Raw genomic sequence first — 72,089 nt, forward strand, 5'->3', positions numbered from 1 at the left:
AGCATAGGGGGCCCACGTTTTTTTTTCTTATTCTCATGTATGTTTCTGTTTTGCTATCAAAACGGGCCCCAGTGCTCTACTCTGCCAGGGGGGCTATGATGCTGTTAAGACGGCCCTGCTTCAGTGTGTGTCTTCTCTTCATCTTATGGAACCCACGTACCCCATCAACAACACAAACGGCGCCCCTTTGTGCATATGTCACGGACTTTAATAAAGCGCGAGCCGCTTGGTGTACGGAGCGTGCGCACTTTTACTTTAATAAACGGGCGCCCTGAGGGTAACGACGGCCGACGGGGGAGGGGCTTGTGCCTCGGCGTCAGGAGCGCGCACGTCTTCGGAAACACAAACGGCGCCAATTTGCGTACTGTAGATGCCGCAGCCGTTATTGTTACACGTCCACTACGACGTCGGTCACTTCGACGCTCGCGCACCACTTAACTTTCATAAATGGCGCATTTAGATAACTGCTCCCCAAGTGGACGCCTAATAGACTTTCCTACATATTAGTGTGAAATGACACCTTTTATTGGCTAACTAAATAGATTACAAATGCAAGCTTTCGAGGCAGCTAAGGCCCCAAGGTTGCCTGATGAAGGAGCCTTAGCTGCATCGAAAGCTTGCATTTGTAATCTATTTAGTTAGCCAATAAAAGGTGTCATTTCACCCTACTTTCTCCTGTATCAATCTATGGCTAACACGGTACAACACTCTATTCCTACATATTAAGAAGTTTTTCAAAGCATGTTCCAGAATGAAATGGTGCTTGTCAAGCAATAGTTCAACGAGGAATCAGGATTTTTAAGCATGCAGGATGAATTTAATAATACTTACATTAACTGTGTTCTTAAAAAATATAAATGTTTGAGGAAAAAAAAACCACTTTATTGGAGTTTTTTTTTTTTTTACTAACATGGCATCCGTTGTGGGGCCTGGTCGCCCCTTAAACTCCGCCTGTGTGAGGTGAGTAATATATTAATTCATTTATAACAAGTCTGTTATACACAATTTTTTGTCATTATTTACATTTACATTTACATCATTTAGCAGACGCTCTTATCCAGAGCGACTTACAACAGTGCTTAGTAGTCTACGACTGTTCTTCAGTCTTTAAGGCTAGGATTAAATCTACTGTCATTAAACAAGTTACCGCTGACCAAGTTGTATACAAAACCCTGCTAGAAGAAAATAGTAAGTTAGTACAAAATTTTTTTTTTTTTTTTTGAAAAAAAGGGTAGAAAAAAAAAGTATGGGGACTTTAGTCCAAGTGCTGTTGAAAGAAGTGTGTGTCTTCAGGCGACGTTTGAAGACAGTGAGGGTCTCCGCTGTTCGTACAGCAAGAGGAAGTTCGTTCCACCACTGAGGAGCCAACACTGCAAAGAGTCTTGATGCATGTCGTCCTCTTCTTTTAAGTAAGGGTGGTTCGAGACGTGCAGTGCTTGATGTTCTGAGACAGCGAGAAGTGACACGCTGCTTGACCAGTGCTGATATGTAAGGTGGTGCAGCTCCAGTTTTGGCCTTAAAGGCAAGTGTTAGGGTTTTGAACCTGATGCGGGCAGCCACAGGGAGCCAGTGCAGGTTCCGCAGCAGAGGTGTAGTGTGCGAGAATTTGGGAATATCAAAAACGAGTCTTGCAGCTGCATTCTGGATCAGTTGAAGTGGTCGTGTTGCCTTTAGTGAAAGTCCAGACAGCAGAGAGTTGCAGTAGTCCAGCTTAGAGATGACCAAGGTCTGGACGAGAAGCTGAGTAGCCTCTGTAGTGAGAAAGGGGCGGATTCTCCTAATGTTGTAAAGGAGATATCTGCAGGACCTGGAGAGGTTGCTGATGTGTGGAGAGAAAGACAATTCTTCGTCTAGAGTGACACCAAGACTTCTTGCCGTTTTTGAGGGGACGATAACCGAGTTGTCAAGAGAGATTGCAAGGTCAAGATTCGGAGATGAGTTGCCTCTGATATACAAGAGTTCAGTCTTGCTGGGATTCAACTTGAGGTGGTGGGAAGTCATCCAAGAGGAGATATCAGCAAGGCAGTTTGAGATGCAGGTTGAGACCTGCTGGTCATCGGGTGGAAAGGAGAGAATGAGTTGACTGTCATCCGCATAGCAGTGGTAAGAGAATCCATGTCCAGCTATTACCTTCCCAATAGAACCTGTGTATAAGGAGAAGAGAAGGGGTCCTAGGACAGAGCCCTGAGGAACACCAGTGGTCAGTCTTCGTGGAGCTGACTGGGAGCCTTGCCAGGCAACCTGGAATGTCCGGTCAGCAAGGTAAGAAGCAAACCATTGCCAGACAATGCTTGAGATCCCAAGACTAGTGAGAGTTTCCAGAAGTATCTGATGGTTGACCGTGTCAAAGGCTGCAGATAGGTCCAGAAGTATGAAACTGACAAAACATAATCGTAGGAATGAAAGTTACTTCTTGAAAAAAAAACAACTTTTATAAATCGAAATGAACGCACCTTTAAACAGAAACGTTTCATGTTGTGGGATGGAGCAGGCAAGGCTGCTTTTGAGGGTTGTGCTACAGAAGTTTACTGTGCAGTAGATTGAAAATAGCCCACCAACAACCAGCTTCCATGACCATAAATAAATAAATTAAACCTTTCAGCACATACAGAAACAGCAGTCTGCTATGCTAACCATCTTTAGTTTTGCGTTTCCTGCAGTGCACAAGTGTGGGGGGCCATCAGGAACAATTATGGTAGCTTTGATGCAAAGGGGGCATTCCCTTATAAAAGTATACCAACCGTGAAAATTTAGAATTCATTTTGTGAGTTTATGGCAATGCAGTAATTTTTCATAAAACAGTCTTGCTTGTTGAAACAATGAATTGATAATGACAGCTAAAAAAAGTGTACATTTATGTGTATTTATAAATCATTGTTTTAAACTTTTATTGTATTATATTGGTTTTTTTTTTAAACTGTGAAACTATATGGTTAATGTCATGTACTTCCCTCTTAAAAACACTGTCTCTTTAATGGCACTGTGTGGTGCAGTGGGTTCAGGCTTTAGACTTCAAACCCTGAAGCTGTGGGTTCACATCCCCACACTGACACTTTGTGACCCTGAGCAAGTCACATCACCCGCCTGGGCTCCAATTGGAAAAAGAAAAAAAAGATAACCAATTGTGTCTCAAATGTTGTAAGTTACTTTGGATGGAAGTGTCAGCCAAATAAATAAATGTAAATGTTCTTTATTTTGTTGAGTAGTTCTTCATAGAATCATTGCTTCATTCCGGGAAGGGTTCTCTGCATTTGAAGTTCATTCTTTTTGCTTTGAACTCTTGAATGTATGGTACCTAGCAGGACACTAACAGATTATGACTTAGCCTGTATTATTGTATGCAGTGACAGTCTTTTTAAAATCAGGACCCACTGGTATATCACAAATCAGTGATCATCTGTTATCTACTACGGGGAGCCTGTTACAGATCAAAATAAATAAAGGGTCTTTCTGGATCATTCATTCAGATGGATCTTTTGGGAGGCAAAAATGGCATCGCCGTGAAGAACCGCTTTATATTTAAGAGTGTCGTACAGGGATTTTCTACAGCATGTCTTTAGCCTGAATTTAAAAACTGGCACTGAAGGGGCATCTCCGATATGAGCAGGCAGATCATTGCACAGCTTTAGGGCCCAGAGGCTCAGCCTCCAACTGTTCATGTAACATAATGTGGCTGCGGGTCTCTTTGTTTTGTGATCCCACTAAGCCAGCTGTTCTCAACTGTTTTGCTCTGTAGTTGTGACAAAGTTTAGAATAAGGAAGCAACAAATTTTCTTGAAAATATTGCAAAATGTCATGCCTGTGCATAACATACTTAACCCAATAACTCTAATATTTTTTTCATACTGAATCTTCATTAAAAATACCAATGAAGAAGAGCACTGAACAAAGAATAACTGGAAATCAGAAAGTTACAAGCAGTAAGAACAAAAGTAACCTCCTCAAACCTGATTGTTAAATTAGTAATTCAAAGCACCCTTTTACTTGAGCAGCAGTCCCCATTAGAACTGTTAACTTTTTGTAAATAATAAACGCTTCTGGTAGTAAGCCATCTACACTCTTTAGTGGTTCTTTAATGGCATTTTATGGTTCTTCGTTGTGTGGTTCTTCGTAGAACCTCCGCTCAGCTTCATGCTAGGAAGGGTTCTTTGCATATGAATTTGGGTCTTCATGCTTTGAAATACTTCCCAATATGTAGAAAAAAAACCCCTGAAATCTTATGGTGGGCAACCTAGCAGGACACTATCAGATTAACAAAACCTGTATGATTGTATGCAGCCAGAGTCCCTTTAAAATCAGGACCAATTGGTATTTCACAAATCTGTTACTATCTATTTATGCCTATTTTTGAAGCATGTTATAGATCTGAATAAATAAAATGTTCTTATTAGAACCGTCATGTAGATGGGTCTTTTGGGAACCAAAAATGGCTTCGAAGAACCACTCTGGAAGAACCACTCAGGCCCCTTTAGTTTTAAGAGTGTATCTGACGCTGTCTAGATGACATTAATACTTACAGTGGTGTGAAAAACTATTTGCCCCCTTCCTGATTTCTTTTTCTTTTGCATGTTTGTCACACAAAATGTTTCTGATCATCAAACACATTTAACCATTAGTCAAATATAACACAAGTAAACACAAAATGCAGTTCTTAAATGATGGTTTTTATTATTTAGGGAGAAAAAAAATCCAAACCTACATGGCCCTGTGTGAAAAAGTAATTGCCCCCTTGTTAAAAAATAACCTAACTGTGGTGTATCACACCTGAGTTCAATTTCCGTAGCCCCCAGGCCTGATTACTGCCACACACCTGTTTCAATCAAGAAATCACTTAAATAGGAGCTGCTGACACAGAGAAGTAGACCAAAAGCACCTCAAAAGCTAGACATCATGCCAAGATCCAAAGAAATTCAGGAACAAATGAGAACAGAAGTAATTGAGATCTATCAGTCTGGTAAAGGTTATAAAGCCAGTTCTAAAGCTTTGGGACTCCAGTGAACCACAGTGAGAGCCATTATCTACAAATGGCAAAAACATGGAACAGGTGGTGAACCTTCCCAGGAGTGGCCGGCCGACCAAAATTACCCCAAGAGCGCAGAGCCGACTCATCCGAGAGGTCACAAAAGACCCAGGACAACGTCTAAAGAACTGCAGGCCTCACTTGCCTCAATTAAGGTCAGTGTTCACGACTCCACCATAAGAAAGAGACTGGGGCAAAAACGGCCTGCATGGCAGATGTCCAAGACGCAAACCACTGTTAAGCAAAAAGAACATTAGGGGCTCGTCTCAATTTTGCTAAGAAACATCTCAATGATTGCCAAGACTTTTGGGAAAATACCTTGTGGACTGATGAGACAAAAGTTGAACTTTTTGGAAGGCAAATGTCCCGTTACATCTGGCGTAAAAGGAACACAGCATTTTCAGAAAAAGAACATCATACCAACAGTAAAATATGGTGGTGGTAGTGTGATGGTCTGGGGTTGTTTTGCTGCTTCAGGACCTGGAAGGCTTGCTTGTGATAGATGGAACCATGAATTCTACTGTCTATCCTGAAGGAGAATGTCCGGCCATCTGTTCGTCAACTCAAGCTGAAGCGATCTTGGGTGCTGCAACAGGACAATGACCCAAAACATACCAGCAAATCCACCTCTGAATGGCTGAAGAAAAACAAAATGAAGACTTTGGAGTGGCCTAGTCAAAGTCCTGACCTGAATCCAATTGAGATGCTATGGCATGACCTTAAAAAGGCGGTTCATGCTAGAAAACCCTCAAATAAAGCTGAATTACAACAATTTTGCAAAGATGAGTGGGGCCAAAATTCCTCCAGAGCACTGTAAAAGACTCATTGCAAGTTATCGCAAACGCTTGATTGCAGTTATTGCTGCTAAGGGTGGCACAACCAGTTATTAGGTTCAGGGGGCAATTACTTTTTCACACAGGGGCCATGTAGGTTTGGATTTTTTTTTCTCCCTAAATAATAAAAACCACCATTTACAAACTGCATTTTGTGTTTACTTGTGTTATATTTGACTAATGGTTAAATGTGTTTGATGATCAGAAACATTTTGTGTGACAAACATGCAAAAGAATAAGAAATGAGGAAGGGGGCAAATAGTTTTTCACACCACTGTATACCTAAATGGCGGTGAGCGATGGCAGTGCAAAGCTCTGATTACAGCCGTCTGTCTCTCTGTGGAGACGCGTCATTCACCACATATCTGTTCCCTAATTAATAAACTCAGATTGAGTCAAGAAGTGGTTACCTTGCTTACCACTGGGCTGAAGAGGTGTTTTATTAATTTGTCTACTTGCACTCAATATTCCAGAAGTGAAAGGCTGTGAGTAATCGTCTGCAGGCTTGGACACAGCTTGATGAGGAAAGGATAAAATATATATATAAAAAATACTTTTTTAAAAACCACGCTTATATTAAGTTAAAAAGTGTACTAAAAAGTAAAAACACAGTCTCTCATACATTACACGTAAAACAAAAGGTGGGCGCTTTTGCTAAGATTTTAAGAAGTGTTTTTGAATGTTGATTGATGAAAAGCCCCCCCCCCCCCCTAATTTTGCTGTATATTGCCTTTGATTCTTGTATGTCTAAGCATTATTCTCTAATGAAGGCTCCTGGTAGGGGCTGAAAACTCAGGAATAAAAAACTACTTTATGATACGTGATTAATTTTTTCTCCCTTTGTGTATCCCCAGCTGCTAATATATATATATATATATATATATATATATATATGTAACCACCCACACAATCAGATCGTGATTCAGACTACGAATGCTATGTGTGTGTGTATATATATATATATATATATATATATATATATATATATATATATATTAAAGAGTTCTCTACTTAAGAGATTTCATTTTTTTCGGAATAATGGAAAATTATCAAAACGGGGGAGTTTGACTCGTTGGTAGGGGGAATTTTGACTGTCGTACCTTGTAACCCTGACAAAGACTCACGATCACACATGATTTGACTTTTTTTTTGTTCTATGCAAAAGCATTGTAAAATGTTCAAATAAAATGATCTGACAGACATACATAATGCACGAGAATTGTGATCCTTTATAAACAATGAGCTGTTAAATTCAAGGTGAGACCCAAACGTTTTTAGACAACTGCTATAAAACGCAGATAACTTCTTATATAGACATATTTTATTTTTATCCTTCAAAATACATTCCTCCTTGATCAATACACTTGTTTGCACATTCCTTCAACTTTTTCATGCCATCCAGGAAAGCAGTTTTTGAATTGTTGTTAAGCTCCCTTGTCACTGCACAACGAATTTCTTCCACAGTTTGAAAATGCCTGTCGTTTGGTGGCCGGATCGTATAGGCGAAGCACCATGATTCGTCACCGGTAATGATATTTTCCCAAAAACGTTCATCTTGTCCCATTTAAAGAGATTTTTGGCAGTAAACAACGCGTTCTTGTTTCTGCTCTGTGGTCAAGGCGTGAGGAACAAATCTCGCGCAGATCTTCTTCTTTACCAAGTCTTCGATTACAATCCGGAGAACTGTCACCTTACCAAAATTCAAACGATCACCAATCATTTGGAGAGTGGTACGACGGTACATGAAGCACAGTACTATGTCTTTACGGTGTTGGCCGCTAGATGTAACGCACAATATTCTTTTTAAAACACCTCGTCTAAAAACTTTTGGGTCGCACCTATGCAATATGAAGGAATATTTCGGACATGTTTAAATAAATATTAATAAAAGTTCTGTAAACTTTGACAATTAATAAATAATAACAACACGAAGTGTAAGAATAAGTAATTGAATGTTTCACAAAATATATTTTAGAATAAGTATTATTTATTTATTCATTTATTTCAGTGAAACGGCATCAACATGAAATAAGTGCCGAAATTAAATTGTCACTTTCACTCGTCCAAGTTGAAAAGGCGGGCTTTAGCAGGAACTTTGTTTTGATTGGTGAATCGTCCCCAGCGGCGATGCATGCGTTTTGCTTGACCGGGCAATGCTGTGGCTCCTGCGCATGCTCAGAGTTGTGACTCTGAGCGTCGGATACAAGTGCAAAAATGTTCTGAATTCTTGTGCAAAGTGGCGTAGTTGATTCAAGAAATTCCGAATTCATCTTTAGCAGTCTTTATCTGAAGTGTCTGCAGTAAATGTGGCATTTAATGGCTGAAGGTTTATGTCTGCTCAACCGATGATTCACCAATCAAAAAACCAGGATTCACTACAGCTATATATATATATAAAGATGCATTTAATTATTTATAATAACAATTTATTATGTTATTATTTATGTTTTGCCACATTCCACGGTTACTTTTATTTTTCGTATTTTTTTATTTATTTATTAATTACATTTGTCATAAACGTTCCTCCCTACACCTATACGTTAACATCCGAAGGAATGACCAATCCTAATGGTGCGTAGCTGCACGTCAGCTTATCTAGCCGCCTGTCCAGGTGAGCTGTGCTGCAGGTGGCTTATGGGAAGCTGAGAGACCCCACGACAATCCGGCGCAGGTCGATGTAGTTTTTTTTCAATTGCAAATGAGAACTTAACATTTTTTTTGAGAGGGCCTAAATATAATTTAAATTGTTTTTTTCGTGATCCCGCTGTCAACTGAGGCATCAAAGAGTCTCGGTTAGCTTGAGGTAGCTATGTCGCGTTTAGGTTTGTTGATGGGTGCCCCTCAAGTCTTGCTGCTCCTGCGCCCACTCACCCTCATCCGACTACTCCAACCCTGGTGTCAAGAAGCGCAAGAATGTCAGAGGTCCGCCCCCAAACGAAACGGCTAAGTGTTAAAGGAAGTGTCCGAAAAGTAAAATAGACAGGCCGGGGAGCTTACGGCGAATTACGTATTAGCACTTTATTTTATGACTTCAGTGTTACAACTGAAAAAAATACCTTGCAGTGGTCTTTGTGCCTTTTTTTACCTTCCTATTTCTGCCTTACTTGTGAGGTTTGTGACCCATTCCGAGAGTTAGCCGCCGAGAGTGTACGAGTGACTCACTGGAAACGGAAAGTGAAGCAGCTGCGGATCCTTGTAGTCATTGCTAGCGTCTTCATTTTTGTTCCGCATCTCTTTGCTATTAAATATACAGATTCTTTGTGTTTTTAAATGTGAAGCTCGGGAGTGTATGACAGCAATACTCCATAGAGATATTACAGGTACTATATAATAGATACGGAGGCACGCTATAAGAAAGGCACTATATCAGGGGGCAGTGGGTAGCGCCGCTGCCTTCGCAGTTAGGAGACCTGGGTTCGCTTTGCAGGTTAGGTGCATTGGTTATCCTAAATTGTCCCTAGTGTGTACTTGGTGTGTGTGCCCTGCGGTGGGCTGGGCGCCCTGCCCAGGGTTTGTTTCCTGCCTTGCACCCTGTTTTGGCTGGGATTGGCTCCAACAGACCCCCGTGACCCTGTAGTTAGGATATAGCGGGTTGGATAATGGATGGATGGGCTGTATCAGGGGTCTCCATCTCCGTCCTGGAGCGCTACTATAGATGCAGGTTTTCATTCTAAACTCTTTTCTAATTAGTGCCCGGTTTTTGCTACTAATGATCTTATTTTTCCCTTCATTTTAACTGGCTTTTTTTTTTTAAGGTTTTGCCCTCTGAATGACAGAAATAAAATGTGAAGTGGGCATACAGATGACCAGCTATGTCAGGGCCTCAACTTCAAACAATTTAATTCCAACCAGTTTCTTAATTAGAAGTCAATTCTTGTTGTTAATTAAAGCCATTATTTAATTCCATTTCTTGTTGGTGCTCTAATTCTGCCATTTCCAAAATGGTTGATTTACATTTTTCTAAGAGCACCGTCAAAATGTTTTGTGGACCTGAACAGATCATCATTCCTGAGACCTTCACCATTCTTTATTTTTAGATATTGTACGATGGACACAGGTCGCTGGTCTTTTCTATCTCATTACTCCTTGCCTACTAATTAAGGAAAAAAATAAATAATTAAGTGCATGGTCCTGAGTCTTAAAGAGCAAGTCATTTAAAATTAAGGCAAAAGAAGTTAATTAGCAAACAAAAAGTGGTCACTAATTTCCCCTCTGGGATTAACAATGTATATCTAAAAAGAAAAACAAATTAATAAAAGGGTTAGAATGAACACCTGCATGACAGTAGCCCTCCAGGACTGGAACTGCAGACCCCTGCACTGCATACTAATAGACGGGGTGGAAAATAACAAACTACATTTACTGGCATTACTGTACTTATAACAGGAATGGAACTTTTAAAAAGTGCAAATGCTTTTCCTCTTTGGTATGAGTTCTGTCATGAATGAATAGATATCAACACTAATGGGTCCTGAGTTTAAAACGACTCTTGTTCAAAAATGGCTGTGAATTTTACTGTGTAAAACTCTTAAATAGTGAAGCTAAACAACTGCAAAATGTGAATCAGTAAAGCACTGTTTCAGTAACATTGAAATGAAACATACAGACCAATATAATATTTTTTATATTGTTAACCCGTAACAAATATATTCTTCTTCTGTGAAAGAGGTAACCAGAGCACCAAAAGACGAGACAATGCCATCAGAAAGGAAATCGTGTTATCCCTTGCATTTTACTGCACGAAGCTGTTTCAAGAAAACCTGCTGTTTGCTGATGATGTGCGGTTTGCTCCAACACACTGTCCCATGGTTACCAAGAACAGATTTTCTTTAACTTTGAACAGCAACCTTACATTAATTTAACTCAAAACAACCATACTATGTATTTGCTTTATGTAACTTTTTCAATATACTTTTAATTAATGTGAATATGAGGTAAAATAAGTTTGTGTGGTTGCCACGTAAAGTTCAATGCAATTTTTCAGACTGAAACATTTTCTGGGTTTTTTACTAAACTAGGGGGCTCTTCCCCCTGCTCGCTTCACTCACCAACCCCCAGGCGGGCACTATGTACTACCCACTTCACGGCTCTGCCACTCGCGTATGGGGAAGTGGATGTACAATTTAAACAGATTGTTATTTTCATGGGAATTGTTACAAATGCATAATAGACCTAACTAATTTACATTACAGCGAGTAATTAACCATACTGTATTAAAAAATAGTAAAATGTAATAAATTGAAAGAAAATTATGTTTCATGCTGCGGTAGAGAGGTGTTCGTTGCATTCAAAGTTTTTGTTTTGTTTGGCTTTGAAATTAACACAAATACTTTTTAATACTTTTTAAACTTACTCTTTTACTGTAAAACATCAGTAAAAACAATGTTTGGAATTAACATTTCGTCAGTATCACATTGAATTTTGATTCTGTGTTTGGAGTTAGTTTTTATCTCTAATTTTAAAGTAAGCTGACTTTTTTGAATGTTTGTCCCAGTGATTTGTTAATTGTCATAGTAGAAGCTATTCTAACGGGAAACTCTAAACATTTTAATACAAATGGCATATCTAGATCTCCTTTGCGGTGTAATGTTATCCCCTGAAGATTTACTACATTACCTTTCTTGTCGCCTGTTAAAATTTTACATGTCAGGATTGTTCGACCGATTTTGAATACAACTAATCTTGTCCTATTGCACAGCTGATCACTCAGACATAAATTACACAATAACATTACGATACATCCTTCTTTCAACAGTAATTCGGCCAGTGGAAGACCGGGCGGTGTTAACGGTTGTATATATTCTTCGGGATATTAGAAATTGATGTTTTCATCTTCTGAACCATCACCACCAACTGTTTCAGCTCAGTCTATTGATACGCTTTTAACCAATTTGCCGTGTAAACGATCGACAATTTTTGCGTTAATTCATTTGAGAGCTTTGAGTGCAGGAAATGTGTCTGACAAAAGCATTCACACGAATGAGAGGTGAGAGGGCCGTGGGTGTGGGCCATTAACCTGAAGTGGTTGAGAGGAGGGTGGGACTTGAAAAAATCTCTTGGCAATAGTCTCATCTTGATTTTCTTTAATAATATATATATATATATATACTAGGGGGCTTTGCACCTTGCTCGCTTCGCTTGCCATCAAATGCACAACGCGCCAGCCACTTGGTGTCTCTGCCACTCGCGTTGTGAAGAGGGGGGCTAAACGCACCCCAAGGAGACACGGTCTCTCTTCCGAAACCCCCTCTTAAACGGTGATACAATGGGAAACAAATAGTTTTTTTTACCTTCTCTTTGCTCAATCAGCTGCTGCTGCTGCTGTGCCGCATGATCTGCGTCTCACCCAGTACTTCAAACATTTAAAAGCCTGTACAGCAGCTGTCCTTTTGTCGCACTGCCTTGTCTCTCTTCTCCCCCAGACATCCTCTGCTCCTGTTGGGGGTCCCGCTCCCGAGGCGAGCCCCTATGAAGAGGAAGATTTTCTATTCTATTAATTGAGAGATGGAATTATCCCCTCCTGGCAACAGGAATTAAACGATTTACAAATCTCCGACTTAAAGTTTAAATCTGAACACTATATTCGATCTCTTTTCGCTGTTCCATTATTTAACTGAGTAATAATTTCCATTTGTTTGCGCTAATGCGATCTTTGCTATCATTTTTTTGAGACTTTCGACTTTTCCTACTTCCATAAAACCTAACCAGCTCTGCATGTGTATCGTGCCAACGTTTTTGAATTCTTTATGACGTTCTACTTTGTTATCTACTCTTTGTCTTTTATTTCCACCCCCGGGCGTGGTTAAATCTCTGGGCACAAAGTCTTGTCTCACGGGACATGAAAGTGTCTCTCTGAGAAAGTCTTGTCTCGTCTCTCTGAACAGGTCTTGTCTCATCCCAAGATTTTTTTATATAATAGATATATATATATATATATATATATATATATATATATATATATATATATTTAACCTGCTTTAAAATGTAGCTTTCACTCCCAATATACAATGTAGTATAATAATTTGAACAAACAAATCTAAGCCAAAGAGAAGCCATTGAAACAGTACAATCATCATCCAGGAAAGCTGATGATTGTACTTACGGTGTGGCAGAGTGTGGAAGGCATCTTCTTGCAGACAGCTTCTGGCTTTTATTATACTGTAAATACCTCCACATTTTTCATATTCAATACAGGATTTGTGAAAATTGCCAGGTATGGGTAACTACCATCTGAGCTATTTGAGTATGTTATATATGGTCTGCGCTCCTCTAAGGCCCCATCACAGCACATTCTTTTGACTATCTTTGAACAGCACACCTGCCCTGATCACTTAAGCCGGCCTGAAAGAACTGTCCTTACTTTAGCTGCATGTATGCTAACATAACTGAACTTGCAAATCACATTTATCAAACAGTTATTTCTCAATTCTGGTTACAGCTTTGTCACACATGCGTGTCAGAGGAACACATTCGTGGGTCATCACTTGAACACAATTGCCCATTGGGATGAGTGGTGGGGCACGTCGCTAACAGCGTTGTCTTTTTTCCTCCTCCTCTGCAGCAGTGAGAAGACATCACTTGAGGGAAAATAACTTCGCCCCTTCTAGCCGAAGGGCTATAAAGGTCTGACGCCTACCGATATCGGCGTCTCATTTGGACCCGAGTTTGGTGAAAGGACGGAGCATCCTGTGACAGACCTGCTCTCTCCATGAAGCAAGGAAGGCTGCTGATTTTGATTTCTGTTTTGTGCCCTCAACCACTGATTTTGATTTTGTCTTATTTGAGAATTAAAAGGGGCGACCCTGTTGGCACCCCAACACTTTTGGGATTTTTATTTATTTATTTTAAACTTATTTCAAGGGGTGACTCTCAATTCACCTTCTATGACGTAATCCAGCTTCAGTTGGAAATGAACTAAGTGATGGACTGCTTGTTTAGTAAATTCTGGAATTTCTTTTCAAGCAGAAGACAGAAAGACACTCAGTCACAGCTGTAAGGCAAATGGAACAACGTGTGACACAAGAAAAACATCTGGCTAGAAATTTTAAAGAGATTGGGGGGGGGCTTCTTTCAGGCTTGTAACACTGAGAACCACAAAAATAGGCTTACACACTTTTTTCATTGCTTGTATAGTCTCTAGAAGTACTTGAGTCTTGTGGAAGCACTAAGATTTAATATTATCCACTGTAATAATTCATATGCATCTGCTAACTAGAGCAGCCCGACACTGACTGTATAGAGAAGAAGAAGAGATTACTGTATAACTGATGGGTGAATCTGGAGGCTGGCATGTTTGTGCTGCAGTGCCACCTATTGGTGGAATGAACTCAGTTCTGTCACATGTATAGAGTACAATGAAATTCTTTCTTACATGTGTGTAGATCTAGGGTGTTGTACTGTGTTCGCCATTATGGATGTAGTGAGAAATCAAGGAAAATGACCCCTTTTGTTGGCTTACTAAACAGATTACAATATGCAAGCTTTTGAGGCAACTCAGGCCCCTTCTTCAGGCGAAGATGTACTGCTAATTGCTATGGAACAGGCAGGGTTATTACCCTAGCTGAAATTTATTTGTTGTTTATTTAATGTTTTTGTTATTATATAAATATATTTTTTCATATGATATTATTAATTTTGTTGTCAGTTCTGCTTTGTTTTTATATATGTAATGTGATTTTTAACTGATAAGGTGTTCATTAATTTTGTTATATTCTATGTCACTGTTGTGCTTAGTGTTTTCTGCTCTCTGCCCTGCTGCCTCTATGTAGAGCTCAAAGAGATGGGCCCCCCTTAATTAGACTACAGGGGTACTGTTCTGCTTCTAAACTGAGGAAGCCTTTATGTCTCTGTCATTCCAACAAATGATGCATCACAAATATTAACATGGCTTTTACAAAGCCAATATCAAATGTCATATAACAAAGACATATGCATTGCATTTTTCATTCTAACAGATGGCACATCACAGACATTTGAAGTTATGAATTTGATTACTATAAATGTTTGTATTGTGCTATCTGTTGGAATGATAAATGTAATTCATTTTATTACTACATGCATTACAAAATGCATTCCAATAGATGGTGTTAACCCTGAGCTCTATGTTGGTTACTTAGATTTCAACCCATCTGAGCACAGCTAGTGTTTGACCAAATCTGTAAACTGGCACAGCATTTAGTGCTGCCTTTTCACATCTCTGGAGACTTGCATTCAATTCCATGGGCAGTCTGCACATTTTCCATGTGACTATGTGGGCTTTCATCAATTGTTCTGGTTACCCTACAAAGACCTCTGTGTTAGGTGGATTTGCATTTGTAATTGGGCTCAGAGTATGGCCTGTGATACAACGTCCAATCCAGAGTTAGTTCCTGCCATACACCTGATGCATTCTGGCTTTTGGGCACCCTGCATACGTAAAGAAGCAAGTTCAATGAGTGGGTGGATAGGTGGAGGGATTTGTTCAATTAATTCCTTTTCATTCGGATAACACAGCTCCAGAGGCTCATGCTACAGTGCGTGACTATTGAAATATACATGAAACTGAAACAGCAAAGGAATATGTATCAAGAATTGAATTATAGTAACAGCAAAATATGAATGGAACAAATGACAGAAAGTATGGATAAATAGCACATAATAACACATTCTGGATGTAAAGCCCTAATACAAATTCATTGTTGCTTCAAATTCATAAAGCTTAAGCTATGCATCCCATAAAGGTAAAGGTGATGTCTTTGTCAGAGGAGGAACGCTGCTGGGTGGCTTTTAGATTCGGCAGTTGGTAGTGGTGGATTCAAATATGAGCAAGCCACCTAAGGTGGCACCTTGCCGGGGGCGGCACAAAGCGCAGCACCAAAAAAATGCAGAATGGTGATTACATGTGCCGGTCAATACATTGGGTGGGCTGTTTATGAAGTTAATGTGAACGCCCTCCGTGAATGCAGTTATGCAACCAAAGGGAGACTAAACCCCAACCCCTTGAAGTCTAGTAATGCTGTTTGTGTGCTGTATATGAAATGTAAGTAGACACCAAGGGACACCCCTGACTACAAGGCCATCAAAGTCTAATACTTACCACCTGCTATGGACACCGTGGGCTCCAAATGGGATTTGACCTGTACAGGCAGTCAGGCTGATGGAATGCAGTCTCCCTCTGATGTCTCCGTTGTCTCTGTCTTCTTGCTCAGGCAGGCTGTTCTTTATACCACAACACCCATGTCGGGGATCTATTTGGCTGGCGACTCTGGTGTTGGAAAGTTCTGCCTAAGAGCTTTGATCATAAAAGTATGGGCAAAACATTTCACCTTGTCAGGGGTACTTATCATCATCAACTACACCAATGAGTTTCTTGTATGCCTCAAAATCACACAAGGTATGTCTCAGTGAGCTTTAACAGACCCTGTTTTTAACAGCCCCCCAGCCTTGACTCCCAAAGAAGACAAGAAAAAAAACTAAAAAAAAAAAAAAAAACCTTGTAGGGAAACAAAAAATGGAAGAAATCTATTTGCTGTATGTCAAGTCCACTTGAGAAAAGGAGATATGTTAAAATTTAAGTTGGAGGCTGTTTGGTCATTTTATCTTAAGACTATACAGTAATGTGAATTATACACTTAGATAAAATAAAAAGAAAATTAAATGAGATACCTAGAATTGAAACAAAACAGCATCTGACAGTGTTTCTCTTCACAAGATTTAACAGCAGTGCTCTGTGTCAGACAATCCAAGAGTTGTTCAAATGTATGTATATATATATATATATATATATATATATATATATGTGTGTGTGTATATACAGTATATATACATATATATATAGTGGTGGAACCAGGGTTTCAGAGAGCCCCAAACAAGATCACATGCACATGAACACAGTTCTGGGTTCAAATAATGGATAGTTTTACCATATAATACCTCCAAACAGTTGTATGCACAAGCACAATACAAGCATTTTTTCTTAACACAATATCTCTCTTCTCACCAGCACACTGCCCTCCTCCAGTTGAGTGTTGCTCCATGTCCTCCCAGCTCCAACTCACCTGGATAAGTGAGTGCGGTCCCTTTTATTGAGGAGTGCCAGGGCCACTGCCCGATGGAAGCACTTCTGGGTCATATGGAAGTCCCATAAATTGTGGAGCGCATCTTCCTGCAGCAGCCCCTTGTGGCACCCATGAAACCCAGCAGGGCTGTGCTGCCAGACTACAACTCACGGCATTCCATGCTGGTTACCGAATGCGAGCCAATATGGAGGGCTGCTGCCATCTAGTGCATGGGGAGAATAAATATGCCTCTGTGACAGTCCTTCCCTGTCCTCTTCTTTTATCCCGGCCAGGGGTGGTACTGGAGTCATGTCCATCTGGGATGTCCATGCATCACTTAGGGCAGCCTTGTTCAGGTGCGACCTCCTTCCCTCTCTTGGCCAGAATGCTTTTCTGTATTCTCGGGGCGTCCCATTCAGATAAGGGATCCATCCCATATGCCTCCTACTATATAAATATATACTGTATACATGTCATTGCAGTCAATTTGAGCAAGAACTTATAAACAAGGCAGATTGCAGTTTGCTTTTAATATTTTGCCAGCAGTCCCAAAATGGTGAATGTCTGTTCCACAAGTTCTGTACACATGGCTGGTTTCTGCTGTATGTCTAAAGCTGTAAGGATACCCATAACAATGCTCTGGAATAAGCAGGTTCAGAAAATGGCTGGATGTTGGGTTTTATACTCCTGCAGCTTAACTTGCTTGACTTGCTCAGGGTTACCCAGTGAGGCAGGTGTGTGCCTTGGCCACTCCACCATGGAGTCAGAACCCATGTGTATTTGCTGCCAGACAAAAAGGGCACAGTCAAATACACACACACACACACACACAACACATACACTCCTGTCTGGCCAGTTTACTGGCACCAATCCAATTAACTTGAACCTCTTTGTGTTTTGGGAGGTGCTTGTAAAAAACATCCACATTCACATGGGAGAACAAGCAACCCTTACAATGAAAGTACCCATGTCCCTGGATCATTTAAGTAACAGAATTTTTACACAATGAGCCTTTGTCAAGCACACATTCTATGTAAGGAATCAAATAATTTCAGTGACAATATTAAATGAACCTTTACCTTTTATTTTCTTTTTTGTTTTGTAAATGCAGGCTCGCGTCTAATTCCTGTAAGTCAGATGATTATATAACTGGGTAATTTCTATATAATTCTATAAAATATATACAGTACAAGTAATCAGCAAAGTCGGTCTACAACCAACGACTATAAAACTCGTATTCCCGGCTTCCACCTGCAAGAGTGCGCCTGCGCACTAGTGACAGACTGGCGCTAGTCTTCCACAATCCCATGATTACTAGAGAACGACAGAGCGGGTGAATGGGGGTCCAAGTAAAATGGCTGCCAACCAGGGAGCTACTACACCTATATTTGACTGTCCGACATGGTAAGAATTATTGCACGCGGGGGAAAATGCAAGGGTGGGCTGGATAAAAGAGATCTTCCCTTGCACCTGGCGTTCAGAGGCACGTATAGGTATTTAGCAGAGGGATTCGTGTTTCTCCAGCTTCAAGCGTTAGATGGGTCGTGGCGGTTCGAATTGCATCTATGGCTGTTTTCTCTCCAACAGAAGCGTGCTTTAAGGATTTCGTTTCCTTAATGTCTTGTGGAATTGAAGAGCCCGACAACAGTTGATATAATGCGTGCATGCTGAACCGTCGCGTACCTTTCATTTTACCAAACCTGCTTTCTCTTATTTACTCTGTTCATCCTACTCTAGGTTGTTTTTTCTTTTTTTTAGCGGCGTAAGAATGAACTGTGCATTGAAGGGGGTGATGCATTTGCTCTCTCACGTTGCCGTATGTGTTCTATTATTTGTGAAGATTTTTTGCACACTTCTTAAAAATTATCCGTGTTATTCTTTTAGAGACAAGGTACTTGGACTCGGAGATCCGCACGTAGGATGTGCAGCAGATGTCCATATCGAAAGTACATCAGGCCCATACCTGAGCTCCCTGCTCGCTTAAACTTCTAGTTTCTCTGATTCCTGGATTAGCCTTATTTTATTTGAGTATATGTACTTTGTATCTTATCTTTTAAAAGGGACGTGTATAGTAAACATGTCCTAGTGTGGCGTATAAGCAATTAACTGCTCAACATGCTCTCTTTATATTATAAGATATAGAATAATTAACTTGCTGAGAAAGTCTGTCTTTGGCCCACTGGAGTTTAAGTTATTTCAAGGTCGAATACAACACAAATTGCAATCAAGATGCAAACAAGGCAATAGAAAGAACACATTTGTGAGCTTAAACGGGTAATTATACCGAAAACTTGCAGCCATCGTTGCACTAGAGGTGTTAGTGTTGTACTTATTTTTGAAGCATGCGATTTCAGTCCTTTGATCATATTAGGCATTGGAAACCTTAGCTAGCGTTACGATGAGCAAATCTTTTTAAACATAGTGTATACACATGCGGAGTGCACATTTTCTTTAGTTATGCATACATACTTTTGTGCTATAATGGTAAGTAGTTTGTATTTGGTTCTGTGATGGACAACTTCCGTATAATTAGGAGCCAGAAAAAGAGTCATCCTTTCAACAGGGGCTTTCACTTGTGAGCAAGTTAAATATTTCCTTCAGAAGTTAAGAGAAAAAATCTTGCAGTGGTACACTTGGGGGCAGATATTGACTGCAGGCACATAGAAAGTGAAATCTCATTGCTGCCTTTAAAATATGCATTCATCTTGTCTTGCTTATAGTACAAGAATGCATTTATTTTCTTTGTCCTCAAAAACTACTTGTAATTATTCACATATTTACATGGCATTAAGTATGTATTTGCTGATGGCCCTGTCTTGGACATTTTTTTTTGTTTGTTTCAAACTTGTTTCAGACTTGAAGAGGTTGATAGTGAGATTGTGTCACATCTTCATTGCAGCCGTTATGCACATTTGATCTTCAAAGCTGCCTGTCTTTCCATTTTAGTTTGCCAAAATTAAAAAATCCTGGCTTAGGCTACATCTTTAGATAATCTACAGTTGTTAAAGGAATACTACACATCATCTGTTCTATCTATCTATCTATCTATCTATCTATCTATCTATCTATCTATCTATCTATCTATCTATCTATCTATCTATCTATCTATCTATCTATCTATCTATCTATCTAATTTTTTTATGCATTATTTGCCCCATGTACTTTGCAGTGGTGGCTTGAGGGAAAAAAAAAATTACATTACATTTTCATACATAATGGAGAGAAAAAAAGTTTATGATACAAGACAATAGTGAACAAAGCTGTAGAATGGCAAGCGATGTGAAAAATGTTCATGGGGGGGAGATCATGTTAATTGCATCACAGTTTTACTTGGTCACCAGTACATAATATATAGGGTAATCACAATTTTTTTCTTGTGGTTGGAGTATTTCTGTACAAGAAAAAATGCACTTTTGAGGGGTAAACAATGACTGATGTATTTATGTTTCAGTGTGCTCAAAAGCACTAGCTGTACCCCGTGGCTGCGCCTACATAGTAATGTAACAGGACAAACTTTAAAAATCAATAGACGGCACTATACCTGATCATGTTCAGCTCTGACGGGAGAGTGTTCCCCGTGTGGGGAGGAAAGCACATGGCTGTGATATCTCTGGCAATCTGCAGCTACCCTCTAAAGCAGCTCTGATCTCTCTCTCAAAAACATCAACGTTACTCCTTAACAATCTGTAGATGATGTCTGTTGAATAAACAAGTATTGCTATAGCTAAGCAGAGGCAAGGTGCACTCCAACACGTGGCGAGATGTAGACTAACTCGAACAGAGGCTGGTGTGTGAATGAGGAAGGCCTTGCTCTCGGCCCACAGCCACTCTCTTGGATTTGCATAAATACATCGGTACCACACGCGAACTATGGTGCTTAGCGCAATGAGAGAAGTCGCAAAATCAACTGGAAAGTTCAAGCAAATTATAGAAAACAACCAGATCTAAATCTGTTAAGTAATTGTATCATGAAAAGCGGACAGACATACAGACAGAACGTGCTTGGACCACGAAATTTTTAAAACCCGTTTCTTAGCGAGCACCTTTCGGCTAAGGGTAAGTCCCAAGTCCTCATGGTTTGGGAGATTTCGTGATGAGTGAGTCAGTGGTATTTGGCTTTTTATATATATATATATATATATATATATATATAGCTTAATCATGTGTTGGCTAATGGTGCTGCATTGGAGATTGCAGTGTTTCAGATTTGAAGAATCTGGGCAGCCACTCTGTGCAACATTTCCATCTTAGCCATCATGCACATTTGCAGGTGGGGAATTGCAGGTCAGGTTGGGGAGCATGTACTGATGCACCGCATTGCCACACCCCCACATGATGAAACACCTCAGGATCCCGGTTGGCAACCCCCCAAGGCAGACATGCGGTCCAGTCCCACCCTCTGGAAATGACTATTTATCTGCCATAGCCAGGTGTTATGTGGGTGTCCCCTTGGCCTGCTTCAGCCTCTTGGGTCCTCAACAATGAGGATCCTGCGAGCTGGATCACCCTCAGGTAATCATGCCACATGGCTGTAGTTGCGCTCCTTTTACAATGCAAGTAATGTGGCCTCATTCGGGACTCCATTAGCAACCGCTCATTTGACACAGTCAAACCTTTGGTACCCAAGGATTCTCCAAAGAGATACAGCTCTACTCCTTCGGGAATCCAGTCTTCGTCTCGGTTCAAAGGATAGCATCAATGTGTTGTAACCATATAGCAAGACAGGAAGCACCAGGACTCTAAAAACTTGGACCTTTGTTCTTTTGCAGAGATATCGGGAGCACCACACACCCCTTACAAGCGACCTCATGATCCCCCCCATGCTGTCCCAATCCATCTACTAACTTCATAGGATTAGTCACATCTATTAGTCACATGATTACATCTTGCCTGAAGAAGGGGCCTGAGTTGCCTCGAAAGCTTGCATATTGTAATCTTTCTAGTTAGCCAATAAAAGGTGTCATTTTGCTTGGCTTTTCTCTACATTCATAATGGCTAACACGGTACAACACCCTAGTACTACTAGGATTAGTCACCAGAGACATGAATGTCGCTGCCTTGGGAATGGGGAATTGGAGATCTTTAAAGTTGCCTGTGTTTCCATTTAGTGTACCAAAATAGTACTAGGGTCTTGTACTGTGTTAGTCATTATGGATGTAATGAGAAGTCAAGCAAAATGACCCCTTTTATTGGCTAACTAAAAAGACTGCTATATGCAAGCTTTCGAGGCAGCTTAGGCTCCTTCTTCAGGCAGGATTCAGGCAGGACGTAATGTGTACCAAAACTAAAAAGAAATCCTGGTGGATGCTCCATTTTGTTTAGAGATTCTATAGTTCTTTTTTTTTTATTTTTGTCTTCAGCTTTGAGCTTCTTTTTGCGTGTATACCAGCTAGTGCATACTTGAATTTTTTTTTACGTTTTAAATTAATTTTCATTGCTGTCTTTGCATTCACGTTCAGAATTGTTGTACCATATGTAACCAGCACATTGAGGTTGGATATTTTTTTCTTTTTTTTCGATTTGTTCTTAGTGACATCTATTTCACTAATTACTCTAGATTAACATAGCCTTACAAATAAAGGCCTTTGTTTTTTAAATCTGTGCCCATAGCAGGCCATGTGGTAAGGAGTGATAATGGCATGCTAGCTTGCTCTTTCTGTGGCACACACTGCCATAAGATTGTCATTCATATCGACAATAACGTCCCTGTGGAGTGAACTGCAGACAGTATTTTATGTATTGATTTATTTTTCGAAACCTGATTATCCTAAGCAGGGCTGTGGGGAAGCAGGAGTCAATCCCAGGATTAGTGCGCCAGTCAATCACAGGGTGAACACACTGAAAAAAAAACATTTCAAATTTAATTCGAAATTTTGTCATAATGTTGAAGTGAGAACCTTATTTTTGAGAGCTTGGAAATCACACGTTCTTTGGCTGGTTCTCCAGGTTAAGACGGTGCATGCCTTCAGTGCTTAACTCACGGGATGAACGGTGGGAAAACAATCTGTGCACGGTATTGTCATAGAAAGTTATAGCTGGGTATGCACACCGTTTTAGTTTTTCATATTTGCATGTATGAGGTGCATTGAGCATTTGTTATGTATTTGTTACATATTTTAATTGCATTTCTACAATGTTTGTAAACACACTAACTAATGAACTTTAATGTTATTGAAATTTGTGTGTTTTAACAGTACTGTACTTAATTTAAGCCTGACCAGTATCATATATGAAATGTGTAACCTTTTTTTAAATATGATATGTTAGGTATACTCTCAAGCTTTCACTAAATGTTTTTTTGAGAGTGATGGACGATGATCTGTTTTTAGGGCAGGCAAACCACCACCAGGTCTTCATCTGGATGTTGTGAAAGGAGACAAGCTTGTAGAGGTAAGATGATCGTGACCTGCAAGGTAAGGGCATAGGGGTTAATAACTAACTTGTTATATACACTGGGGTCACTGCATGTTTAGAGAACAGTTCAGGAAGGCTTTGTTGGTCCAAAGTAATCCAGATAGTCCAGAGAGATAGCAGATTACATTCAAACCTGTTGGAAATCGGTTGCATCTCTTCACTGTTTTATAATGTCAGCCCAATTGTTTTGCCTTGCGTAATTTTCTTTGAGACAAACTGTTATGTGTATTCAGTTCAAGAGTCCTTGCTTAATGGTGCCAGAGTATTCTGAAAACCTCTATTGCAAATTGAAACAAGGTAGAGTGAAGTTTATTTTCATAGATACCTAACAATGATGCATTGTTATAGAACACATTTTAAATTGTGTTGCATAACCACACAACCTTCAAAAAATCAATACCTGATTTTAAATATTTATTTAGGAACATCCTACAAATTTTAATTGAATTTGGCATTGTTTGATTAATTGCTAGGAGGAAGCATGAGTACTTGATGAAGAATATGTAAAAAGACTTATCAGGCGTTACATTTCTCATGAATTTCAGCACTGTAGTTTTTTTTCTTTAATGTAATGAAAGTGGTTAATAGTGGTTTGACATATAATCTTTCATGGTTGCAATTAAGAGGCTTATGTACAGCATACCAAATTTTTTATACTGCCAAATATATAGTGTAATGTGTTTCTAGAACCAGCATAATTGTGTTTATTCTAATGGTATCGACTACAGTGTTTCATGCTCCATAATAATCTGAATGACCTGCCCTACCAAGCTCACATGATGTCCTTCAAGCAATACATCCATTTGGTACCTGGAAAGTAATTTTTTTTATGTATATAGTATTCTGCATGTGTGAATACTAATGCATTGACCTATGATAAATTAATCCATTGCAGAGCACACTCATGCCTACCCTTCCACATTTAACTCAAGATGCATATTTTTTGCTTGTGGAAGGAAACCAGAGCACCTGGTGAAGCCCACAGGAAATGCACTCACTCAACAGATAGTGAACTAGTCCAAAATTGAGCAGGTTCCCTGAAACTGTGTGCCAGATCACCTGGTGAAAACACAGAACACACATGCAAAGTCCATGATGAGAGGGACCAGGTGCAAAATTGAGAAAGGATCCTTGGAGCTGTGAAGAATTCATTGCCGTATTACATATCTAGGATTGCGATAATACAGTATATGACAGTAACTTTGTGCTTGCTAAAACCACGACAAGGCATTTTAAAAACAAGAAAGCAAATCAGTCCAAATTTGAATTTTGTGAAAGTAGTGTGTTTAATGTTACTTTTATAAATTTTATGTGTGGAATTATTTAAGCTTGGATAGTTAGGTTAGTGTGATCATTACTTGTGAATTAATGAAGACAGAGAAAATATTTCTGATTACTAAAGGCATAGTATAAAAAAAAAATCCGTAAAATTGTGATGTCTTTGTGACATACAGCAATAAAGCAGTTAAACTTCAATAAATGTACATCTACAAGAAATAAAGTAATCCATCAATATATCCCCCTTGCCCTCCCCCTCTCAACCCCCATAAGTGTATGTCAGTACTGGGGTATAGGATTGCAGGAATGCTAATTATTAACTTCTTATGTATGTGCAATCCTTATCTGGCTCGACACATCAAAGTGACAAAACATTCTGTGCTTTTCTACCACACTTGTAAAAGTCTTTTTCCCCCACCTCTGGGACATTAAGCTGCTCTCTCACAGATGGATCTATGACCAAGACTCTACTGTGTAAGCATCTGTGCTACCAATTTGGTGTTATTGACCGTTTTGCAGCAGAGTTAGTTGTTTTGCTGCATTACCACTGTTTTTGTCTATTACTAATATAGATTATACCTTTTCGTTGAATACATTTGTATGTTTACTTATGCATTGCTTTGTTTAGTGATTTTATCTGCCTTCTTGCCATACTGGGTATTGCATTAGTACTGCGTTTTTCACGTTTTTGCCCAAGAAGCACTAGCAAGAAATACTTTTTATTGCATTGTAATATACAGTGAGAGTAAGTTGAACTAAATATTATGTTACTATAAATAAGACGTGTTCAAGTGTTAAAAAAAAAAAAAAAAAGAGCATTGGTCTCGATTTGCCACTCCAGGGCCATCTTTTGTTAGGTGCATATGCCGTCCTAATTAAAATAAGTCTTGTTCTGAAAGTATTAATAGGTTTAATTTTGATTTCCTTCTTACTGTAAGTTCCAAATTCATAATGCTTTCCTGGCAAATGTGCAAATGTAACACATTAGAAGCTATCTGAAAATAAATGAATAATTAATGCTTTAAACTATATAACATTTTATTAAACTGAAAGCTTGTGTGCCATAGTTTTGTGCAGTGTGAAGTTGTTACAGTGCATCTGGAAAGTATTCACAGCGCATCACTTTTTCCACATTTTGTTATGTTACAGCCTTATTCCAAAATGGATTAAATTCATTTTTTTTCCTCAGAATTCTACACACAACACCCCATAATGACAACATGAGAAAAGTTTAGAGGTTTTTGCAAATTTATTAAAAATAAAAAAATTGAGAAAGCACATGTACATAAGTATTCACAGCCTTTGCCGTGAAGCTCGAAATTGAGCTAAGGTGCATCCTGTTTCCCCTGATCATCCTTGAGATTTCTGCAGCTTAATTGGAGTCCACCTGTGGTAAATTCAGTTGACTGGACATGATTTGGAAAGGCACACACCTGTCTATATAAGGTCCCACAGTTGACAGTTCATGTCAGAGCACAAACCAAGCATGAAGTCAAAGGAATTGTCTGTAGACCTCTGAGACAGGATTGTCTCGAGGCACATATCTGGGGAAGGTTACAGAAAAATTTCTGCTGCTTTGAAGGTCCCAATGAGCACAGTGGCCTCCATCCGTAAGTGGAATAAGTTCGAAACCACCAAGACTCTTCCTAGAGCTGGCCGGCCATCTAAACTGAACGATCGGGGGAGAAGGGCCTTAGTCAGGGAGGTGACCAAGAACCTGATGGTCACTCTATCAGAGCTCCAGAGGTCCTCTGTGGAGAGAGGAGAACCTTCCAGAAGGACTACCATCTCTGCAGCAATCCACCAATCAGGCCTGTATGGTAGAGTGGCCAGACGGAAGCCACTCCTTAGTAAAAGGCACATGGCAGCCCGCCTGGAGTTTGCCAAAAGGCACCTGAAGGACTCTCACACCACGAGAAAGAAAATTCTCTGGTCTGATGAGACAAAGATTGAACTCTTTGGCGTGAATGCCAGGCGTCACGTTTGGAGGAAACCTGGCACCATCCCAATAGTGAAGCATGGTGGTGGCAGCATCATGCTGTGGGGATGTTTTTTAGCGGCTGGGACTGGGAGACTAGTCAGGATAAAGGGAAAGATGACTGCAGCAATGTACAGAGACATCCTGGATGAAAACCTGCTCCAGAGTGCTCTTGACCTCAGACTGGGGCGGCGGTTCATCTTTCAGCAGGACAACGACCCTAAGCACACAGCCAAGATATCAAAGGAGTGGCTTCAGGACAACTCTGTGAATGTCCTTGAGTGGCCCAGCCAAAGTCCAGACTTGAATCCGATTGAACATCTCTGGAGAGATCTTAAAATGGCTGTGCACCGACGCTTCCCATCCAACCTGATGGAGCTTGAGAGGTGCTGCAAAGAGGAATGGGCGAAACTGGCCAAAGATAGGTGTGCCAAGCTTGTGGCATCATATTCAACAAGACTTGAGGCTGGAATTGCTGCCAAAGGTGCATCGACAAAGTATTGAGCAAAGGCTGTGAATACCTATGTACATGGGATTTCTCAGTTTTTTTATTTTTAATTTGCAAAAACCTCAAGTAAACTTTTTTCACATTGTCATTATGGGATGTTGTGTGTAGAATTCTGAGGAAAAAAATGAATTTAATCCATTATAACAAAAGGTGGAAAAAGTGATGCGCAGTGAATACTTTCTGGATGCGCTGTATGCTCACATTCTGGTCTACTGGTTGATTTGATGCTAAAACACTTCCATACCTTTTACTTCTTTACTGTTGACTGTATCTGAGACTTATTGATAAGCGCATAATTGGCAATAAGCTTTTAATTAAATTGATGGCTTACAGACAGTAAGTGATTCCAGCATTTCTCAGCAATATATTGAAGTATCTTACATAAAGTAGTAATATTAAACTGAAACAATATTAACTTGGATAACATTAAACAAGGACTTAATGTTTGACTTAATGTGGGATTTGGAAACAAGAAATACATTTTTAATATCCTGTGTGCCCACAAGCCAAGTGTACAGTGAGTGGCCACTTTATTGAGTATAGCTGCTTAGGCGGTCAGTTAACGTCACAGGAATTATAATTATACAGGAACTGAAGGGGGGGGGGGGGGGGGGGGGGGGGGGGGGGGGATGGTTTGCATTACTGGGAGAGCCAGGTTATGTTGTAATGCTGTGTATCGGTGTTTTTTCATGATGTCTGTCATCAGTTCGATAATGTGGTATTAATGAGAGGCCTGTTTTGGCACAAGAACAGAAAATACTTGGAATACTCCCAGAAACATGCCAATGAATTCCCCTTTAAAGAACTGACAAACTATGAAATCAAATATCTTTGGGATGTCATTGAACAAGTTGTTGGGGGAAGGAATCTGCAACAGATATGGGAAAACGTTGGAGTAGGCATAGGCTTATTATCTATGTGGATCAACCTCATGGATCCAGATTGTTTTAAGGATACAAGGGAGCTTTTTGCTATTAGGGCAGTGTGCACAATAAAGTGGCCATTCTGTGCAAATGTGGAAATTTGGCTCTGCATGCCATTGATTCTAAATTGAGTTTTTTTTTTTCATTTTTAATACTTTATTAGAGGCAGAACATGAAGAGATGTGTAAAATAGATATTTTCCTTAATCCTAATAGGTTAATTATCCTGTTTTAACTGTCGATTTTCCATTGACATTAATCTTTTGTAGTTTCCTTCCTGTATTGTTTTCTAATGTAATTCTCATTTCTTGAAAGTCAGTAGTGTTCAACATTTTGTAATCCTTGAAGTCGTATATAATAAATGTAGTTGTTTTCATTTATATAGTGAAACCATTATATATTAAGTGTTCATGAACATGCAAAATGTGTTGTTTCTTTGCAAGTGTTCTATGGTCATTTTAGAGTTAAAATTATGGTACAGTGTTCTCTTCAATCTTTTTAACGATTAACACAGGAAAAAATGTTTTCAGACTTTAAGGCACCACTGTACATATGTATTAGATAAATTCATTGTATTTTATATCTGGAAAAAAGGTTATGAAAGTTTCCATCTTTTACAATCAAAAATTAATGTGTGAAAATGTTTTTTTTTCTCTTTCCTTGGTTATTTAACTCTTAAGTCATTGAAACCTTGATGTAAATATTGACTCCACATTTAAATTAATTCATGCAAGCAGTAACTAGAATTTCTTTCCTTCATACATGCTTATCTCTTTATCTTGGTTGCACTGTGTGTTTTTATGGATGTTTAAGTCATGTTATAGTATAGCCTAATTGTGTGGTAGCATGTTGCTTAGCATTTTACAGGAAGTTCACTATTGTATTGCTCATTTAATAGAACATTCTTAAATGACACTTTTTAAAATATACAAGGGTGTTGTACCGTGTTTGCCATTATGAATGTAGTGAAAAGTTAAGCAAAATTACACCTTTTATTGGCTAACTAAAAAGATTACAAGATTGAGTACATATTGCCTGAAGAAGGGGTCTGAGTTGCCTTTAAAGCTTGCATATTGTGATCTTTTTAGCTGGCCAATAAAAGGGGTCATTTTGCTTGACTAGATAGATAGATATATAGATACTTTATTAATCCCAAGGGGAAATTCACAACTATTCACTAAAATATGCAATCAAAATAGTATGATATACCATATACTGTTTATTTTGCAGGTAGGACCAACATTTGCTTCCATTTTAGACACTTAGGCAGCTTTTATGTGCACAATAGTCTGTTTATTAGTGCTTGAAGTGATTTATCTTAGATTCCTTTTTTTTTTCCATGTAAGGTTTCATGAAGGGATTTGCCAAAGCAAAATGTACCACAAACGGTAGACATTTTAAAGGGTGCATCACAGCTTAAAGAATCCAAAATACCTTCCAATAATGGATTCTTTGTTCTCCTGATTGATCAGCAAAATATTCATTCCATGCTGATTTTTTATGTAATGCTTAAAAATTCAGTAAAGAATCAAAGTAAGAAATTGTGGAAAGACTAACATCTAGAAAGATAGCTACAGGACGTAGTGTATCTTGTAATTCTGAAGTTAACAGTCTTAACTTCATAGAAGTTTAGTCTTAGAAAGTAAGCGGTTACAACATTGCATCTTTCATATTAGATGGCTCATATGCTGCATTTTGCTAAATAAATACTGTAGGCAATGATTTAATTTTACTTTGAAAAACGGATAATCCATAGTCTCAGTCTTTTCCAGCAGTCTCTTGTCCAATTTAGATTGTTTTTCCCTGTGTGAAATAATGCATTGCCTGTTGTTGGCTGTACTTAGTAGCTCTAGAGAGACTATTGCAGAGAGATGGAAACGCACCCATGATGTCATAATAGCACATACAGTAATTGTGCTATATCAGCAATAGATGACATGAACTAAAGGTTAACAACAGTTTCACATTCATTATGAAATCTTGTATGCTGATTGACAGGCACGCATAAAATAAACTACTCTGATGTATTTTTTTTTTTTTTTTCTTCCCTTAGCGGATAAAACAAGATTCAGTTCAAATGATATTTTTGGGTAATGCAGCATTTGTGTTGCATTGGTGAAAAGTGAAATGAAATCAAAATTCTTCTTGTAATAGTTAACTGACTTCATGATCTACTTGTCTGCACTAGGATACGAACCTGACAGTCTGCTTCTTAGTTACATTTTCTACTGAGAAGCACTCTGTGATTGTTGGGTTTTGCAAGTGCTATATTAAAAATAGCCATGAGATTTAAGCTCAGTGTGTGAAGTGACATCCTGGGTTATAACTCAGAGGCACAGAGGTGCAACATGCTCTTTATACAGAAATTTTTTTTAGTTGTCTCTCTCTTATTGTCGGAGAATTCTTAAGTTAGAAATATAATGTGGAGTAAGAATTCAGATTTTTTAAAAGCAATAGCTACACATCTTTTTAAGTAGTTTACATAATTATGTGTTTTAAAACTTAGTATTTTATCATTTGTTTAATCATGTGCACTGGTTATCTTGTGAACATGGTTAATTTTGACACTATTCAAACTGCAAGTGTGGAGATTTTTTTTTTTTAATGTGGTGGCAAATAACATCTAAACCAGGGTTCTCCAACTCCAGTCGTGGAGGGCTACTGTGGCTGCAAGTTTTCATTCTAACTCTCTTCTTAATTAGTGACCAGTTTTTAGTGCTAATTAACTATTTCCCTTTATTTTAATTGACTTTTCTTGAGACTCTGACCGCTGAATTGATTCTTTTTTCCTTAAACGGCACCTAAACATAAATTTGATGTGAAGTGAGCCAACAGATGACCAGTTAAGTTGGGGCCTCAAAATCCAACCAACTTCACTTCATTCAGTTTCTTAACTTGAAGCCAATTCTTGTTGCTGATTAAACCTGTTATTTAATTCCATGGGGCTTATTCTGCCATGGCTGACATTTCCAAAACTGTTGATTTTCTTTAAGAGTGCTGTCAAAATGTTTTGTGAACCTGAGCAGATCAACATTACTAACTAAAGCCTTCATCTTTCTTTATTTTCAGTTATTGTGCGATGGATGCAGGTTGTTGTTTATGTCTTAGTTCATTTTGTGTCTTAATATTGTTTGGTTGCTAATTAATAATAAAAGAAATAATTAAGGGGCCTGAGTGTGAAGTTGTGCATCAATTAAAATTAAGGCAAAGCGTTAATTAGCAACAAAATCTGGTCACACAGTAGCTCTCCAGGGGCCTCCTGTATAAACGGTGCGTATGCACAAAAATGGTGTGTAAGAATGATTCCACATTCAAATTGCGATGTATAAAACCTAAACTTGCCATAAAGCCACGCACATTTCCACAGTAACTCATACCCTGTCGTACGCAAGTTCTCTGCTCGGTTTTGCAGACTGGTGGCACCCAGCATCAAAGCTGTGTTACTGTTCCTGTGTGGTTATCCTTTCTTTTTCAGATCCACATCCCTGACACGGCTTTATAAATACACTGAAATTAACCGCATATTGTTTATTAGTATAATGCATCTGATTGTAATTAACCTGTAACAATATAATGGTCCACAGAATGGTCAAACTATTCCAAATACCATAACTGCTTTAGCGTTGTTATCTCACTGCACCACCTTCTTCTTTTTTCAGCTACTCCCGTTAGGGGTCACCACATCGGATCATCTTTTTCCATATTACTCTCACTGCACCACTCGGAGTATTTATATCACTGTATCTGAGTGTGAATCACAGCTGTACAGCAGCTGATCAGAAAGAGAATTATCGTTATACAGCATCAAGCACACGCTGCCTCAGCCATTTGCTATTTGAACTGCTCTCATCCGACAAACGCTTTAGAATCTTTCCTGTACTGACCTCATGGTTCAGAAACAGTTTCATCCCAAGAACTCTAAACGCACTCAATCTGTCTGTCAAGTGCTCCTTGTAGAACTGTTTGTACTTATAAGTACAATTACCTCACTGTAAACAATCAATAGTTATAATATTGCACAACATGAGCCACTTTATAAAGTGCATATTTACATACGATGACAATATCATTTTTAAGATGAAATGCAGCAAAATATGTTTGTTATATTATACAGATAAAACTTGAACTACAATGTGCCGCAGCGCTTAGTAAGGAGCTGGAGCTTCGTTCATGGATTGTTCCTTCCTCACGCTGTATTCGTGCTGTGGCTGGCGCGACACTGAAAGGATAGATGGATAGAATAATTAAACACGTACTATGAAGATATTTCAATGTTCCTTAAAAGTTTTGAAGAATCGGCGATCTAAGCTTACTGATGGCTTAACGTCTATTATAGAGCTGATTCTGTGGCGATTGGATATTTGGAGAAAGAAAAGTAAGGACAGGAATTGGGGGTTTGAAAGAGACAGTACTTCTGTAGTAAAGTATTTCATCAAAGGTCGCTCAAGCATCTTGCGTGAGACATGAACAATCACTGTGCCACGGTGTTTCCATGTTTAATAACATGCTTTAACTCCTATAATCATGAAAATATCACAATATGTCTCAGTATTTTAATTATTCAGAGAGCTGTAATATTACGAATGTAATAGATTCTGTGTCCTGTCGGAGGAAGAGAAAGCCCAGAAGCACGTAGTGATTCACCCACGTAGAAGATCAAATACAATACAAAGCATTTAACGTGCTACTTTAGTTACGATGGGATTTGAGAAACTAGTAAATTTAAATGATTTTAAGATGAAGTTTATGATGATCTACTTTAATGACAAAATAAACTAAGTGATTAATGTGGAAATTTCGAGATTAAAGTTGACATTTCGTGCTTTTTTTCACCGTGTGCATTTTTTTTCTCTCTACCCTAATAAGCTTTAATATGACACTCAGACGGTGGGCTATGACTCGCCTTTTCACGGCAACTTCGATATCTGACAACTTCTTTTTTTATTTTGGGCACTGTGTGACTTTGTGAACTTCAGCTTTCGAGTTTCTCCAAAACGCTATATCACTCGATCAACTTCCTTTTGTTTTTTATACCACTGTTTAAATCAACAAATAGTATGTTTTTCTTTGCCTCCACTCCACTGTTTTCAAAATGTATCACTTGTGGTCTTTTATTAGGCAAACGTATTGGTAGATATAATTTACATTTTGCCACTTCAGACTTGATAGGGCTGCAACTAGGGCTACAGCCACACTAATACATTTTTGTTTACAAATGCAGATATTAATGTCCATTTTTGCCTTTTGTCATCACTACCCCAGAGTGCAATGTGGAGTATTGAAAAATGCTTTGTTTTCTCTGGCTCATGCTTATTTCGTAGCCCATCAATGATTGGATCCTGCTCATTACGATGTCTCATTCCCTGATAGGCCATTCTTCATGGAAGAAAAACATTATTCTGGACATAAAGGAGTTTTGCATGGTGCTTCTTGTCTTGCTTACCTGCATGCATTTAAATGGCATTTTGTACAGTTTAAAGGGTGCATACATGCATAAAAAAAACAGATTTACAAATTTAATATAATATGTGTGTGGCTGGCATTGTAACCAATCCTTCACAGAGGACTCTTCCTGCCAAAGCCTACATGCCCTGTGTAAGGAAATGGCTATGTCTAAATCATTTTCAGGTTTTTAGCGTGGGCAGAGATACAGTAAAAAAATGTAACAACTTGAACGGGGTAAGGCAATGGTAATTACTAACTTCATCATTTAATCCACTGCACTTTGAACAAATCTACATATTTAGCTTTGGCAGTGTTTCATCTTTTAAACATGTCTGTATTTTCTTTTATTAACTGTAGAAAATTAAGTTGACATTTGCTCTTATTTTTTTTTTTTTTTACATTGCTGAGGTTTTAGTTTCACTTATTATTCTTTTAACCATGTATAATTGAGCAGAAGTGATCTAGCACACTGGCAATGGTGAATCTCAGTATGAATTGTTTTATTCCTTTATATAAGAGATGTTACAAAATGAAGCTGCTGCCCTTGGTACAAAAGTTCAAATATAATTAGTTTAAGTCACGTCTCTGATCTAACTTTGGAGTTTTTTTCTTTAAGAATCTTTCTAAAAGCTGACATCTAACAAAGCCTTTATTCCCTGAAATTAATTCAAAGTGTGGTTTATGTATATAGGTTGTGTTTCTTATGCTGTGTTCCTTTAGTAAAACGCCATTTTCTTGTATGTTAAATATAATTTTAGAAACTCATCATTGATGAAAAGAAGTATTACTTGTTTGGAAGAAATCCTGACATCTGTGACTTCACCATAGACCACCAGTCATGTTCTAGAGTTCATGCAGCTCTGGTATACCATAAACATTTAAAGAGAGTCTTCCTCATTGACCTCAACAGCAGTAAGTAATTAAAAAGTATTTCATACAATGCAAGGAATTCTGCTTCAGAATTTTTTGCTTGCCTGATAGCAAATGTGGTGTTTTGCAAGAAAGATTCAAATTTCGTGTGAAAATGTCCTTGCACTGTGAGAGAATAGATAACACATTCATCGCTGACAGAGACAACTGTTATACTACAGTACATGCCATAAAACTTTCAGGGAAATGTTTTTGTTTGCCATGTTTGCAATACGCAAAGCAAAAGCATCACTCTTTATAAACATGTATATCATTTTCATGTAAGAATGACTGAGATGATTTTATCATCATTGCAATTCACTGGTTAACTAAATAAAGATAATTTTATAGTTTTACGGTACTTATTACTTTGTTTATCAAGATAAAAAGAACCATTATAACTTAAAACAGTTTGCATAATATTAGCATGTCCCTTTTGCTGAAATCTATATTAACTTCTACTTTTTATATCTTACAGCTCATGGAACATTTCTGGGTCACATTCGCTTAGAACCTCATAAACCTCAACAGGTACCTATTGACTCAACAGTCTCATTTGGAGCATCCACACGTGTATATACTTTAAGAGAGAAGCCACAAACCCAGCCAAGCTCCACTTCTGGGGATGCCAAGTCAGGTGATGATGAAGAACTGAAAGGACTACTGGGACTTCCAGAGGAGGAGACAGAACTAGAGGTCAGATATCTCATTATGTTCATTTATTGTAATTCAAGTGTAATGAACTTGTGAGGCAAAGATTAGGTGTCTTAAAGGGCACTTAATAAAACTAATAGAAATAAACTGACAGGAGTGACATTTTACATGTTTAGTGCCTATGGCAGTAGCAAAGTTTGAAGTGTTTTTCATAGACAGCATCTTTTTTAATGTTATTTTCTCACAGTATGTCTTGAAACAGATGTTGTAATACTTTTGTAATGTCCATGAATGTAGTTCACGTACAGACCCGGTGTGAAATTACTGATTGTTGTATTTAAACCAGAACAGTTGTGCATCTTTGTCCTTCTTAGCCATCTTTTTATTATAGTTGTGATTAAACGTTTCTGATTGTTACTACCCAGCAAAACAGCTCCTACACTGTTGTTAACTAAATCTTATTCCTTCTAAATCACCTTTACTTTGAAACTTGTAACCACAACTATTTACCTGTTCTCCCAACAGCCCAGTTATCCAATTGTTTTAATGCTTACCAGCAAAAATCACTGCTGTAATAAATGCTGGTTAGCAATATCACATATTCTGTTTGGGGCCTAAAGAAACGAGCTTAGTGTTAATGATATAAATCATACTAGTAGCAACGCCAACACTTCATACCGACCTACCTCCTATACCTGGTTACACCTGTCTTGTTTTGACTTTTATTAGTATGAACTAGCTGTGTAAGTCTGGGGTCCTAGAAACTATTGAAATCATCAAGGGAAAAAAAATGAAATGTAGAGATGTCAGGTAATTGAAAGGAACTACTCTGGGCATCTCTCCTAGGAGGCTTCGTTTTGCCGACGTGCCTGCATCGCTTGTGTATTAGCAGCTAAGCAACTTAGTCTTTCTTCGGAGGTTTCATTTTGCCAGCGTGCTGGCCTTGCTTGTGTTTCCTCGGAGGTGGAGCCCTTACCTCCACTCCATCTCTCCCTTCCAGGCCGGACAGACAGACACACACACAGACTTCCATGCGTAGACACTTATATGCAAGATACATCAGTCAATCTTCAGCTTCCCCTTTATACCTTAGGGAGAATACTTCAGACAAGCTGCTCACCTCATTAAACAAACCACACAAAAAATAAGGAATAAGTCACTATATAATGTCAAAGTTTAAGGTTTTGTAATTAGATTGTATAAAGCTTAAAACATTCTATAGCAATTTAATAATGAAAATGATTTAAAAATTGTATTTTACATTCTTCATCTTGTAATTTTGGGATTTTAAAGTTAAATACACATTTCCATAAGATGCATAGCTCCTGACAGACTCAACTTTCTAGCTCCTTATTTCATAAAAATATGCTGATTTTATTATTTTAGCAACAATAACCAAATATTCTGTTAAATGTGCAAGTTTCTGTAAGATAGCTACCATTTTCATTTTACTTTAATTTTTCTGTATCAGAATTTAACAGAGTTTAATACAGCCCATAACAAGAGGATCTCCACGCTGACAATTGAAGAAGGTAACTTGGACATCCAGCGACCAAAGCGCAAACGGAGAAGCTCAAGGGTTACCTTCAGTGATGAGGAAGAAATTATCAACCCAGGTAGTTCTACATAACTTTTAATTGGTCTCTTATGTGAATAGCAAAGCACTACAGACTTACCTTGCATGTATTAAATATGATTATGGTATCTCTTTATGCATGTATGATGGTAATAAACTCAGAAAACATGCAAATCTTTTTTTTTTCTTTTAAGTGATAACTGACTGATTAAATGGCAAAATTCCAAACATTAAACAAATATGAGAGAGGGATTCTCAGTCATCATTTTGTTTATGGGTTTCTACTAGATTTCATATGAAAACATTTTTATTTTCACACTAAAGTAAACACTACAGCAGCCATGGTGGTTTCACATTGTAATTACAATGTACACAATTGCGTCCTTATCAACTGCAAAGTGCCTCGTTTTCTCCCTCCATGAAACGAGATTTAAATGTATGAAAAAGTATATTTTTATTATTAGACATGCAGCTACAGTAAAATTGATTCTGTGTCACTCGCCTTTAAAGCCACAAGTGTTGGAAAAGAAAAAAAATAACAGGCGGGTTTAATTTGGAAATATTTCTTTTGTCAATTGTTCCTCAGTAGAAATATGTGCTTAGACAGATACAGCATATGTGTCATTAATATGGAGGGTTTTTATTTTTGGTTAGACCTTTGTTTGTCCAGTTTTTAGGTGTCACATGCACCATTAAAGACTGACGTCATGTCCTCATTACAATTCTCTGTGTGGAGCTTTTCACTGTAGCCTTGTTCAAGTGGTGAAATCAAATATTTTGCAAGCCCCCATATTCTTATACAGAAAAGCACTACCAAATATTATAAACTTACAAATGCACACTGCATACGTTTAGAAAGTTATGTATGTGGTAAATGCACCCTACATACAATGGGAACATCTTTTTCAAAATATTGCTTGTTATCTTTGCTAATTTTTTTTGGCAGTGTTTCACTTGTAAACAATAAGTGATTATCAAAAATATATTCTAGTATTTTTGTGTACAATTAACTGTTGCTTTAATCATGTATGCTGTATTTTAAACACCCCGTTAGTTTAAAAAAAAAATAAAAAAATCTAACCCTAACCATTTTTTAAATTTGAGGAAGAGGTCTTATAACTCCAATTTTTGGGATGCCATTCATACAGCACAGCAAAATGAAGCTGTCGTGTCTTATGTTCTTGTGACTGAACATCTCTTCTAAATGTGGCTAGCGATATATAGTAGTGTCTGTTTTTTTAATATAATAAATGTTGCTGCCACCACTACAGTGAAAACTTTTCACTGGTATCTTCTGTAACACAACACTGCAGACGAGATTTAAGGCAGGAGCCTCTACAGAGTATACTCCGTTCTTTGCTGATACACTTGGGACCCTTACACTGTGATGTGCTGAGATGCATCCACTTATTGAGCCAGAGAAAACTGCATGTCATCATGACCTGTGACCATGTATTTTTGCATATAGTCTTATTTTAAATGGCCACTGTGAAGTTTGAATTTTACAAAGTAAAACAAAGTAGGATCATTACTTTTACTTTTTAAAAAGCTTATTTGTTTAGTATTTGCATTTAAAAATGCAGTATAAAGTACAGTTCCATACATTATCCATCCAAGTACAACAAAAGTAAATACTTTCCATCACTAGCTTTGTTAGTCCAGAAGTTTCATCTGTAACAGAAGTTAATTCTTTCCAGGAATTTCTTTCCCAATTGTCCCACCTCATCTTATGTGTAAGACCTGCAGCTAGCTAACTACACCCCATGTTGAAGCTTACGTAGACACTGGTTTCAAATGCATTATAGTTATACAGATATTAAGGAAAAATATCATTGAACAGTCTTACAGTGGGTTTGTACCAAATGCATCTGGTAAATGTAAGATTTAATTTTCTGACTTACAGTAGCACAATTGTTTTGTCATCAGTATTGGAGAGAAACCACATTTATGCAGCCCAGTAATGTTTCTTTATGGCTACTTTTTCATTCTGATCAGACAATCAACAATATACAGGGGGTCCTCGGGTTACAACACAGTTCCGTTCCTACAACAGTGATGTAAACCGAATTTTGGTGTAAGTCGAAACACACCCTAGCCTAACACATTTGCAAAATCATAATCTAGAACATAAAAACACAACTAAGCCACAGAAAAAGGAAAAGGACATAAATATACTGTACTGTAGTAACAGAAAAAATAAGTGTAAAAAAAATCCTTACCTTTTATTCCTTCTCACGTCTCAATTTTTTTTAAAGTTTTTATGGGAGTGAGCGTTGTAAACTCGAAACGTTGTATGTCGAGACGTTGTAACTTGAGGACCCCCTGTATATATTAAAATAAATGCATTTGTGGCAAAAACTCTTATATACACACACCTCTTCCATTTATTGTTACTATAAAACGTCCACTGCAGCGCACATATGAATTAAAATGTTGCCATTCAAGTAAATCAAAGACATTCAGACACCCTTATACTAGTCCATTTACCATACTTTATATACTGTACTTTGTCTGTGTTTACATGATAATTTATGTGATAGTTGAAAGTGTTAACAGTTTATCAGTACCTTTAGGAATATGAATATATATATATATATATATATATATTTTTAATAATTTGTTGGAGATTTCCTGCTGCCTCATAGTTGAACTTCCAGTGCAGTTATTATTTTTATGAAGTTCTCTAGACTTTCACCGTGTGTATTTCTCCAGCTCGTGCAGTATACTCTCAAGACATTTACAATCAATTAATTGGTCAAGTGTTCTGCTTGTAATGGTCTTTTGTTCCATCCAAGGGGTTTGTTCTTCCTTGTACTTGATGCCATCATAGGTTTGATGTCCTTGTGCACCAGGAAGTGGATGAATTGTTTACATATTTTGTATAAGGAGAGCCAGAACTTTGTTGTTTGAACTATTACACTCATTTGCTTTGCAGAGGATGTGGATCCCTCAGTAGGTCGTTTCAGAAATATGGTCCAGACAGCTGTGGTACCAATCAAGGTAAATATGCATGAACTGCGGCTTAACCTCTCCAGATTATTTAATTTTTTTTTTTGATCTCTCAAGTCTCAAGCTGCTTTTTTTTCCCCGTCTTGGTTTAGAAGAAAAAGGCCGAAGGGCACGGCACACTGGGACTGGATGATGCAGTGGCTCGGCGCATGCAAAACTTTCCCTTCAATTCAAGCCTTTACGGAGACCTGCCACCTACCAGCAACGAGACTGGAGGACATTCGCATAGCACACATGGAGGGACAGCAATGGTGGCTGGTTTGCCTCTGCCTTTCCCTAACCCTGCTCCTGATGTCGATCTTGCTCCTGCAGTTGTGCCAGCTGCAATTACACTTAATCCCACTCCCACTCCTGTAGTTAGTGGCTTCTCATCTGAGACGCTGAACGAACCCAAAAAGAAAAAATATGCCAAGGAGGCTTGGCCTGGAAAGAAGCCTACACCATCCTTGCTTATTTAGACGTTTGTTACAATGTGTGTGTTCTGCTGGGGTGTGGGGTGGGGGGCAGTGGTTTGTAGGAGTTGATGCCTTTTTTTTTTTTTTTTTTTTTATATATATATAAATATATATATTTTTTAACAGAGGGTGGGGTTAATTGTTATTACTTTCCAAAATGAGATCTTCCAAATGTTAAGAACCGATAGTTTCATTGGCCAAACTGTGTTATGCCTTCAGAGTTCAGAATATGCCTTTGTACAGTCTAAATTGCAGTCATGTTGTTTGTAAAATATGTTGCAGCTGTTTGAGGATTATGAGGATGAACACTATTTTGCATCTTCCGAATATGAAAGATTTTTTTCACGTGACGGATACATGATGCTGTTCCCTGGAAATGGTCATCATGTATTTTTCTACACTAGGAAAGACTTCACTTTTTTGGTCAAGTTTTGAAAGTTGGCAAATATTTGAAAACAATTGCAATTGTTGGTGGCCTTTCTTGCTGAAAAGGTATTTGCATTTTCTTTTTAATATTTACAAATGCATCTCATTATCCTGTTTGATTATGGCGTTTGGCTTTCTGTAAACATTCATTACTATCGTAACTAACAGATGCCAACATAAAGTATGCATGGTCAAATAGGCCAAGTGAACTCAGTTTATTAAACCAAAGTACACGTAAATGTTTGTTTTACCAGTGATTCCCCCCCCCCCCCCCCCCATCTTGTTTAATTATGAAACTCTTCCAGCCTTTGCTACACAATATAAACAACCACTGAAGTAGAAATTTCAGATTATTACTCATAAGAATAATACAGGCATAGAGTCGAGGAATGTGAGTGCAATAAGATAATTGCAGTTAACCTGAAATTCAATTTTTGGTGTGCATGTGTATTTATATAAGCAACAATGCATGAATCGGATAGGACAGCTTATAGTTCAAACATAATGTAACTGACGTCTGTTCACAAAGTACAAGCTGATAACTTTACTCTTCATGTTAATAGCTGGTATTGCCATTTTCTCCGTAATGAAAAGAGATTTGACAGGGTTTCTTACTGGTTTGTAACCGATTTCCAATGGTTAAAAAATGAGTATCATGTAAGAGCTCACTACATTTGCAAAAACAATCTTTTTAATAGTCGCGTATCAGTTTAACTTGTTTTACTCTGAGGTGAGATTTTGAGCCACATGCCTTTGGTTATCACTGTAGGTTTCAGAGTTGGATTAGTTATCGGCTTTATCTGAAAGCACATGTTCTATGATCTGTATATTAAATAGGCTGTGTCTTTGTATTCCTTAATTGGCATCTCAGATTGAAATTTTAAAAATTGTTTGACATTTCACAATCATAATTGATAAAATATATGCAGTGTTAGTCATTTTTCTTTTATTTATATTTTAAGCTATATAAAAAGAACAAAAGGACCAATTCATTTACTTCTCTAGCCATGCATTGTAATGCTTACTGTTGGCTGACTACTACGTGGCCAGGCTCCATGCAGCCCTGTGTGATTTATATGTGTAACCCCAGAGGCAGGGCTGTACCGTTACCCATGATGCTTTTCTTCTGTTTAATAAATACAGAAACTAGTGTGGCATGGCTAATCTGTCTTGCTTTCTAAACTGATAGATGTACAGGACTCTTTACATACCCCACTTGGTGCGTTGAAAATAACACCGTAATGTCTTAGTCGCTACATGAGCAAAGTTTTAAAAAGTCACTAATTTGTTTTTAAGAAACAAAAAATAAAACATACTTAAAGGAGATTTAATTTCTAGGTTGTCGATCCTCAGGAGTTAATCCGAAGCCAATGTGGTACAAATCTGTTATTGACTGATGCTTTTGGCCAGTGAAATGATGGGTTTGATGTTTGGGAGAGATCATCTTGTTCCTTTGTATTGTGAATAGGCAGGGCGATTTTTACGAGCTTTGTACAGATGTTTGTACAGTTGTGTAATAGATATTTTTCACACTTACTCTTCAGTCCTTACCCTATATGTCATTGTAAATTAAAATCCTATCTGAATTTTGTCAAAGCACGACTCGGTGTTTTCTTAATATTTTCACATACACATTTGCAACAGACAAATTTTAACTATCCTAAAATGGTTTTAGTTGAAATTTAAGTATTTGTAGCCTCAGTGCATTTCTTCAAGTGATGTAGCTTGCTTTTGTACCATGATGATGTTTTGCTGAAGTAATGAGTAGTAAGGTGAGTGAGTGGTGGACTATTAATAACACATTTTATTTATATAGTACCTTTCCCATTCTTAAGGCACTTCATAGAGTCTCATAAAGAAATGGCAGATGTATGTAACATAGGAACCAGATGTTTCCTAAATAGAACATTAAAAAAGATAAAGAATATACAAAGGCATTAAATAGAATGGAACACAGAAAACCAGAGTAAAATACTAAAAGAAAGCCTAGAAAATAACAATTTGTGATATAACACACACACATTGTACTGAACATCTGGACAGAGAGGAATACTTAGAGGAGGTAGAAGAGACATATTAAGAGATTAACTGTGTTCTCCTGAGCACTCACTGCCCTAATAAAATAGCTACAACAGCCATGGCCAGGTGACAAGCTTAAGTGGAAGAATTCTAAGTGTGGTTAGTTCTGCAACAATCATACCAAATACCCTGGGTAGTATTCAATATTGGCTCATCTCTTTTAAACAGTGAATAATTGCTCTGTTTGCAAATGACAAAAATAAAATACCTTTGCTTTCAAAGGGGTGGAGTGGTGGCTCTGAGGCTAAGGATCTGCGCTAGTATCCTGAAGGTTGCCGGTTCGAATCCCCGTCACTGCCAAAAGAGATCCTACTCTGCTGGGCCCTTGAGCAAGACCCTTAACCTGTAATTGCTCCAGGGACGCTGTACAATGGCTGATCCTGCGCTCTGACCCCAAGGGGTATGCGAAAACTAACAAATTTCTAATACGAGAAATCGTATAAGACAAAATAGAACAAAAAAAAAAAAATTTTAATTCACATAAATGTTGGATATACTAGTTATTTAAATATGTAAGTATAATTCTAGGTCTTCCCAGCCAGAAGTTCAAATTCATTGACCCAAATACACAAAGTATGCTCCAGCGTTTGATGCCGATTGGTCATTTCATTATGTTTAGTCTCCGAACGTTTTAAAGTGTGGTCTCGAATCGAGCTGCTGCTAAGTGAAATGCAATACGTTTGTGTTGCTTTTAATTGTGACACGCAGTCTATCGTCGGGAAGCAAAAGGCAAAATGCTTTTTCGTATTGCATTTTAAACCGACAAAAATTGTATGGCATAGTGCGAAGTACTCGATTAGTTGCTTGATGTTTTTAATTATGACATGATAAAACCATGCCAAAATGAAATGCAATTCTTGTTAAGTAGATTCTGATAGTAGTAGGGTGTTGTACAGTGTTAGCTATTATGAATGTAGTGAGAAGTCAAGCAAAATGACACCTTTTATTGGCTAACTAAAAAACATTACGATATGCAAGCTTTCGAAACAACTCGGGCCCCTTCAGGCAAAGATGTAATCACTAATTACTTAGCCCATGTCAAGTGTAACGATTGTTTTGGGGGGGGGCAATCTCCTGTTTTAATGGCGAGAGAGAAAAGATAACACTCTTTATAAGTGAACGTGAGCCTATAGCGATCTTGACAGAATGGATTAAATGAAGGAAGGACTTTTTTTTTCCCCATTCGCAAGTTTGATCCCATTTAAATGGCCTTCCTATTTGTGGATTACTTTCAATTTCAGGAGGTTTATTTAACAATAGTATAGAGAGAAAAAATTTTGTTTGGGCCTTGTGAGCATCCAACTGGTTGAATTGACACGTGAATTATGAGACCTAAATAATGGGAGATGTTTTTCTGCTGTTTGCTGCATTGGTCTCTGTTGACTTCTGTTCCATCAGAAACTAAGTGTCTCCATTCTTTATGAAAGCACAAGATTTTTTTTTTTTCTCTGCCATCAGTACAAACCACATGAGGTAAGTATTCTAAAATATTCTAAGTAAAAACAAGCCCACTTCCTTTAATTTTGAGATCTGCTTTTAGTAAAATCGTGGCCAAAAGTTTTGAGAATGACACAAATAATAATTTTCACAAAGTTTGATGCCTCATTTTTTTATGATGACAATTTGCGTATACTCCAGAATGTTCTGAAGAGTGATCAGATGAGTCCCTCTTTGCCATGAAAACGAGCTTAATTCCAAAAACCCCATTTCCACTGCATGTCAGCCCTGCCACAAACTTTTTTTGTTATTCCTTTGTAAAAGTGACAATGACAATAAAGATCTATCTAAAAGGACCTGCTGACATCATTTCAATGATCCTCTTATTAACAAAGGTGAGAGTGTCGACACGTACAAGGCTGGAGATCACTCTGTCATGCCAACTGAGTTAGAATACCCGACTGGATGCTTTAAAAGGAGGGTGGTGCTTGACACATGCAGTCATCATTGCTTTGCACAAAAAGGGCTTCACAGGCAAGGATATTGCTGTTAGTAAGATTGCACCTAAATCAATCATTTATCAGATCATCAAGACCTTCAAGGAGAGAGAGAGAAGTTCAATTGTTGTGAAGAAGGCTTCAGGGTGCCCATCAAAGTCCAGCAAGTGCCAGGTCTATCTCCTAAAGTTGGTTCAGCTATGGGCACTATCAGTGCAGAGCTTGGTCAGGAATGACAGCAGGCAGTTGGGAGTGCATCTGTGGGCACAGTGAGGGAGGCAAAGGCTTTTGGAGGATGGCCTGGTGGGTGTCAGGAAGGGCAGCAAAGAAGCCAAGAAAAACATCAGGGACAGACTGATATTCTGCAAAACGTACAGGGATTGGACTGCTGGGGTTAAGACATCTTCTCTGATGAATCCCTTTTCCAATTGTTTGGGGTAGAAGAAAGAAAAGGTGAGTGGCGCTGCCATTAGTCCTGTGTCCTGCCAACAGTAAAGCATCCTGAGACCATTCATGTGTGGGGTTGCTTCTCAGCCAAGGCAGTGGACTCGTTCATAATTTTGCCTAAGAACACAGCCATGAATAAAGAATGGGACCAAAACATCCACCAAGAGCAACTTCTCCCAACCTTTCAAGAACAGCTTGGTGACCAACAGTGCCTTTATATAGATAGGTACTTTGTGAATTTCCCATTGGGATTAATAAATTCACTTTACCAGCATGATGGAGCACCAGGCCATAAGGCAAAAGTGAGAACTAAGTGGCTTGGGGAACAAAACATCAAAATTTGGGGTCCATGGCCAGGAAACTCCCCATTGAGAACTTGTGGTTAATGCTCAAGAGGCGGGTGGACAAACAAAAACCCACCAATTCTGACAAACTCCAAGCATTGATTATGCAAGAATGGGGGACCATCAGTCAGGATTTGGCCCAGAGGTTGATTGACAGCATGCCAGGGCGAACTGAAAAAGAAGGACCAACCCTGCAAATATGGACTTTTTGCATAAACAATATAATTGTCAATAAAAGCCTTTGAAACTTATGAAATGCTTGTGATTCTACTTCAGTTTACCATAGAAACATCTGACAAAAAGATCTAAAACACTGAAACAGCAAACTTTGTGAAAACCAATATTTGTGTCATTTTCTAAACGTTTGGCCACGACTGTACACGACCCACTTACAACGTAACGAGAAGGCCGCAGACCGAGTGACTGGCTTGCACAATAATGAGGTGCTTTTCTGATCGCTTCCTCCAAGACGATCACAGCACACTTGAGCAAATATTTCAACAAACTCCTTCATTTTGGAAAGCCACAGGTACAAGAAGAAAGTTGGATGGGCACTGGCTTTGGTGTTGACCATAACCTTCAGCTCGAGAGGAATACAGCAGTAATTTATTTTCTAGCAGGTGAGCAGTGTGTGTCTTGAGGGGTTTTAAAATGTGTGCTATCTTTCCCATACTCCACCAAAGTAACCAAATACAGATTTAATCAGCACTAGTTGAAGTATCTTGTGATGCCTGCGTATGTTTGCATATTGAGTTAAAGTAAAAATTTGTGTTTTTAAATGTTGATGTTTTTGTCATTTCTGGCTGTCCCATTCTACACCAATTCTCTGCTTTTGTGATTCAAGTAGTTGTTCTTTTTGTGTATGATTTCATTCCATAATTGCTGTCTGTACCTTCTTGCTGGATTGAAACCATGACTGCTACTTCTTTGTATTTCTTGCTTTAGGGAAGAAATGTTTAATCCCACATTAACAAACCTTATAGCCTGTTGAATAATTCGGGTCATTGACTGCGAAATTGAGATTTGGGTACACAGACATCCCTGCAGGTCTCCATATCATTGCAGGAGACAACACAAGTTCAAGTATTTAATAATCCACCATGATAAAAAGGGTCTGTTGCTCTGTCTCTGTCATTCCAACAGATGGTGCATCACAACCATTTGTAGCAATAAAATACATGTGGCATTCAAACAGATGGTGCATATACATTTGGAGTCTGGTATCTCTGCAACCCGGAGCCTCCACCCACTTACAAGACAGTACACTTTGCATGCTTTTGGTCAGATAACCTTCGCACAGCTCTAATCAGAACCATAGTGTAATGCTTTGGGGGGTCTATAGTTAGACTCTACTGGTGCCCATTCGAGTTAACTCCACTTACCTGAACCGCCCATTGTAGTCAGTTCCACCTACTTGGAGCTCCAGGGTGGAGGGTCTGGGCTGCAGGCATAAATGTGTAGTAATGCATTGCATTTGTCATTCCAACAAGTCACAGACGTGTGGAGCAAAGCATTTTATTACTAGAAGTGTTAGTGATGTGCCATCTGTCATGCATTGCAATAGATGGCGCACTGGAAACGTTAATGCTTAATATACTATGGTGGTTGATTTTCTTAGGTTTCAACCAGACTTGGACGGGTAGCGCAGCAAACGTTATGACGACGATTAAACGTTGATTCGTTCAAGATTACATTATAGAAGCTATAAGTGCCTCATTATAAAATCGACTTGAAACTGTAAAAGTTACTAAGCGGTCCTCTGTCGTCCTTTTTCAACCATTATGTGAAATGTGACTCGGGATGCGCTAAAAAAATCGCCTTACATTCTGTTTCATTGTGGCTTTTCTCTAACACACTTAGTAATAATATGCAGGTATATGACAGTGTTATATTATTATTATTAGACTACTTTACTAACATACCTTTATTCTTCTAAACCTACTGGCAAAATTAACTGGGGAATTAGCGACGAGGCTGCGAGCACCGGTGACGTCCTTGGTTTGTATGAGAGAACTTTGGTCCTCTCGGCTCTCCGTAGCAGAGAAGCGCTTGCGCAGATGCGTAGGATTTTCAAGTGGACGCGGTCGAATGGGCCCGTACTGTTTAGAACGGTGGTAACTGATGTGAGCAGCAGAAAAGTGCGATTAGACACTTGCCCGTAAAACGGTAAATTATTGTGTTCTTATAAATTGTTTTATTTTTCATTTAATGTTATTATTTGGGTGGGGGGTTACATCTTATTTCGTTTTTCTCATTTGTATTCATTTTCAAAGTAAAATACTCTTATGTGTATTTGTTATCCTATTATGTATAATTCAGTAACATGCACTTGTAATATTATGGTTTTAAAAAACAAAGTAATTATTTATGAAGTTCGCATCAATGCATGCTCCAACCCCGGTGTTTGCACATAGGCCGAAGCAAAATGAGACATTTTGGGCTGTTCGTGAACTACCCATAGTTCAGCTTCATTTTTATGTGTAGCTAGTTTATGGAAAGACATCTGGGTTGTCGCTCCCGCACAGTTTATTTAAGCTGGAAAGCAATCAGAAGGCCAGTTAAAATTAAGGCAAATGAAGTATACTTGAATTAAAAGTGGTTGATATGCAGGTTAGGTGGATTGGCGATTCTAAATTGGCCCTAGTGTGTGCTTGGTGTGTTTGTGTGTGTCCTGCGGTGGGCTGGCACCCTGCCCGGGATTGGTTCCTGCCTTGTGCCCTGTGTTGGCTGGGATTGGCTCCAGCAGACCCCCGTGACCCTGTGTTCGGATTCAGCGGGTTGGAAAATGGATGGATGGATATGAAAGCCTGCAGCCCCCTAAAATCAAGTGTTTAAGATTAAGAGTTTGACATCCCAGAGTAGAGGTAGAGGGAGCACTTCAGGTTGTGGTTCAGCATTATGATAACCACTGAAAAATGGGACCTCTTTGTATTTTTCAGTTTATCTTTGAATAGCAGTTATGGAGGCGCCCCCAGTCACCGTGCTTCCTGTTTCAGGGGGTACAATCAATATGATGGAGTACCTGCTGCAGGGTAAGTAAGCATCATGATGGAATGTTTGTATGTTAACTGTGACGCTTGTGTTTCAGATCATCTTTGTGGTTTGTTTACCGTTCATCAGTATGCTCCCATGAGTTATAATACATTAAAAGTAGTAAACAGATAACTGGTTTAGTAGTTTGAAGGCTGCATTAGATGGTGTTTAAGTTTGCAGTGTGGGGCCAACGACGATAGACGGTGGCGGTGCTGCTGCCCCCTGGCTTTTGAGTTCTGTCTGTCTGGAGTTTGTATGTTGTTATGTATCTTTGTGTGTGCTGATGTGTGAGTGACTGCGCCCAGTGCTGTCAGGAAAAGACTGAGTACTCTTTAAAAAATAAATAAATAATAAATGGCAAAAGTGGCTTCAGAAAATAATGCAAACCAGTAGACGCTTGAAGTCGCAAGTGAAATCAGTCTGGACAGGACAACATTATTTTAAAGTAAGACAAAATTAGCATTTGGAACACATGTATTAATGTAATCTGTGATTTTCTCAGTACTCGTGCTATAAACCAGGCACAGACAGGCGAAAATTGTTTTTTACATTACTTTATTTGCAGTATTACAAACTTTGATCTTTACATTTGTTTATTTACAAAATAAAAACAAGAATACGTAAAATTTGATTTTTAGTTACTTTTGAAACATTACTTCTGTCACAAAGTTTCTAATGTTGCTAAGTATATAACATCGAATGGGAGCAGGGAGTGAATGGAGAAGTGCCATCTGGGTTGAGTGGCCTGGCTATAACACATGAGTACCATTTTCTCTTTTTAGCAATTAATGATGCACAAAAGTATGTAATTTTTTTTTTGTTGAAATATTGAAGAGATAGTGGGCACTCTATAAAGCAAGAATAGTGATGAAAGCCATAATTTTTCTTTCCCATCTTAGTTTAGAATTTCCCAATAAGAGACATCATTTTTATATGTTTCGTGGTGATCTAAAATGAGTCTTCATTTTTAGCAGTGACAGAGTGCTGCTGTGGGTAGGCAATCCAGTTATTTATCCGCTGGTAAGTGGGTCAAGCCCCAGGTAGACATTGAAATGTTGAAGTTCTGAAAACAGTGACGTTATTGGAATTTAGACACCCCTTAGCTTCACAGGGTGTCCCATTATCTCTCAGATTTTGGGTAGTATGGCAGATTATGGACCACTTTTTAAACATCCACATCATTTTCTTGTGAAGGAAGGCACAACTGTGTTTTATTTAAAGGATAATTTTAAAATGTCACATTTTTTTCCTAATAGAATCTATAGATATCTATAGTTTTGAACATGAAACTGGAGCTTAACATTGTCACATTGACTAAATCCAGTTCAGGATCATGGGGAGTTAGAGAGATCCTGGCAGTGTTGGGCACAGCGCAGTCAATCGCAGGGCTCACTCCCACTTAGAGCGCATGTCATTTAGATGGAAATCTGAGCACCCAGGGCAAACCCCATTTGGGCCTGCTGCAAACTTGCAGGCCTCAAACCCTGAGTGGAGGGTCCATGAATCAGCAGCACTTGGTAGGGTGTCAGTAGCATGGGAATATATTAATGGAATTCATTTTTTTTTTTTTTGTAATCGCTAGTATTGAAAAACCATCCTAATGTAATTGTTTTGCATAACCATCCTCTTTGTCCTGTCCGTATGTTATCTTCAGGAGTCTCGTATTGGCAGGAACCCTGCAAACTTGGCATTCCTTGATCATTTTTTTTTTACTTTCTTGTATACATGGTAGAGAGAAAGTATAGGAATCGTGAAAAAATGTGACCTCGACATTTTTGATGAATCTTGACGTTTTAGACCTTCCTGAATCCGAAAATACCATTTTTGAACTGACGTCTGTCTGTGTGTAAACACGACAACTCAAAAACGCTTTGCCCTCGGTCAGTGAGATTTTGTACACCTGCTTTATATCAAAAATATATCAACTTTTGGGCCACTTCCAGTACTTTAACTGAATACATTTCAGATATTTTCAAGTAAACTATGGCTATTAATAAAGATATATGATTCAAATTTTGTGCAGATATTAGAAATGACGAAAAATAAGCAGATATAAAATTTGAGAAAAATCATGCAACCGGAAGTGGTACTTTAATAGAATACTTTTGCGAATTTTCAAGTAAACTATGGTTATAATTACAAATAGATAATTGAATTGTTGTAATAATTATAATAATAATAGTTCTTTGCATTTTATATAGCACTTTTCTCACTACTCAAAGCGCTGAGCAATTGCAGGTTAAGGGCCTTGCTCAAGGGCCCAACAGAGCAGACTCCCTGTTGGTATTTATGGGATTTGAACCGACAACCTTCCGATTGCCAGTGCAGATCCCTAACCTCAGAGCCACCACTCCGCCATAACTGTATTGATAATTTCTAATGATGAAAAACAAACAGATATGAAATTTGAGACCAATTGCTCAACTGGAAGTAGTGTTTTATTTAAACAACCATCTGAATTTTTTGTATCATAGAAATATAAATGTGTATGTGATATTTAAAACTGTATTCAATATAATGCATATTCCTTCAATACCTATTATTCATTTTATTTTAATTTTTACATCATCAGTTTAGCAATAAAGTGTAAACATTGAACATGCTATGAAAATATAAAGATGTAATGGAAACAATAAGCTGCTACGCCCCCGTCGTGTTCCTGATAAGACATTTCATTTTATGATTTTTTTTTTTTTTTATTTCCGCCATCATTATCATAATTAAATGTGGCTAAATGCAGTTTTACCTATAGCAATTCATTGCAACAAATATTATATAATACTAACACTTTTTCTATGTTTTTAGGTGACTGTAACTCTTTTTACTTTACACGTAATCCAGGCAAATGCATATGTAATCATGAACAAAATTCCACCACCGTTTTGACTTCCCTAAGTGCGAAAATATTTTAATATAAAGTTTGATATATAAATGGAGAGAAATGATTGTGTATCGATATTATCAATTAGTTATGATGAGAAACTAAGAGATAAGATATTTGAGAAATCTTGCTCAAGTGGAAGTCATTCTGGTGACCCTTTCTTCTATCTCAGCATACGAGAAAGTCGAAGGGAGCGCACGCTTGATTTCTTTCTTTTCTTAAATATATGTGATTATCAGTACCCTTGGTGCTGGGGCATCTTTTGGATGTGCAAGTTGTAGGGTGAGAAATTTTGTGAGCAGTAGAAATGGAATAGTCTAGAATGCAAGCTTTCACATTTTTGCCATTCATACACTCCCCTTGTGTAATACCCTTTTATAATCTTGGTCTCTAGTGAGTCCAGTGTTAGGATGTTCATTGCAGACAAATGATCTTAACAAATCCCAGAATGTTTTTTCTTTTTTAAAGTTAATCATTATAATATGGCGCCTTTGCCGTACTCTGTCATTCTGTCCAGGGCTCGGTTCTGCTAGGGAGTGACGTTTATTTCCTCACTCCTTTGTGCTGGCAAGAGCAGGGCTAAAAGTAATGTCCATAAAGAAGCTTTAAATGCAAGATCAGCGAACGGCAACCTTTTTCGAGTTGCGGCGCACTAAGTCCAAAAATTTTCTTTCGCGGTGCACCTGAGGGACTGCCCATAAATAAAGTTGTGACAACAGAATCTATGGACAATCGCCAATAAAAACAGTTAATTTTACAAGTGTGAAAGACATTTTATTAATAAAGGAATCAAAGGATAAATCTTAAATTTAATTAATGTGAACGTTGAGATTGTTTTTCAGCACATATGAGACTGATGCGAGGATGAATTTTCGAAAGACAGACGCGCATTTCCTTGTCGATCATTTGAAGTCTCTCTCGCGTTTCTTAGACTTCATTTCCATAAGTGCTGAAAAACCTTGCTCACAGAGATAAGAGCTTCCAAAAGTTCAAAAACACTAGCAATTTTAAATATTTTACAAAAGTTTTCGCGGCGCCCCCAGAAAATTCCCCGGTTGCCCGACAGTGTGCAAGATGATCATCGGTTAAAGTGCATTTCAAATCAGCTTTTTTTTATCCATTTGTTTTGCCTTTTGATTTTGGTGTGTGGAGAATTTTCATTCTAAACTTTGGATTCCTTGCTAAAACTGTTGCTTTCTGTTAATTTAAAAAAAGGAATTGTCAGTGTGTCTGTCTGTTAACAGGGAGTGTTTTAGACCAGTCCCTGGAAAGTTTGCTGCATCGACTGCGTGGACTCTGTGACAACATGGAGCCTGACACGTTTGTGGACCATGAGATGGTGTTCCTGTTGAAGGGCCAACAGGGGAGTCCCTTTATTCTGAGAGCTCGACACTCACTGGACCGGCCTAATGCCCCATGGCACCTGCGATACTTGGGACAGCCAGAAGTTGGTGATAAAAGCCGTCATGCTTTGGTACGTAACTGTGTAGACGTGGCAGTCTCCCACAACTTGACGGAATTCCTTTCAGAAATGGGCTTTCGCATGGACCACGAGTTTGTGGCTAAAGGTCACATTTTTCGAAAAGGAGCCCTGAAAGTAGTGGTTTGCAAGCTGTACCGCCTGCTTCTGCCAGGGAACACGGAGAGTACGGAGAATCTCTCCTTATCCAACCTTGTGGAACTAAGTATGTTAGCCCCTGCTGGGCAGGACACCGTCTCAGATGACATGAGGAACTTTGCTGAGCAACTTAAACCACTGGTTCACCTGGAGAAGATTGACCCAAAGAGACTGATGTAACAGCATCTGTTTGCACAAGTAGAGACAGATTACCTTTTTCTTAAAGCAAATCGCAGAATGATGATGATGATGTAACAGAAAATGGTGTACCATGACAAATGTCGCTCTAAGCAATATAAAAGAATGTTTTTGTGTGTGCATGTATCCTCTGTATTTTCCATTTGATTTAAATGCAAAAAAAAAAAATTTTGGTTCTGTTCATTGATTAATATTATTTTTTGTAATATATGATGAATGAATGTTGCCATTCTTTAAGTATAGTCACACTTAAAACTATAGAATATAATTGTAGCTGAAAAATATAGTAACGTTCTTGATCTGAATCTAAATATACAAGTTTACTATACTTTAGGTGGTGATAAATATATTACAACTGAAGGGCTAATGTTAAATTAAAACATTAACTGTCTTAAGTTCATTATGTAGGTTTTCAGAAAGTGTGCATTCTCAGCCTTTTTTTTTCTTCTTCGTTTTGCAGGATTAAAGGATTTGTAATTTCTTATTCATATGATGATGTGATGGAAAATTTTAAAATTGCTGTATGCTGGTAACAAAGTTATATAGCAGTAAACGGTATTCAGTATTTACTAAATCATACAGTACTTGAAGTGTCAAGCCTACCTGTTGCACATGTTTTATTTTTACAAACCACTCTCACTAAATGTTTTCTCTATGTAAATTTTCTGATTCTGTACAGAAGACAATTATGCTACAACTAGTGAAATGAAAAATTAAAAAACATTCAATCTTTCATAATTATGACTTTCACTGATACCTGTTCTGGACTCCAAGCATATAAGGTCTGATGTCCTATATTTCATTTTAATAGCAGAAATATTTGTATTATGAGGAAAGATCTTCCTTTTTTTGTCTTTTTGTATGTGGCATCGAAGTATTTGCAAGGTTTCCTATTGGGATTCAATACATGACTGAGTAGTGCAGCGCTTGTGCAAGTCTGGTGGTAACCACTAGATGTCAGCATTGCACCATCACCTTGGGCCTGTGGGGGTTTTGCTCAGCATCACAAACTTCAACGTTAAAGCTTGACACTAAAAATCAAAGCAAATCATTGCATATCTGTGTGAGCCGGTTGCTATGACAATAATTATGCATGATGCAAGCTGTTTTTGTTTTCACTTTAATTGGATCTATGGCTTACTAGAAGACCGAGTTTATTTTATAGAAAGACTTTCTCAGTGACAGCACATTGTTATGCAGTGAACTAATATAGATGGACAGAATTTGAGATGTGGCACAAGAACCAAGTGGGCAGCAGCATTAGAGCTGAGGGACAATAAAAGCATCTTTTTTATGTAAACAGTAGAACAAAGTAAATGTTATAACTTAAGCCTTATCTCGTAGGAGAAGTGTGAGCCAGATATAACTTACCTGTAAGTTGTAACTTTAGATCAGACAGCTCAAATTATTTAAAGTTTATACCATACGTGAAGATTAATAGTTAAACAAATTAACTTCTATGTTTGGTTAAGATAAGGTCATGCATTGTTAGTTTGATATCTGAACTTGATTGGTCTTATTTCTTTAATTTAGATGAAATATGCTGCACGGCTTTTAAAAAATGAAGTCCCCAGGTACTGTATATATCTTATATTTAAAGGCTTTGTAACTGTATACATCAGTGAGCGCCCCAGACGAAAAGAAAAAGGTAAAACAAATAAATTACAGTCAGATACCTAACCCCACATCTAAACACTAAATCCTATTGTAACAGTAAGCCAGCCCGGGTGTTCAAAATTCACTTCTCCCCCTCATATCGCATTCTCTCCAGAAAACATAGTAGCCCAGAGCACTCCAAGGCCAGGAGGAATTCTTGCATCTCTCCTGGGGTTTTGGAAACCATGGTTCCTGCCATGGAGATACCAGTGCCCTCAACTGCAGTCTTAAATAATTGAGGATTAGAGAGAGATTTTTTTTAGCTGCTTACGTGAATCACAGGTACCTTCTACAGCTGCTTCCTTTACTGTCAGTTTTGACAGCTTCACAATTGGACTTCTTCTCAAACCATTTTCCCTGCAGTTTTTGGATCAATTAATTGCCAGTTTGCAGCAGTCTGACAACTGCTGCGTCCTTTCACTAACCTCCTAGGTTCTTGCACATCTATGGGCACAAAAGATTTGTGGAGGCACCAAAAAAAATGGTGTTTTGACAGTAGACCCCCAGTGTTTTATTTGAGTCTTGTACATTCATCTGTTTGTACCGGTGTGCTGCTAGAAGATACAAAAAGAGCACCAGCTTGGAGAGATGCCCTAGGGGCAGAGCTTTTAATAGATTAGAACTGGCTGGGTGCTAGGTGGGGAATATCCTCGGGAATCAGAACGTTTTCAGTGGTACCAGTTGACATGGTAGAGCTTTACAAGCTCTTCCATTGCCTAATCAAAATGAATGTTTTTCACTTTCACAATAGGGTGGCGCAGTGGTAGCACTGCTGCCTTGCAGTAAGGAGACCTGGGTTCACTTACTAAGTCCTCCCTGCGTGGAGTTTGCATGTTCTGCACGTGTCTGCCTGGGTTTCCTCCCATAGTCCAAAGACATGCAGGTTAGATGCATTGGTGATCCTAAATTGTCCCTAGTGTGTGTGTGTGTGTGTGTGTGCGTGCCCTGCCGTGGGCTGGCTCCCTGTCTGGGGTTTGTTCCTGCCTTGTACCCTGTGCTGGCTGGGATTGGCTCCAGCAGACCCCCATGACCCTGTGTTAGGATATAGCGGATTGGATACTGACTGACTGACTTTCACGATGCTATCATTTGTTATGCCCTTATTTGCCACCTGTGCATTAATGAGTCACACCTTAGTCTTTCAGTCATAATGATGTTGTTTTCCTATTTGTTCTTCTTTCTTTCTTTCTTTCTTTCTTCTCTTCACCGCCACAGGTGATCTTGCTTCTGGAAATCTAGAGGCTCTTCCATTCTGGGATTTTGAGGATCACAGTATGTACTGTAGATGTTGTGGAGGTCACCCCAGTAGGAAGAACAATACGGCCCTCCTTCACTTTATCATGGTTAGAGGTTATTGTACTGCTGTGGACTGAGAAGTATACTCTTGAGGAAAGAGACAGCTGTGTGGCATTTCATCACTCTGGTGAAATTAGGCCGACAGCTGTCACAAGTTCAGCCTAGTAAGAGCCTGTCTCCAAAGCTTCCACACCCATTTGCGGATGACTAGGACTTGTGGCTTTCTTGATGTGGTACAGATCTGCTGTCAGGTCACATTTTGTGAACTGCACTCTTTGGTAGAGCTTGTTGCAAATGCAAATTGTGTTTACTGGTATGTTTCTGGGCCTTCTTGAACTTGTCAATCCAGACACTACGTTGCCTCACGTTTGTTAGTTGTCTACTGGAAGAGCTTCTTCACAAAGAAGCTAACCTGCAAAAAGTGTCCCTACATAGTGAAAAAGCCTGATGGACAAATGTAGAGTCTGTATATGTGTTTCCTTTCTCCTGACCATAGCTGCTGATGCTGGTTACGTTGATTAAGGTCTTCACCGGCCTTCGGCATGAATGACACCCTGTCCATCTGCACCCAGTGTTGGTGGGGCTAGCTAGCGCACCCTGTGACTGTGAAATTGTCTTATGCGGGTTTTCTCAAGAGATGAAGGCGATTTGTTTTGAAATCTGATAGGCCAAGAGTAGCATCACTGTGGAGCTGCATCTTTTTCACTTCTTTCATCCCCTGACAGCATACTTCTTATATATTTGAATCTGTCAACATCTTCCAATTTTTATTACGAGTTTTGTTCTTTCCTTCGTGTTATGCACATCACTTTTGTTTTCTTTAGAATGTTAGAACAATCTAGATGAGAACAGGCCATTCAGCCCAACAAAAGCTCACCAGTTCTGCCTACTCAATTCTTCCAAAATAACATCAGTTTGAGTTTTAAAAGTCCCTAAAGTCCTCCTGTCCACCACACTACTTGGTAACTGATTCTATGTGCCTTTGGTTTCCTGTGTGAAGAAAAACCTCCTAATGTTTGGGCGATATTTACTCGTAAGGAGTTTTCAGTGGTGTCCTCGTGTTGTTGTTGTTGAACTCATTTTAAAATAGCAACTGGAATAATTCCTATCATAAATTGGAACACTTCAGTCAGGTCTCCTCTTAATCTCCTTTTGCTTAGACTGAAAAGGCTCAGCTGTTTTATTATTTCCCCATAACTTGTTCCCTGAAGCCCTGGACTCCGCCTAGTCGCTCTTCTCTGGACCTTTTTCAGTGCTGCTATGTCGTTTTTGTATCCTGGAGGCCCAAACTGCACCCAGTACTCCAGATGAGGCCTCACCAGTGTGTTATAAATCTCCTTAGACTTGTAGTCTACACATCAAGGCGCTATATAACCACACATTCTGTTAGCCTGGCAGTTGATAGTGTTGACTCCACTACAACTCCTAAATCCCTTTCATAAGGTTTGCTTTCAATTTTTCAGACCATGGGAGGTCTGATCTTAATATTGATCTGCATTCCATACTTCTTACAAATACAGTCTGATTTGTTCATTAGTTTTTGTAGTCCTTCATGGCTTGATGTTATTGCTTTATCCGCAAACATTACCGGGGTAATCCATCTTCCTCCCAATTTTCACCCCCGACTTGTTGTTTGTTACTGAGGCTTTAATTATTCTTACAGCATAGATATTAAACATAATTGGTGATGGTAAGCATCCTTGTCTCTTACCTCTTTCTATTTGACCTGCCTCTGTTAATCCATATGTGGTTTTTACGATTGCTAACTGGTTCACCTATAGATTTCTAATAAGGTTTTAGTAACGATCATATTCTTGTGAAGATTGGTGGGGTGTTTTCCTATTGCCTTCTTCACCAGTTGTCATCAGATTTCAATTCAATTGGATAAACAACTTTCAATGGGAAACAGAAACTGTTAACATTAAGAATGTATAGAACACTGAAGAAAACAAAAATAAAAACAGTAATCTAGGCTGTTGCATGGTATGACGCAGTGGCATGAACAATGACGAAAGGAGATGTAAATGGAGAAGGATGGAGAAGATAATTTGGATGGACATTCAGTCTAATGAAAAAGTGCTGGAAAGGATCAATGAAGGAAGGAGCATGTTGGAAACAGTGAGAAGAAGGCAACAAGACATGTAAGAGGAGATGGACTGTTTGAAGTAGTGCTGGAGGATAAACTGGAGGGAAAGAAATCAAGATGAAGGCCAAGACGAGACCTGTTTTATTATCTATAAAGGGGTTAATCATACTAAGAAATGAACAGAAGGTGGAATACAATGAAGGAGCTGGCAATCAAAAGACCTGCAGTAAGGCAGATAATTAAAGAAGAAGAGCTGGATCTTTTTGAGGGCAATATCAGTCATATGTTTTTAGAAGGGTTAAGAACTTGTATTAGAGTTAGGCATGTGCACAGTTGAGAGCAGGCAAGAATTAAGTTAGATATTGTAACATTAATATTTAGACCTGGCATCAGACCTAATGTTTGTTTTTGAAATTTTCATATCCTCCCAGTCAGAATACACCAGTCCTTCATACAAGTTAGGTTGATTGATGAATCAAAATTTGACCTTTTATGTGTGTGCAAGTGTGCCCATGGGTGAACTGGTGCCATTATCCATGTCTGGTTCCTGACTGCATGGGTATACTCTGGATCTCTACAAGCTCAGAATGGAGTGAGAAGTTTCAGAAAGTGAATATACGGTCTGATAATTAGTTTTAGTGTGGTGGTATCACAGTTTCGAAGGGTGGAATGTCGCCTGCAGTGAGGTGAGGATGGAGGAGAGTTAGAGTTAGGGATTATTGGGTCATACATCAACAGTCTCGCTGAGCTCTAGATTTAGAGTTAGGACAAATGGTACATATCACTGTGACTAGTGGTAGCATTTTTTTTTGTTTAGGGCTACAATGTAGGATTTGTTTGAAAATGAAAAATTTTGAAAATTAACCATTTTCTGGATTTAGAATTAAAGATTTGTTGTGTGCTACTGTCAATGTTAAAGTTTCAGATTTCTGAGGATAGGATTACCATCCTCGGTAGGGTCTCGGTTTTGGGTTAGGATTAGCTGTCCCTTTGAGGTTCATGGTTTGCCAACCATCTATCCTTCCATCAATCCATTATCCAACCCGCTATATCCTTACTACAGGGGCACGGGAGTCTGCCGGAGCCAATCCCAGCCAACACAGGGCACGAGGCCAACCATCTATCCATCCATCCATTATCCAACCCACTATATACTAGCACAGGGTCACGGGGGGTCAGCTGGAGCCAATCCCAGCCAACACAGGGAGCAAGGCAGGAACAAATCCCGGGCAGGGTGCTAGCCCACCGCAGGGCATGCACACACACACACACACCAAGCACACACTAAGGACAATTTAGGATCACCAATGCACCTAACCATGACTTCAAATGTGTTTTGAAAATGAAAGTTTAGGGTTATGTCACTTTTCAGGAGAGCTTTTGTTCGGTTTTGGGTTAGGATTAGCTGTCAGTTTAGTGTTAAGTTTAGGACCATATAAAATTGAGGGCCCGAAGGCAGTTTCAGTGAGGAGAGAGGCTGATTATTAATCTATTTTTACTCTGTAGCACTTTGGGATTGCTAAAATATAAAGTGCAATATAAATAAAATTTATTATTATTATTATTATTGACGCTAAATGCTTATTGGATTGATTTGATCCCCCTGGACCCTGAATAAGCATTAAATACATTGAAAGTTGAGAGTTATGCCATGACGCCGGAACATCTACCATTAAGTATGCGTTTGAAGTTAAGATTAATGATTTTTTCTTGAGTGAGCACCATCTTTAGTGTTGAAGTTTGGAGTTCGTTTAAAGATTTTATCATGGTTAGACAAACAGCTTACTGAAAGTGAGATTAGCAGGCTGGTTTAAGGGTTTGCCCTAATAGTTCTACTTGGCTTTAGAGGGAGAAGGGAAGATTTTATTTTTTAATTTGTTTTGTCTGTTTAGAGAGTTTAGACAGAGCTATGAAAAGACTTGATGGCCATTCACTCATCCATCCATTACTAGTCCATTTTCTTATTATGTCCAGAGCAGATTCAGACCACTTCACTTCCTGCACACTTTATTGTGTTGTAGATTTAATTGTAAATGGATAAATTTGCCATTATTACCCGTTGATCTACAATCAGTAACCCATAATGACAAAATGAAAACAAGTTTTTGAAAAGATTTGCAAATTTATAACAAAAATTCAAAAGCTGAAATTTCTCCTCCCTGTAACTCTCCAGACCCTTAGTTTGGTTACTTTGTAGAAGCCCACACTTCAGTCGATTGAATGAGAAATGTCTGTAAACTGCCATTTCCAGGTCTCTGCACTCATGTACTATGGGGTTTAAGTATGGTTCGCACGTGAATAGTCGGATAGACTTGTCCTCAGACCACACCAGCGTTGTCTTGGCTGTACATTTTGCCTTAATTGTTGTGCTGAAAGGTGAACCGCGGCACCATAGTGAGGTGGTGTGCACTCTGAAGCAGGTTTTCTTCAAGGACCTCTCTGTATTTGACTGACTTCGTCTTTCCATCAACTCTGACCAGTCTCTCTGTAACCCTGCTCAAGAAAAATAATCTCAACTCCTCCGTCTTTGACAATTTTTAACCTGGCTTTCTTAAGAAAAATTCTAGAAAAGGCAGCTATTAAGCAGCCAAATGATTACTTGAAATAAGCATTCTATTCTTGACAAGTTTATTCAGGTTTTAGAACAAACCATAGTACAGAAACGGTGATGGTTAAAGTAGTAAATGATTTGCGAGTTAATGTGGACAGAGGCCAAATACCTGTTCTTGTTCTGTTAGACTTGAGTGCAGCCTTTGACTCCATAGACCACAGTGTTCTTATAAATCACCTCAGACAGTGGGTGGGCCCCTCCGGCAGCATCTCAAATTGGTTTCAGTTTTACTTAACAGGTAGAAAATTCTTTGTTAGTTGTGGTGATTGTACTTCTGAGATATGTGATATTGTATATGGTATACCACAAGAATCTATTCTGGCTCCCCTGAATTTTTCAATCTATAAGCCTCCATGGTGTCAGATCATCTCAAAGCACAAGGTGAGCTGCCACAGCTATGCCGACGACACACTCCTTTATTTTTCTGTAGCACCTGATGACCCTGATGCTCTTGGCTCTCTGATCCAATGTCTTAGCAGTATTTCTGATTGGAGGAGTAGTAACTCTCAAACTAAATAAGGAAAAAAGAGAAATCTTAGAGATTGGCAAACATAGAAATAGCAAGGATATTAGAAATAAACTTGATCCCTTAAGTTTAAAAAATTAAGGAAGAGGTAAAGAATTTAGATGTTATCATGGACTCTGATCTACACCTTAAATCACACATTAACCAGATTACTAGGACTGCACTTTTTCACTTAAGGAATACAGCAAAAGTTAGAACTCATAACAAAAATTAATTCACACTTGTTTTTCACAGACTAATAGGACCCCCTAAGTAAGACATCAATCAGTAAGATTTAGTGCAGAATGCAGCAGCCAGAATCTTAACTAGAAAAAGAAAATCTGAGCACATCTGATCAGTGTAAGAGACGGCCAGCAACCCATAGAAGTGGAAGGATGGGGCAAGGCAGCCTCTTTAGTGCAGTGCTTCTCCCAGAATGCTAGATGGCAGCTCCCCTGGATTGCAACGGTGCCCCAGATTCCCACAGGGCACTATAGGAGTTGGAGTTCTTTATCTTAGTCCTGTTGGGTACCATGGGTGCCTCCAGGGGGTGCTGTAAAAATGGAGGAGCCATGTGGCATGTGGTTTCCGCCTAACCTGGAAGTGCTTACAGACCACGTGGGTGGAAGAACAGAAGCACTCCTGGGTTGGACATTATAAAAGGACTTGCCTGCCTCACAGCGATGAGCCAGAGTCGGGAGGTGGAGGACAAAGCTTGTGGGAGGAGGAGTGGTGCCTGAGAGAAAGAAAGAGGAAGAAAGGACTCTGTGTTATTTGGTGCTTTGTACTGTGTTGTGTAGTGGAGGACAAAAGGAGAATGCCTCCCCACTTGAATTAAATGTGAATTTCCCATCGGGATTAATAAAGTATCTATCTATCTATCTATCTATCTATCTATCTATCTATCTATCTATCTATCTATCTATCTATCTATCTATCTATCTAAAGGTGTGCAGTTTGGCAAGACTTGTGTCTCAGCTTGTCTGTGTCGGGGTTTGGGGAGTGGTACGCTCCCTGGTGGTCCACACCAGTTTTACTGTCATTACATTGGTTACCTGTGCCAATCAGGATTGACTTTAAAATACTACTAATAGTTTATAAAGCCTTAAACAATCTTTCTCCGACCTACGTATATATATTTTGGGAGGCTTGTTCCCCTAGACTCCAAGTCATAACCTTAGATCTTCTAATGGTGGTCTGCTTATAACTCCAAAAGCCAACCTTAAAAGAAATGGTGATGTAAATGGTGCTATACACCTAAAACCTGGAATACGTTACCAATAGAAATTCGCTATGCTAATACTGTGAAACGTTTAAAAAAACTGCTAAAAACTTGTTATTTTAATATGGCTTTTTTGTAGCTACATTTTAGTTTTTTTTTTTTCCTAATAAACTGTATGGGCAGTTGGGATCCACAATCCGTACTATTCTCCACTATTCTCTGCTGCTTTTTCTGGTTCGTCTTTGGTGGTGATCTGCACAACCACCACCACCACCACCACCTGATCAGGGCACCATGCAGCCCCCTGAGGTGATGGAACTTCTATCATGTGGAGCATGACATCTTAAGAGTTTTGATTTAGGAATTTTTATGTTCATTCAGTTTCCCAAAGATGAACTCCACTCAGGTTCTCGACACATCTTAAGGAGAATTAAAGCAAACAGGATGCACCTGAGCACAATTCGGATTTCCACAGCAAAGAGTCTGAATACTTATATAAATGAGAGATTTCACTTTTTGATTTTTAATAAATTTGTAAACCTTTCTGAAAACATGTTTTCACTTTGTTGTTATGAGTTATGGAGTGTAGATGGTTGGGCAAAAATGGCAAATCTATTCATTTAAAATTTAATCTGCAGCACATTAAAGCGTGCAGAAAGTCAAGGGGGTCTGAATACTTTCAGTACTCCAGTTTTTGTATTTTGTGATCAAATCGAGTTTCTACATGAAAATGTGCCAGTGAGATTGACAGTCATTTTGTACAAATGTAAGGCCAAAAGTCTCATTAAGAAAGAACGTGGAACAAAAATCCATCCCAATCAAAACCAGTTTGTGTGCTGGTTCTGAGAAAAGAACAAAGATTTCCAGAAGCACATTAGGAGGCTCAGCACCGCAGGCCAGAGCCAACATGGCAGACATTTGGATTTAAATTCTTTTTTTTTTTTCTTTTCTTTTTTTTGTCTAGCTGTTCTCAGACACCTCCAAATCACAAATGTTCCCTCTGTTGCTTTTCCTGGTTTTTAAAAAGTCCTCCTTGTAAATAAGGAAATGCTATGATTTTGCCTATTTTTGGTTTTCCTACAAAAAAGCAGCGTAAACCATAATCACCGTCCTTCAAGCTGGATTACAGATCATTAGAGGTAAAGCGTTGCACTTCCCTCCCCCAGTCTGACATCTTTTTGCTTTCCCTGAACTTAACTCTTAATATGCAAGGCGACCCTGCAGCCCCACGCAATTGGCACAGGCGTGGGCGTTATAATTAATGGCAGCTCTGTGAGAATGCAAACGAGGGAAATCGCATCCAACGGAGAGAAGGCCGTTTGTCCTCTTGCGCGTCATCGGCTTTCTGCTTTCATAGAAAGTGGAGGTAGCGAGACTTGGAGCTCTGTTGAGTGCGCTGGCCTGCTGGGCCACTTTGGTTACCATTCTTTTAATAGGACAGCATTTTCTGGCAACCATGCCGTTTCTTTTTTTTTTTTTGCTTTGCTTGGCTCGCTTGCACTCTTAATTCAAATGGCGCCCGTTTTCCAACATCTTTAGTCCATACTTGGAATCATGAGGGGCAATAAGGCCAAAAAAGCTGGAACTGTGACAGGAGGACACCCACATACTGGGACAACTTGGGACAACCTGTCACCCCAACTTGCGTATCAGCAGATGCAACAGGAGTGTTTTTTTTGTTTTATCTGTCCTCCCAGCCATCTGACCTTATCACCGGACTCATCTTTAGAGACCTACATTATGATGTTGTATATCAAGGATGCTACCCTTCTACTAATTATCTATCCGTTTTATAATATCGTATGGATGTGCTTATTTACTGTACTTTTCATTTGCTACTTATTCATTAATAATCTTACCTAATTGTACTTGTATTTCTTGTAACTTTTTAAGTCATCTTTAAAGACTTCTCTCTTCTCACTGGCATTTCACCCTGAAAGAGGTTGACATTATGTTTGTAGATGTTGGCTCATTTACATTCATGATTATGAATATGTATGCATGACTGTGGCTTTTATGTAATGGTGGGTTATGCTTACAGTTTTGTGATGTATATGCTACAGGTAGAGTCACTAATTGGGTAAACCAGCATTACCCAGGTAAAGCTTGTATTATCCAAAAGACCTGGGTAAATCAGGCATTACCCGGGTAAAATTGGTCTTGATCTGGGTAAAGTGCAACCTACTCATGGCTTAAGTTATACAAAATTCATCTTTAACCAGTTGGGGTTAGATAACCTAAGATTACCCAGGTAAAGTTAGGGAAAAGCCAAGCAAAATGACACCTTTTATTGGCTAACTAAAAAGATTACAATATGCAAGCTTTCGAGGCAACTCAGGCCCCTTCTTACATCTTACCTGAAGATTACATCTTGCCTGAAGAAGGGGCCTGAGTTGCCTCGAAAGCTTGCATATTGTAATCTTTTTAGTTAGCCAATAAAAGGTGTCATTTTGCTTGGCTTTTCTCTACATTCGTAATGGCTAACACGGTACAACACCCTAGTACTCCAGGTAAAGTTAGAAAGTCTTATTTTATTCCAACTTTACCCAGGTCTTTTGGATAATGCAAGCTTTACTCGGGTGGCGCTAGGTTTATCCAATTTTCGGGCTTTATTTGTAACACACACACATGTATGTATTTGCAAGTATATGTATATGTATGTATATACAAAGTGTTCAAAAAAATTAAAGAAACACTTTGAAAACACATCAGATCTCAATGGGGAAAAAATCCTGCTGCCTGTCTCTACTGATATGGAATGGATAATGTGTTAGGAACGAAAAGGTGCCACAGCATTTGACAGAAATGAAAATTGTCAACCTACAGACGGCTGAATTCAAACACACCCCGAAAATCAAAGTGAAATAATAATGCGGCAGGCTAGTCCACTTAGCCAAAATTTCATTGCAGCAACTCCAAATCATACTCAGTAGTTTCTATGGCCCCCACATGCTTGTATGCATGACTGACAACTTCGGGAGGGTTGGGGGGCATGCTCCTAATGAGACAATGGATGGTGTCCTGCAGGACCTCCTCCCAGATCTGGACCAGGGCATCACTGAGCTCCTGTACACTCTGAGGTGCAACCTGGTGTGTCGTTGGATGCACCGAAACAGAATGTCCCAGAGGTGTTATATTGGATTAAGGTCAGGCTAGTGAGTGTGGGGGCCAGTCAATGGTATCAATTCCTTCTTCCTCCAGGAACTGCCTGCATACTCTTGCCACATGAGGCCGGGCATTGTCGTGCACCAGAAGGACCCCAGGAGCCACTGCACCAGCATAGGGTCTGACAATGGGTCCAAGGATTTCATCCTGATACCTAATGGCATCCATGGCTTCTCCAAACCCTTTCACATCTGTCACATGTGCTCAGGGTGAATCTGCTCTCATCTGTGAACAGCGCAGGGCGCCAGTGATGGACCTGCCAATTCTGGTATTCTATGACAAATGCCAATCGAGCTCCACGGTGTTGGAGGGGCAGTGAGCACAGGGCCCACTAGAGGACGTTGGGTCCTCAGGCCACCCTCATGAAGTCTGTTTCTGATTGTTTGGTCAGATACATTCACACCAGTGGCCTGCTGGAGGTCATTTTGTAGGCTCTGTCAGTGCTCATCCTGTTCCTCCTTTCCCAAAGGAGCAGATACCAGGCCTGCTGATGGGTTAAGGACCTTCTACTGCCCTGTCCAACTCCCCTGGAGTAACTGCCCATCTCCTGGAATCTCCTCCATGCCCTTGAGACTGTGCTGGGAGACACAGCAAACCTTCTGGCAATGGGAGGCACGTATTGATGTGCCATCCTGGAGAAGTTGTACTACCTGTTCCAGCTCTGTAGGGTCCAGGTATCGCCTCATGCAACCAGTAGTGACACTGACCATAGCCAAATGGAAAAATGAGTGAAAAAACAGATGAGAAGGGAAAAATGTCAGTGGCCTCCACCTGTTAAACCATTCATTCCTGTTTTGAGGGTCGTCTCATTGTTGCCCCTCTAGTGCACCAAAGCAGCTGGAACTGATTAACAAGCCCCTCTGCTACTTAACTGACCAGATCAATAGCCCACAAGTTTCATTGACTTGAATCTATACTCGGATTCAAAAGTGTTCCTTTAATTTTTTTGAGCAGTGTATATGTGTGTGTGTGTGTGTGTGTGTATATATATATATATATATATATATATATATATATATATATATATACGGTTTGTATATATGTAGCTCAAGGCCCACAAAAGGAAAAAATGAGTCACGTATCTTAAAATAGTATATATACAGTTGGGGAAATAATTATTTGATCCCCTGCTGAATTTTAAGTTTGCTCACTTACAAAGAAATGAACAGTCTGAAATTTCTATGGTAGTTTAATTTTAATGGAGAGAGACAGAATATCAACCAAAAATCCAGAAAAAACACATGACATAAAAATTATAAATTGATTTGCATATCATTGAGTGAAATAAATGTTTGATCTCCTACAACCCAGCCAGAATTCTGGCTCCCACAGATTGGCTCTGTGCCCACGTGGCTCACAGATTTCAGTCAATCAATCAATCAATCACAGATACTCCTGATCTCAACTTGTTATGTGTATAAAGCACACCTGTCCACAGAATCAGTGTTTTACATTCCAGCCTCTCCACCACCATGGGCAAGACCAAAGAGCTGTCAAAGGATGTCAGGGACAAGAACTGCACAAGGCTGGAATGGGCTACAAGACCTTCAGCAAGAAGCTTGGTGAGAAGGTGACAACTGTTGGTGCGATTTTTCGGAAATGGAAGAAATATAAAATGACCATTAAACCCCCTCGGTCTGGAACTGTCATATATATATATGACTGCTTCTTTTACCCTTTCTTGTGCAACACTTTGGTTCAGTTTTGGCTGATGTAATGTACTTTATAAATAAAGTTTGCTTTGCCTTGTCTTCTGTTTGCAATCTTGTAAAGCACATTGAGTCACATTCTTTGTATGAAAATGTGCTGTAGAAGTAAATGTTGTTGTTTTTGTAGAAGATAAACTCAACAGACTCTGGGGAATGTGAAGACTCCACACAGACAGAATCAGAATTTCGGTTCAAGGAGCTGTGAGAGCCGTCCAAGCCTGTGGATGCTCACTTGGCAGTTGGTGTTCTTCTTATTTGTTCCCACCACTATCTCCTCTGAACTTTCTTGTTGCACATTGTGTAGGATTTTCATCATTAATTAATTCCTGATATCACAGATACCTAATCTGTGGAACCTGCAAGTTTCTGTGTATCATCTCTGAACTTTATCTGTGGCCAGGTTGTCTTTTTTTGTAATGCAAGGAAATCGTTAAACTGATTCCATGTTGCTTCCTATGAAGGACACACAATTTAAATCTACATTTTGATGATCTGGGTTCTTGGTGATCAACTCTAGCAACCCACTGCCGTAAGGGCCCATTCATACTTGGCATTGTAAATTTCAAGTGTTTGTTTAGCATTTAGTGGTTTTCAGGATTTGTTTTTTATGTTTTTCAGGTGTTTTTTTGAGAATTTTTCAAGCATTTTGTAAGGAAGCTATGACTGACATCATTTCAAGTTTGTAGGTTGTGAGGTGACTGTTGTGTTTCCAGAATGTCTTCTATGACTTTAGTGCTTTTAATCCAGTCGATCACAGTACTGAAGAGCCGGTGTTGTCAGAGTCGTGATCACACATATTGGGCTCTCTCTGTTCTGCAGCAGACGGAGTTGAGAGGACAATTCTAGACTCTCTGTGAAGCAAGGAGCATCCAAAAACAACCCCCAGGATTACACGCGGGTGTCGATAAGCACCTAAGTAGTAATATGTGGAATAAAGAAACCATTGCGTTTTTTTTTTTCTTTCAAAAATAAAATTGCCTGATGCTGCCTGTGCAACATCATGCAAGCACGAGCACCCGGCCATCTAGTAACAGCTGGTGAGGAAGGGGTTATCATGCACAGCAGTAATTAACTCAAAAGAACCGAACATGCGTGATATTCATTTACGTTTAATCCTGCATGTGCTGAGGGGTACATTTAATCTGCCAAATTTAGAGTCACTGGAAGCCAGTATTCATCACAGCAGCACAGGGTGTAAAGTAAGACGTACACATGGTGAACGATACACTGAGACATTTTGGGGATCAATTGCACACCAAAGCGGAAAAGAGTGACCATGTAAGACAGAGAGAGAAAACTTTATTTGTCCCCAGGGGGAAATTTGGCTTTTTATAGATGCTCTTTACATAAATAAGAGGATAAGTAAGTATTTACATACTCACGGTATGATCTGAACACACACCTCAATCACTAAAAAGCAAGAAAATTAAAAAGAACGAAAACTTGTCACTTGGCTGTCATAGTCCCTGTGAGGCATGTATTGCTGTATTTATTAAGGAACCCCAGTTGTGTTTCTTGACCCACTTCTACTGAATGATTCATTGGCTGAAAGTCCTCAGTGTTGGTGTGTCACAGAGAGAGGATGGGCAGCGTTGTTCATAATGGCACTCAGTTTTGTTTGAATTCTCTCCTTTGCTACGACGTCCAGGGGATCCAGAGTGCATCCCATAACTGAGCCTAACCTTTTAATCAACTTGTTGATTCTGTGGGCCTCTCCTGAAGTGATGTTACCAGCCCAACACACCACAATGCAGAAAATCACAGTGACCATTACAGAGTTGTAGAAGATGTGAAGGATGTCACTTCCCACATTAAAGGATCACAGTCACCTGAGGAGAAACAGTCTGCTCTGCCCTTCCTTATAAAGTTCCTCTGTGTTCTGAGACCAGTCCAACCTGTCATTGATGTGGACCACCAGGAACTTGAAGGAGTTCACCACCTCCACATCCACAGCCTGAACAGTGACTGGACATGGAGGCTCTTTGGAGCGGTGAAAGTCAATAACCAGTTCCCTGGTTCTTCTTATGTTAAGTTACAGATATTTCTCTTTGCACCAAGAAACAAGCTTCTCCACCGAACTCCTCTGTCTCATTCAATTTGTTAATACCCCCCATGAGTGCAGAATTACCTGAGAATTTCTGTAAGTGCCATGACCTGCTGTTATATTTACAGTCTGATGTCTACAGGGTGATGATGAAGGGAGACAGGCCTGTTCCTTGTGTGCTGTAGTGTTGCTCACACAGTCCTTCAGTCACACAGATGGTGCTCTGCCTGTCAGATAGTCCTTTATCCAGGACACCATGTTGCATGAAATTCAGGAGCAGAAGCCTATTGTTAAAGAGTCTGCTTAGGTTGATTCCAGTTATTTGCTAAAGATATTTTGAAACAGTGTGATCTGGTAGTGCAGTGGCCAGTGTTCACCCAGTGGCTCAGATTTGGGATTGAAAAAGGGGATGGATGTTATTTACTTCACAAAGGACTAAACTTATTTTTTTAATTTAAAACTATTGCTGACACCTTTCCAGTATTCAGTATTTAAAGAGATAAAAATAATCAGTTAAACACACCCAATAATCCCGATCAAATCAGAAATGCACAATTAGAACATGGAAACCCCAGACAGTGGGTGCTGTAAGGAAGGAATGACAGCTGTGTGCTACCACTCTGACTTTATGTTAAACCTGATTAATGTACAGTGCCCCCCATAATGTCTAGGACAAAAACACATTTTTTCTTGATTTGAAGCCATATGGAATTACAGGATGGGATTATGCTGGGGTTCAAGTTCAAGATGTGTTTGGGCTTTTGGTTTTCTAATGACTAATTAAATGGTGTTTTGCTATGAAAGATGCAATAAGAAATAAAGATTGATTACTCGACCAAGCAGCTTCCCCTGACCTTTGTAAAGATTGGTGAAGTGACAGCAGCAGTCAGAGATACGATGACCGCATTCTTTCATGAACGTGTTTGTTATATGCTGACCAGGTAGGGGTCGTGCAGCCCAGTCACCCTAGTCATTGCTTATTCTCCTTTTGATAGCATGAAGGTGACATTACTTCGCTGACGCCGTACAAGACGACATACAACATTAGAGGGATACAATTGGTTATGTTTCTTTTGTTGTACCATTTGGAGCACAGGCAGGTGAAGTGAACTCTCCGTGGTCACACAGATAGTGACAGTAGTGGGATTTGAACCAACAGCCTCAGGGTTTGAAGTCCTCTATGCTACTCTGTAAGATTCCATTGCCTTCTTCACTGCCATCTCCAAGTTATCCATTTCAGTGTATGTTTATTGTTTTCGTAAGACTTGTACTCTCTCTGAATTTGACAAACTAAGCACTCTGGGTCATTCTTCTGTTGGGGGTGCAGCACATGTACCACAAGGGTTGTAACGTGGTAAAGGGCTGCTGAGTAGGAGCTTCAGGGAGCAGAGTTTCATTCCTGGCCTGATAATTATACAGGAGTTGGTCTTCCTGCATCCTTGGGGAATTTTCTCAGGTACTTCTGCAGCCCAGCATTAGAATAAATTGTTCTGTAGAAACAACAACTAAATAGCAGTTCTTTTTCTGTTCTTCAGTTATATACATTATTATTTTCCACACAACACATACTTCATTTTTTAAAACAGCAAAGGAAAGCACCTGTATTGTTCAATTGATGATCGATTCCCACATTTCACCCTACTCTGTCTTTGCCTTTTGCAGACGTCCTATTGAAACATGTTTTGTGGAGGTGGGATTCTGTACAGCTAGCTCCAGTTAGGGGAGTCTGCCAAACCAGTCTGAACAATAACAGGATTTCTTGCTAAAAGGGGGATTATTAGAAATACTGAATTTCACAAGGAGTGAGTTTGCATGTTTCTGCCTGTGGGTTTTCTCCCACACCCTAAAGACAATGCATGCTTGATAACTGTAAATTACAGAAATCTGCTGCATGAGGGTGTGTGGCTTTCAGTTGTCCTTGATAAAGTGACATTCTGTCCAAGGTTGGTTCCTTCCAGGGTAGGACCCGACTCTCAACAAGCCAGTCATTGAAGGAAATGGATGCAGAAAGTGAAGGGACGATAGATGTGAAGAGAACCTGATTAAAATGGGTTTACACTTGTGCTAGAGGTGGCGTTAAATCTTTGCCTTGGAGTATTCCATGTCTTGTCTGTGCTGTGAAAGAGGAGACAGAAAAAGATAAGAGCTGGGGCACCTCCGTGTATAACTGAAGGTTTCAAAAATGACAAACATAACACAACAATGGGAGAGACATTCTGGTTATCAGTCCTTCCAGCAGGAAAACACGGGTCCAGGTGGGTGGACGCCGAAAGTGACATCTGTCGTGATATAGCCGTCAATCTTCCAATCTGCAGAGAGAGAGAGAGAGAAAAATTATTAGCACACAGCGCTGATCCCTGGAGGGCCCTTAAGCTGCCCCCTATCTGCACACATGTGACAGTGCTTATGGCCACCATATTTAGCAGTTAGCTTACTTTGGCATCCCTGTAGAGGCCTTTTCTATTGACTCACTCCTTACCAGAACACATTTAATTAGGCAGACTCTCTGCTCATATAAATAGATAGCACGAGCTGCTCCAAATCAACGGGAAAAGCAGCTGGTGACAATGCATAACAAAATTATTGAGCCCATCTTATGTTCACAGGTAAGCTGGCCGATGCCTGGCGTGTAGTCAAGTTGCATTGATAGCTGCAAAAAAATCATTACGCAGTTATTTACTTATTACACATACTGTATATTTTACAAGTTGCAAAATGCTATGTTACATAAATACTGCCTATCTATCTATCTATCTATCTATCTATCTATCTATCTATCTATCTATCTATCTATCTAT

General features: G+C 39.0%; 2 protein-coding genes and 1 non-coding gene across 4 annotated transcripts; all 3 read left to right on the forward strand.

The window, feature by feature from the left end:
* Window positions 1–18,187: 18,187 nt before the first annotated feature.
* LOC114665416 (nuclear inhibitor of protein phosphatase 1-like) lies at window positions 18,188–42,059 on the forward strand. Of its 2 annotated transcripts, none has more exons than XM_028819974.2 (7): window positions 18,188–18,293; window positions 23,219–23,279; window positions 34,193–34,346; window positions 34,822–35,039; window positions 36,469–36,613; window positions 39,509–39,573; window positions 39,675–42,059. In XM_028819974.2, the coding sequence occupies exons 1-7, from the start codon at window positions 18,244–18,246 to the stop codon at window positions 40,038–40,040; spliced, it is 1,059 nt and encodes a 352-aa protein (XP_028675807.1). In that variant the 5' UTR covers window positions 18,188–18,243; the 3' UTR covers window positions 40,041–42,059. The 2 variants fall into 2 exon arrangements, with proteins under 2 accessions (XP_028675807.1, XP_028675810.1); XM_028819977.2 differs by having other exon boundaries at window positions 18,221–18,293; window positions 23,219–23,302.
* On the forward strand, window positions 30,169–30,330 carry LOC114665497 (small Cajal body-specific RNA 1). The gene has a single exon (XR_003718422.1). It is a non-coding gene; the product is annotated as a small Cajal body-specific RNA 1 (non-coding RNA).
* A 5,233-nt stretch (window positions 42,060–47,292) lies between the features above and the next one.
* Window positions 47,293–53,727, forward strand: med18 (mediator of RNA polymerase II transcription, subunit 18 homolog (yeast)). Its single transcript, XM_028819464.2, has 3 exons — window positions 47,293–47,433; window positions 48,207–48,299; window positions 52,426–53,727. Exons 2-3 carry the CDS (start codon window positions 48,227–48,229, stop codon window positions 52,977–52,979), a joined length of 627 nt encoding a protein of 208 aa, XP_028675297.1. The 5' UTR covers window positions 47,293–47,433; window positions 48,207–48,226; the 3' UTR covers window positions 52,980–53,727.
* The last annotated feature ends 18,362 nt before the right edge of the window (window positions 53,728–72,089 follow it).

Source organism: Erpetoichthys calabaricus, chromosome 14 (genome assembly GCF_900747795.2).
Source record: "Erpetoichthys calabaricus chromosome 14, fErpCal1.3, whole genome shotgun sequence".
NCBI lineage: Eukaryota > Metazoa > Chordata > Cladistia > Polypteriformes > Polypteridae > Erpetoichthys > Erpetoichthys calabaricus.

Excerpts from the sequence above, each read along its gene's own strand:
- LOC114665416 (XM_028819974.2), top strand. The coding sequence starts at position 18,244 with ATGGCTGCCAACCAGGGAGCTACTACACCTATATTTGACTGTCCGACA. Across the intron at positions 36,614-39,508 it reads GGAAGAAATTATCAACCCAG|AGGATGTGGATCCCTCAGTA; the intron begins GTAGTTCTACAT and ends TTTGCTTTGCAG. Across the intron at positions 39,574-39,674 it reads CAGCTGTGGTACCAATCAAG|AAGAAAAAGGCCGAAGGGCA; the intron begins GTAAATATGCAT and ends GTCTTGGTTTAG.
- med18 (XM_028819464.2), top strand. The coding sequence starts at position 48,227 with ATGGAGGCGCCCCCAGTCACCGTGCTTCCTGTTTCAGGGGGTACAATC. Across the intron at positions 48,300-52,425 it reads GATGGAGTACCTGCTGCAGG|GGAGTGTTTTAGACCAGTCC; the intron begins GTAAGTAAGCAT and ends GTCTGTTAACAG.